Source organism: Bidens hawaiensis, unplaced genomic scaffold (assembly GCF_021521415.1).
Source record: "Bidens hawaiensis isolate Kalapana, Puna unplaced genomic scaffold, B.hawaiensis_p1.1 tig00027146_1, whole genome shotgun sequence".
Classification (NCBI taxonomy): domain Eukaryota; kingdom Viridiplantae; phylum Streptophyta; class Magnoliopsida; order Asterales; family Asteraceae; genus Bidens; species Bidens hawaiensis.
In genome coordinates, this window is record NW_027494389.1 from 94,401 (window position 1) to 166,489 (window position 72,089).

Below are 72,089 nucleotides of genomic sequence, written 5' to 3' on the forward strand. Positions count from 1 at the left end.
GGTGATGTACAGGCAGTTCTTCGACAAGCTAGATGACGAAGACAAGGAACGCCTGGAAACGATCTACGCCTCGATGGAAGGGTTCGACGGCAGCACAAACACCCCCCTGGGTATCCTATCTTTCCCCGTCACTCTTACGGACGGGAATCACTCACACACAGAAGACGTGGATTTTGTCGTGATGAGGAAGCCACACCACACATACGACATTCTCTTCGGAAGAGACGGGATGGCAAGATTCAACGCCGTGGTATCTTCAGTCCACGGCATGATGGGATGGCCAACAGCTGAGGGTGTAGCGATGATCACCGGCATTCCCCAGGTATGCATCGCATCTGTCTCATCTAAACCCAAACCAAAGATGGCTAAACCAACCATCACCGAACCGGAAAGATGGGCCTTCAACGGCAAATACCCTGACCAGGCCGTTTCCATTGGCCCAACAGTTGTTGATCCCACACGCACCTTACTCAAACGCTTATTACAGAAAAACGCTGACATCTTCGCGTGGACACCAGCTGACATGACTGGTGTACCCCGAAGTAAGGCAGAGCATAAGCTCAAGTGCGATCCGGCTGTTACGCCAGTCGTACAAAAGCGCAGAGTAATGGGGCCAGAACAAACTAACGCGTGTAGAACCCAAGTCAAGGAACTCCTTGACGCAGGCATCGTACGCGTTAGCAGATATCAAACATGGGTTGCAAATCCCGTTATGGTACCGAAGAATAACAAACAATGGCGCATGTGCATAGATTTCAAGGACTTAAACAAAGCATGCCCCAAAGATTGTTATCCGTTACCCGAAATTGATCTTAAGGTGGATTCGTTAGCACCGTTTCGCCTTAAATGCTTCCTGGATGCGTATAAGGGGTACCATCAAATCCACATGGCCGTTGATGATCAGGACAAAACCGCTTTTCGGACGCCCGATGGCACATTTTGTTACCAAATGATGCCATTTGGACTTAAGAATGCCGGGTCCACATACCAACGCCTGATGGACAACCAGTTCCATGCCCAAATTGGGAGGAACTTGGAAGTCTACATGGATGACTTGGTCATCAAAAGCCCTGACGCAGAAGCGATGTTGAAAGACATCGAAGAAACTTTCAACACGCTTAGGAAGATAAACATGAAACTCAACCCGAGCAAGTGTGCCTTTGGAATGGAAGAAGGGAAGTTCTTGGGGGTCATCGTCACTAAAGATGGCTTCAGAGCGAACCCTGAAAAGGTCGAAGCCATTATCAAAATGGAATCACCTACTACCATCAAACAGGCTCAGACACTGAATGGACGACTAGTGGCACTTAATCGCTTTTTGGCAAACCACGCGGATAAGTCGTTTCCTTTCGTGTCAACGTTGAGAAACTGTTTAAAGAAAACGCACTTCCGCTGGACACCAGAAGCGGAAGCAGCTTTTCAGGAGATTCGGTCACGCTTGATCGAACTCCCAACGCTCACAGCACCAAAAGCGGGAGAGGAGTTAATCCTATACCTTTCCGCAACAGATAGAGCAACCGGGGCGGTCCTGCTAGTTGAACGGGAAAGCATCCAGATGCCAATCTATTATGTCAGCCGTATCCTAACAGACGTAGAAACCCGGTATTCTACCCTCGAAAAATTAGTCTTAGCACTTATACACGCTTCACGCAGGTTAAGACGATATTTCCAGGGTCACCCAATCACCATTCTCTCCAACTTCAAACTTGCAAACGTTCTACGCAAACCCGAGTTATCGGGACGCCTAGCCAAATGGCCAATTGAGTTGGGGGAATACGCGATAAAGTATAAGCCAAGACCAGCCATAAAAGGCCAGGTTTTGGCCGACTTTATTGCGGAAGTGCCTGCATCGCGGGAAAAAGAGTGCCAGGAAGAGGCTCAACCCTCTCCAGCACAGGACATCAATGATGTCTGGCGACTCTACACTGATGGAGCAGCCAGTAACGAGGGTTCAGGCGCAGGGCTGAAACTAACCAACCCAGCAGGCCAAGAATACACTTACGCTATTCGACTGGATTTTCCAAGTACGAATAACGAAGCCGAGTATGAAGCATTCTTGGCCGGGCTGAGAATTGCGCGTAAGATGGGAGTGAAACACTTGGAAGCCCACGTGGATTCCATGTTAGTAGCCAAACAAATCAACGGGACGTACACGGCCGTGAACGACACAATGGCCCTGTACCTCGCACAAGCAAAAACCCTTATGCGCGATTTTAACGATTGCAAAGTCATACACGTCAAGCGTAGTGAAAACAAATCTGCGGGTGCGTTAAGCAAGCTTGCATCATTAGCCTTCACCCACTTGGGAAATGACATCCGCATTGAACTCCTCGAGGCACCTTCGGTCCCGCACAAGGAAATTTGTGTCATCCAAACCGGCACAGAAACGTGGATGACACCAATAATAAAATACCTTGCGGCAGGTACACTACCAGAGTCAAAAACACAGGCAAGAAAACTACGCTGTAAAGCACTGAATTATCAACTCATCGATGACATCCTTTACAGACGTAACTTTCTTGGCCCACTCTTAAGATGCGTGGACAACCAAGATGCTGACTACCTCCTAAGGGAAGTACACGAAGGCATCTGTGGAGTACACGCAGGTCCACGCGTTGTTGTAGCTAAGCTAAACAACGCGGGATACTTTTGGCCGGGGATGCATACGGATGCGCTGGCATACATCAGAAAATGCAGGTCTTGTCAGCTCTACGCACCCAACACGCACCGCCCGAAGAATGAACTTGTTCCAGTCACCTCTTCATGGCCATTTCAGAAGTGGGCCATCGATGTGACAGGCCCATTTCCTACAGCAGCAGGAAATGTTCAGTTCCTAGTGGTAGCCATTGACTACATCACCAAGTGGATAGAAGCAAAACCCTTAGCCCAAACAACCGCGAAACATATCAAAAAATTTATTTGGGAATTTATTATTTGTCGTTTTGGACTTCCACAGAATTTGGTGAGCGATAACGGCACCAACTTTGCTGACAAGAAGCTACAAAAGTGGCTGGAAGAACTTCAAATCACCCACACTTTTACCTCAGTGGCGCACCCGCAGGGTAATGGTGAGGTAGAAAGAGCAAATAAGAGCATCGTCGAAGGCATAAAGAAAAGACTCTTGGAACACAGATCCGGCTGGGTGGACGAGCTTCCGCACGTCCTTTGGGCAAACAGAACGCTGAAAAAGGCCAGTACAGGAGAAACCCCGTTCAGTCTCACTTATGGCACTGAAGCCATGGTCCCGGTCGAAATTGGTTTACCCTCACCAAGGGTCTTGATTAAGCCAGAAGACAATGATGCGGAAAGACGGTTAGACCTTATGCTAACCGAGGAACGCAGAGACATAGCCGCGGTGCGTGAAGAGAACTACAAGCGACAAATGCAAAAGTACTACAACACGCAGGTAAAACTCTGCAACTTCAATGTAGGAGACTACATACTGCGTAACAACGAGGCTTCGAACCAACAACGCCCAGGAAAACTGGCCCCGGTCTGGGAAGGGCCATACATTATCAAAGAAGTTCTGGGAAAGGGCGCATACCGGCTCGAAAGGCTCGATGGCACTCCCATCCCAAGAACATGGAATGGAGCTCAATTACGCAAATGTTATATGTAGATCAATTCCACACTTGTAAAGAAAAGGCCTAGAGCCACTTCTAATGGAAATGATTCTCCCTTCACAATGTGTTGATAGCCTTACCTTTATACTTATGAACTTCCCACACTGATGTGCCGGTATTCACCGCATAAATATGGGAAGAAGTAAGTCGTTACGTGTGGAAGGCGGCAAAACCCGCATAAACACAAAACGGATGCGGGAAGGATAGCTAGCCCATCATCACCAGTAGCAACTTCGTTCACCTTCTCCACCACCGGATGCGGGAAGGCGGCATACTGGTTCACTGCTTGGTCATAAACAGCTTCAGTATCCACATCGTACAAAGGGAGGTTGGAAGGTGGGATGCCTTTCTCAACGAACCCTAGACCAAGCAGGAAGCCGGCCTTTTCCCCATCCTCATGAGAAGCGTTGAGGGCTGCGCTCATGGCATCGTCGTATGATGTGTCCGTGAAGACTCGATGCACAACCTACAAGAAAAAATACAAGTGTCAAAATCTCTTCCATGTGCAAAGAAAAGAGTAAAGATATGAAATTACGCATACCTGAGACAACGCTTCTCGAAGAAGCCATTCCTTGGTAACCAGAGCCTCCTGGAGGGCAGCTTGAGCTTGGTTACGGGCGCGTTCGTCTTCACTTTTGTTGAGGTTGGCAAGCAACACTTCTTTAGCCGCAGCCTCTTCAACGCCCTTTAGCTTCCGCTCAGTCTGGTCAAGCACCCCCCTCTGGTCCAAGATCTCTTGGAGCTTCTTCGCGTCTTCCATCGCCAAGGCATCATGAGCCTGTTGGAGCGCCTCTAGTTTGGCTTTAAGTTCCTCATTCTCGAGGCGTAGAGGCTCAGCAACAGCTTCAGCCTAGGTGGCCCTTTCAGTTGTGTTCCGAGCAGTTTCCTTAGCCAGCCAAAGCTGTTCGTTAACAGCTTGGGCAGCCTTGGAACGGGCCTCGAGACGGGCCTGAACTTCAACTTCAAGGGCCTTGAACGCCTTCTCCTTCTCCGCAGCAGCGGCGGAGAGCCTCCTATTCTCCTCCCGGACAGCCCGCGCCTGAGCTACTTCTTGGATACGAGCTGTTTTTAACTTGTCGTTTTCACGACAAAGCAGCTCGACGCGCGGCTGCATCCGGGCCAGGAGAACCCGAAGCTCATTGGTTAGCCTACCCTCCTGGTAGCTAGCCATGGCTTCCCCCAACGCACCACTGGGAGCTGCGTGACGAGCCCACTCCACGCACTCCACAGGTGTGCGAAGGGTTGTTCCTCGGCGGATGTTCCATCGTGGAACATACACTTCATTGGAATCCGACACTGCAAAAAACAAAAAGCAGTTAGGAAAAGATGATATAAAAAAAAAAAAAAAAAAAAAAAGAGGCCAAAAGAACCCTACGCACCTGTAGGGTCAACAACAGGCCGATAGCCGCCAAACCCATCACCTGAACCCAAGGGAAATCCGTCCAAGAGGTCAGGTAGATGGGAAGGAGGCAGAGGTTGGCGAGAAGCCCCATGCATACCTGAAGGATCGGCCGTCGTTGCCGATGACGGAGGAGGCATGGTGAAGGCCGCCGCGGTAATAGAAACCAGCGGAGGTGAACTCACAACCGTGGTCGCCGCTGCGGAGTCCGCAGAAAAAGTAACCGCCGGCTCAGTGAAAGATGCGGTAAATATGGCACTGACAGCCGGCGGTGATGTCATCACAGTTGGAACAGTTGGCTCAACTGGGTGAGCAACTAAACCAACTGAAACAGGCGCAGCCGCCTGAGTCGTCGCCTCAGGTAGGCTGACCAAGCCTACCGTCATGGGTCCGGAGGTACTCCTCCCCGCTCCACCCTGGAATGCGGTAGCATCCACGCCTGCACAAGGAAAATAAGTATTAATGATGGAAAGCTATGAAGTTAAAAATAAAGGAAGTTTGTACTTACGGGTTTTCTTGAGCCAAAAAGTTCGGACAGGCGGGGACGAACCCGATGGAGCCGGCCTCTTTGCGCCGCTCACCGTCGTCATCCTGGGCTCTCCGGAGGTGACAGTCGTCGCAGCCTCCGGAGCAGTGGTCTTATCACCACCAGGGTTCCCCGCCACCTCCTCGCTCTCGGTCTCTGAATCAGACCGAGGCACCGGATCGGCAGTGGAGGCTACCTTCGCCTTCCCCTTACCGCCGGCAGCCTTCTTCTTCCGCACCAACGGAGGACCATCTGCGGATTCCTCATCAGAACACAAGATTAGAGGAATTCCAGCAGAGGTTTCAGCATTGACGGGTCGAGGGTTGAATAACGCCTTACTTGGCCATCTGGCGCTCAGGATCTCGTGGCCTGGCGGGTAGACCTCCACGAACCGATCCGCCGTCTGTTCAAGGATGGGCAACTCGTTCTCATCTAGAGCACGAGTACCCATCCGAGCGGGACTATCAGCCTCCCGCGGATACAGGAGCGACTGCAAGTCGTTCCCCTCTGAAATAAAAGAAAAACAGTTAGAAGACAAACCTATATAAACAAAGAAGACAGAGCATACTGTAAGGGACAGAGTTCAAACCGTATTCAAGGAAGATCGGGATCTTTTGCGCCTCCGCATCCTTCCACACCCGGCTCATCCCGAGCATCACCATCCCGGACTCCGCAAAGCGGTAAACCGGAGATTGGACTCGGGATATCTTTGAGAACCATTCCGCCTCCTGGTAGTTGGAGGCGTGAAGGCTGGGGAGTGCTTGCCCATTCTTGAACTTCATGGCAAGGGGGATGGCACGAGCAGAGATATAAAAGAACTCCCGCTTCCATGAACGAAGACTGCGCTCGGTTGCGCAAATCTTCAAACCCTTGATCCGGGTTATCAGAGTATACCACCTTTGGATGCACCTCCAAGAGTAGAAGGTCATCAGGCGGTCGACGAAGGGCTCAACGCCCAGAATCCGGCACACCCACTCGAAGTGGCGAATCTTTGCGATCGCCATCGGGTGTACCTCGGTCAGGTGTACACCGTGCCTCTCCAGAACACGGTACACAAACTTCGTCAAAGGGAACCTAAGATTCCCATAGACAAAGAATGCGGCATATACCCCGATCTTGCCTCTGGGGGCATCATACACCGTCTGATGAGGTTCAGGAAACTCAGGCTCGAGAGACTCGAGCATGAACTTCCTGACGATGTACTGATATAGATCGACAGGCAGAGCACACTGGCACTCGCCAGCAGTACTCTTGTCATCCTTGTCGGACGTGGATGACGGGTTCTCGGCGTACACCCCAGCCTCCTGGGCTGTAGCCTCAAGATCGTGAACAGAAGACATCTTGCAGGTATGAAAAAGAGAACGATTTCAAGAGAATGCTCGACTGAAAAGGTGAGTATTCGCCGGAAATCATTTTGAAGATGAAGAGAAAAGTGAAAGTGTGGATTACAAAGGACCCTCTCCCCCTTTATATACTAATCGCAATTAATGCGATGAATTTAATGCGGAAGAGAGAGAAATCGCAGGCGCAATGAAACTATGACACGTGGCAAAAAGCAAGCTGGCAACAGCAGTTGAAAGGACGCGTGCCAGTAATTTCGCGGCCACGCGCCCGAAAATTCGCGCCCACGCGCCTGAAAAAGCGCCTGGAATGACCATATACTGTCACGTCGCCATAACTTCCTGCACGTCCTGACACTGTCAGAAGAAACCGTCGGACGACGTTTCAATAGTTTGGACAGTTCTTATCCTTTCACCAACTCTTCGAATTTCAAAATTTCAAAAAGATTCAAAAGCGGGAAAATACCCCTTACCTTGGCAACCAAGTAACTATAAAACAGGTGCGAGTAAAGTGTTAAGGCAAAACCCTTCACATACTTAGCACCCGCAGGGAATTGACGCCAGGAATACCTTGGAAGTAACCGTAAGACGAGTGCGGGTACAGTGTCAAGGCAAAACCCTTCACATACTTAGCGCTCCGCAGGGAATTCAAACCAAGAAGGATCTTCTGGGCCATGCTTGCGGAAACGGGACTAACATCCCCGCATGGCGGGAACGTCGAGAACTATATTGTTTGAAACTCCAAGATGGAATTGGTGGTTTTAACATAATTGATCACTATGTTGAAAACTACCAAAACCCCATGGAGAATCCACACAAGTGGGACTCAACGCTCCTGACTTGCGAGGAGGTTACAGACCTACCCGCTTCATACCCAAAGATCAAGCAGAAAAGTCGGGAATTTCTGCGTGACATTAGGAAAACCGCGGGAAGAATCCCCACGGAAAACCTTAAAACTAAAAACCCTTTTCAAAACCCCTTGCTAGTCCAAAAGTTCACCTCACTTATTAATAATTCATGAGAAGAACATTGGACTGGGGGGACTTGAAGAGGTAGGTCCCAGCAGAGCCCAGTTGGACCCGCAAGACTCACCTTGAAGAGGGACGTCTGCGCAACGACCAACTGCTTCCGCAGGACCCACCATGCTCAGAGAAGACCTTATGCGCAGTACGCCAGCTGTACTCGCAGGGAAAGCCTCCCAATGGTGAAGTACCCCGCTTGTTCCCGCAGTTGCGGATACAAGCCATCAGGGAAGGCTACCCGCACTGATAGCAAGGCTACACGCACAAGGCACTAACTCTTGCTACTTCAGTAGTCACCTGAAGGAATGAGCAAGGCGGGAATACTCCCGCCCAAATGAGCCAGTCCGTATGCTTCTGGAAGATCTTTTGTACTATACCTACCAAGGTATGGGCAAAACAGACGATCTGACCAGAACAGCCCATGAACCAATCACAGGGTGACAGCTCACCGACAACAGTACGAGGAGGAGCACCCTCTAGTACTGTTTCACTATTAGCCGCTGCCTACTCACCAACCCTTACTATGGGACGTGCGCAGCCTACAGTTGGTGGAACAGTGCATAGCCGACAGTAAAGGAACAGTATACAGCCGACCTTGTCACTGTCGGCCGCAGCCTATCCACCAACCAGCATGGCTTATGTGTAGCCCACTGTTGGTAGAACAGGAATACTATTCAGCCGGCTGTACCTTCTAGGAAACCTACCTTCGGCTATAAATACTCCAACACCTTAGAATGGTAAGGACATCATCTGATATATCATTATCTTATCTTCTCTAGCAATCTAGTCTGATTCTCACACCGGAGGGTGGTCACAAGGAGGAACCCCCCCTTCTCAGTGACGAGCTTACGGTGTCTGTTTTGCAGGTCACCTGAAGAACAACCTTCTTTGCTGGACCTCATCCTCGTGGGAAACATTACTTAACCCCCAAATTATCCGTAATCTGCCCAGGGTCGATTAGTGTTTCTTCATTGGCGCCATTCGTGCATAAAAGCTAGAACTAATTCTTAGTTTTTTCAAAATTTCTGAAGAAATGTTTAACGTTACTCCGGTCCCAAAGCCAGTAAGTGACCAAGAAACCCCGGTAACCACAACCCCAGCAACTGGGGGGAACACCGGCGGTTATACAAATTTTACGAACACTACCCCGGTTACCCAAGCCGGGACAAATACAGTAAACAATATTTCACTGGGGTTCACTGATACTCAGTTGGAGAAACGGACGAGGGTCCCTCGCCAAACACTCGATCAAGTTAATGCGTGGGCCGAAGCACGTCAGAAAGAGTTCCAAGCTGAGTTGGATGAACGCTTGCGTTCACTTCAACAGGCTGACGAATTCGGCAGTACTCGCCAACATCTCAACATGAACAGTGAGTGCGAGTACTCGGACGATGAGCGGGAAGAATCCGATACCGACGCAAACCCTCGCCATAAGGCAAAAGGGAAGCGTAAGGAAACGGACTTCCAACCGACAAGAAATTTTGGAGAAACCTTTAAACCAACGAACGCGGGGAGAAACCCACGTGACTTCTTTAAAACCTTTAGACCAACTGCTGCAAATGCAGGAAAGTCCAAGTTTGCAAGGGACATTGCGGAAGCAATCGCCCCGAGAAGTGCCAAACAAATGTCCAACATCGGCACTTATGATGGTCTATCCGACCCAGACGACCACTTGAACAGATTCATTGCGGGGGCAACCGTCAGTAACTGGACGGAACCCACGTGGTGTTATATGTTCCAGATGACTCTGGTTGGAGCGGCCAGGGCATGGTTCGATCGTTTACCGGTCCACCACATCTATGATTGGGCGGACTTTCAGAACAAGTTCAGCCAACACTTCAGCCAACAGAGGAATATACTGAAGAACAGTGGACGATCCTCAACTGCGTTAGAGAGGATGATGAATCTTTACTAGACTTCATTACTCGCTTCAACTCCAAAAAGCTGAGTCTGGGCAACATAAGTGAAGATCTTGTTCGCGCCGCTTTCATCCAGGGCGCCGAATACCCAGAGCTTATCCGCACATTGACGGGTAAGGACGGCATGCCATCGACATGGGATGCCATCATGACGGCGGCCAAGCGCTTTGCCGAGACGGAGAAGCAACTGGGAAGGGATCTTCCCCAGAGTACACACCTCTACACGCAAAGGACTAGAGAAAACAATGTTCGGATCGCCCGGCAGAACAAAAAGAGGAAGCTAGGTATTTGGCAGTCAAGGGTAAACTTTGACACCTCATCCAGCTCTCACCCTCTTGTTGGCGGAAGAGATACACACCCTTCAAGCCGAAAACACCGGTGGACGCCACTCACCAAAAGCGTCACGGAGATATTTGCCACCGAAAAACTACCATGGCCAAAAGCTCCAATGATCCGGCAGCGACCTAATGTGGATCAAAGCAAATCCTGTGACTTCCACGGGACAAAAGGTCATAGTACGGGGTAGTGGTCCGGGAGCAAAAGATGTTAAAACATGGACACGTCTTCCCAAAAAAGACAGGCTGGTAGCGTTAGCATGCATGGGATTGGGATCAATGGAACAGCAACCCTTCGATATTTCTTTTTTTTTTTCTTTTTCTTTTCTAAATATGCACGTCACATGTTTCGATTTATTGTAAATTTGGTTTCCTCTTTTAGACTCACTCTCAAGTTTGCAACATTTGATTTAGGACAAATACTACATACTTGATGTTTTGGAAATCAAGGTTGTAATATGACAATTCAAAGAAAGGCATTTGTTAATAATTAATATTATTTTTTTAAATTCAATCTCAAATTTATTTACAAAAAATATTTGACAGTAAAAATGGTTTTATGATTTCCTCTGCAAATTTAAAATTTTACTGAGTTGTCAAAATCTAAAGTTAAGACTTAGAATGGTAATAAATTGGTTGTGGCTCAACAGTAGAGCACTCACTTTACAAGTGAAAGGTAGGGGGTTCAAACCTCACTATCATCAATTTATATGGGAGATATGAGAGATGACCCTGGCTTATCAGGGTTCAAGTCCTGATCTCACCTGGTTTTACCGGCTTCTCGCTGTCGTGCCATTTGGCGGGTGGGGGGTCGGGTTTTATCCGATTAATCCCTCAATAGGTGGACCGCTAGGGGCTCCGTCCGTCCGACTAGTGGCCGACTAGGGCTACCTTTAGACAATGGAGACCGCGTACGGAGTACCCGGTGTTATTTAGTTGGTCGTTTAAAATAAAAAAAAATAAAGAAAAAAAAACACTTGGAATGGTAAATTCTTATTTGATGAATGACCTTAATGTTAAGGCGTGTATTAGTGTGATGGTGTTAAACGTGTCGTGTTTGTAACCCGAACTCAAACATGACCTGAACATGAAAATTGTTTGAGTACGTGTACACAAAGACGACACAAGTCAACCTGAATGTGACAAGTTTGACCCTAAGATTTTGTTTTCTTATTTATTGTTTTCTCATATAAATGTTTTCGATTTATATATTTATAAAAAAAGAAGTAATACAATTTTATATACCATTTATATTTTATTTATAAAATCCTACGTTAATTTTCTTTCTAGCTTTAAACTTTGGCATAAGACGCACGACCAATTAAATTTATTATATTAGAAAGTAAGAAAAAACTGTAATAAAATTTAAATAAGCTAAATGGGTCAACAGAAACTTATCAAGCTCGACTGGTTTACCTAACCCAACCTGCTTAGCTAAACGGGTTTGCGGGGTTCGACCAATACAGTTTATATACCAAACTCAATCCAACAATATTTTTGTTAGGTTTGTGTCGTGTTAATGCTTCAACTTGCTTTTCAAATTATATATTCAAGATTGAAAAATTCTAAAAGTGGCTTCAAATTACAACAGATTGGAACTCAGTTTTCGTTTTGGGTATACAAGGCAAGAAACAAAAGAAAACGTACGTAATATTTCTCAGTAAAATTATAAAGAGGTACATCAAATATGTTTAACCGCTTGTGAAATCGTTGGCCACTCAACCGCTCGTATAGCAATTCATCCACTGAGCTTATTCAAAATCTCCAAGACCAGTACGTTACGCCTACTTTCTAAAGAGGTACATAAAGTACGTTCTTTTTTTCCGAATGACTAAATTTTTTCACATTATAGGTTTTGAACTCATAAGCTCCTATTTTACATCTTAACTAGCTTACCACTCTATCACTTTGAACTCATGGCCTCATATTTTATATCTTAATCACCTATCAAGTATGTTTAATAATCAGTATATAAACTTATATAAATCGAATATTATGGTCAACCTGGTTTGAAAATAGAAAAAAAAATGGAGTTCGGAATTAGATTTGGTTCAAAATTCATGTTTTCTCAAGTGATATTGGAATAAACTGAATAATAACACCGCAAATTGATAACACTGATTAAAAAAAGGTCACTTAATCAAATCCAGTGTTTGTAATGTCTAAAATAATATCTAACACTAAATTATCTATACTACTATATAAACTATATAAAGTATACTAGCTTTTGAACCCGTGTATTACACGAGATTTGTCAAATAATAAAAATATATTAGATCATTATTTCAATTGTGATTTTCAAAATACTTATAAATTAATTTAATGTAGATTAAATAGAAAAAACAAACGAGTGGTTAACAAAAAGTACTAAAATAGCATGGTTTTAATGGATACGTCAAGAAATTTAAAAAAAAATATTAAAGTTGTGTAATTGGTCAAACCTCAAGTATGAAACTGAAACTTAATTCAATAATGAATAAAATTCACACTATGTTATAACCCACTTGACAAAATGGTTTTGACCCATGACCCATAAATAGCTAGAACGAATGAGATGAAAGATTAGGAATTATAAAATATATAGGCTTGGCACCTAAGCTTCAACATTTTCTTTTGTTAGTATTGTAAGATCGGAAGAACATTAATGTAATTTTATATAACTTTTAAGACACTTAAGAAAAAATTTAATGTGACGTGTACATCATACATGCAATAGTTTTTATTTTACCCTTATTTAACAAATTTCACATATATAACCATTATTTAATGTATATTTATAGTTTACTAAATTAAGAATATACATATTAATGGATATTTTTTTTCGAACGGTGACTTTTACAGTTAAGATATCTCACTGCGCGAATACGTCGCGCCCCGCCACCCCACTCAGGCCAACTATGTTGACATGATCGAGATCAACGCTGGCATCCGAGTTTGGCTTGGCGTTCCCGGTAAAACCCAGTTGGCTCACCCCGCCCGAGGGTACGACAGGTTTTAATGCTTTGGTAAAATTCGGTCGAAATCAGGATTCGAACCCGAGATATCCGAGTCATCCATCATGTTCCTGGCCATTAGGGCAAGCCCCACTAGTTTACATTAATGCATATTTAGTAGTAATTGTTATAATAATAATAATAATAATACCAAAATATAATTAATAGAGTAAAGTGTCATTTCTGTCATTGTGATTTGACAAATAATGCAGATTTTAGTCTAAAAAGGTTACATTTTGCATATAGACCCTCCACGTTTCCCGGTTCTTGCCAATTACATCTAAATCACTAACCCTATTAAATTTAATCGTTAAGTCTGTCAGGTGTAGACATGCATTTTCACTCTTTCTTTATTATAATACTTATTTCAGTGAACTGCGGTTTTCGTCCTTCTAGTTTGTCCAAATTTGCAGTTTTAGTCTAGTAGTATCACATTTGCAATTTTCTTCCCTTTGATTTCATTTCACTTGCAATTAAACCTGAATTCCCTAATCTCGTTAAGTCTGGTCGTTAAACTCATTAGTGTGCCTTTCACGTGAGGGGCAGTTTTGTTCATTTTTTTTCCTTTTTCAAGAAATGCACCCATGCCCCTCACGTGAGGGGGCTTACGAATTAGGACTGAGGTTTATTTGTGGAGAAAAAAAGCATAACTGGTCGTCACGTGAGAGGCACGCAAATGGGTTAATGACCAGACTTAACGAGGTTAATAAATCAGGTTTAATTGCAAGTGAAATGAAACTACAAGGACGAAAATTGCAAACTTGAAACTATAAGACTAAAACCGCGGATTTGGACAAACCACAAGGACGAAAATCGTAGTTCACTGAAATAAGTATTATAATAAAGAAAGAGTGAAAATGCATGCCTACCCTGACAGACTTAACGATTAAATTTAACGGGGTTAGTGATTTGGATGTAATTGGCAAGAACTGGGAAACCTGAAGGGTCCATATACAAAAAATAAATTTTTTAGACTAAATTCGTATTATTTGCTAAATTATAAGGACGAAAATGACACTTAACTCTAATTAATATTTGAGAGAAGTCGTTTAAATTTAACTCTTAGTCGTGAAGCACGAAGGCAATCACTAGTATTGATGTTATTAAAATTTTCAAATATGCAAAATAATTACTAATCAATAACATCAATTTCTAGGTCAACTTTTGTTTATATAGAAAACTTGGATTAAAAGCCCAAATCTTGGCTTATTGGTTCCCATACTCATGTGCTTGTTGGTTTACTTGTTCGGCCTGTATTGACATTCTGAGCCCAATGCTTACATATTTTTTTAATTGTATTGGTTTGTTTGTCTTTTAACTGATTCTTATTCTTTCAATTTGTTATATTAATTAAAGTTATAAAATTAATTATGATTTTGGTTTTTTAAGTATATAAATTTTGTTTTTTAACAGCCAAGCTTTAAGTATATACATTTTGTTTAATATTGAAAAATGGAAACTAAATTTATTTAACTATTTTCTTGTTTTTAAAGTATATGAATTTAGTTTTGTGTTAAAAAAGTTCCTTCTCTCTTATGAGTGTCTAATAAATTTTCACACTCTCTATAACTGTGAGATGGCAATCTCACATTAATTCATTTCGTTTTCCAAATTCTTCCTAATCTCAATACACCCTACTGCGTTGTTATCATGCTTTATGTGAACTAAATTGTTATCATGCTTTATGTGAACCTAAATTGTCTTTGATATTAATGATGACAGAATTACAGAATTGGTCCTTTATTTTTGTGTCAAATTTCACTTATTATCCTTTATCTTTAAAATTGATATGTGTTTTCCTTTACGTTTTCAAATCCAACAACGTTTGTCCTTTAACCCTAACCTAGTTAGTTTTTCTCGTTAAGTCAGCCCATGTGCTTCGCACATGAGGGCAAATTAGTCTCCATACACCCTAACCTAGTTAGTTTTTCTCGTTAATCTCCATACACCCTACTGCATTGTTATCATGCTTTATGTGAACCTAAATTGTCTTTGATATTAATGATAGACAGAATTACAGAAATGGTCCTTTATTTTTGTGTCAAATTTCACTTATTCTCCTTTATCTTTAAAATTGATATGTTTTGTCCTTTACGTTTTCAAATCCAACATCGTTTGTCCTTTAACCCTAACCTAGTTAGTTTTTCTCGTTAAGTCAGCCCATGTGCTTCGCACATGAGGGCAAATTAGTCATTTTAGCCATTTATTTAAAAATAAATTTTATTAATTAAAATTAATTGTATATAAATAAAGATAATCTCTCTCTCTCCACCTACCGGAAAACCACCACTCTCGCCATCTGCCATCTCTGCCAGAGTTTACCGTTAAATCCGGCCACCCTAGCTAATGATTTTGTTTGGAGTACCCGAAGTCCACCATTAAATCGGGAGTCTACCACTAAATACGGCCACGTTTCCGGCGATTCCGTTGCAGCGACGTGAGTGGTGCTAGTGATTCGCGTCGGTTCAGGTTCAAATTCAGGCGAGATCATTAGTGTTTATGATTTGTGAGGTTCATCTTGATATGTGGGTAGATCTAATTGGAAGCTAGAAAGATAAATTTGGCCTTTGGGGATTGAATACGAAATTGGGGTTTTGAATCTGATGTCGCCGTCGACATTTGGGGGTTGAAGACGGATGATTTTGGTGTCGCCATTTATACAAAATATCATCCCCTCACAGTAGTCGGTGGTAGTCAATTGGTGTTGTTTTGCAAGTCCTCACAGTCTGCGGTGGTCCACGTTTCTCTGGAAAAGAGAGAGAGAGAGAGAGAGAGGCGGCCAGTGGGGGTTTCGCAGGTGGTGCTCCAAGTTTATCCGGCAAAATCGGTGGTGGGTTTGGCCGGAATTTGGGTAGAGAGATGAGGTTTGATACGGTGGTGACAACGTCCGTTATAGATGATGGTGGTGGCGACGTCCGTAGTTGGTGGTGGTGGGTTGGTGGTTGCCGGTTGATGGCGCCGATGGAGGCTGAAGAGGGCCGGGGAGGCTGAAGAGGGTGGGGTAGTTTGAAGATGGTGATGGGGTATTTTAAACATAATATATAAATATTTTAATTAAATTTGTTTTTAATTACAAATGTATTTGTTTTTAATCTTTAAATAGTTTTAGTTTAACTAATAAAATGTATTTTTAAATAAAAAGGCTAAAATGACTAATTTTCCCTCATGTGCGAAGCACATGACCTGACTTAACTAGAAAAACTAACTGGGTTAGGGCTAAAGAACAAACGCTGTTAGATTTGAAAACGTAAAGGATAAAACATATCAAGTTTAAAGATAAAGGACAATGAGTGAAATTTGATACAAAAATAAAGGATAATTTCTGTAATTCTTTCTTAATGATATTAGAATATATATACAATTAGATTAATTATATAATTACATCATAGAGTAATTACGTACTTACTCTATGATGTAATTACATAATTGTAAGGCCTCGTTATCGGTGCCTCACTTTGGACGTTGGATTTACTCATAAACACAGTTCTAAACATCAAAGTTAAATAAAACTTTTGCGGAATATTAAATCTTTCATAAAACATTACATAATAATTCATAACTTGTCTTAAAACATTCGTGTCCTAAACATCATGAGTTTTCAGATGTCAAACTCTTATTATTCTGTCATGTGTCCATGCTCAAGCCAGCTGCCTCATCCTACTCACCTGCGTGCATACTAAAAGTCAGCTACGCAGAATGAGTTCTAGTTAATCAAATAACATACAATACTTTCACATGCTTATACGTACGCATCCGTAGATGCATATTATATAACCTGCTTATCTTACTTTCATACATACATGAGTATATTCTTTCTCCCTTTCTTTTCGTTCTTTCTTTACATACTTTACATATATTCATACTTTACATACTTATATGTTTTAAAGAGCATTACGCCCAACTGCCTCGAGTATTATTAGGGCTCGGTCCCTTTTCTGCCTCGAATATAATTAGGGTCCGGTCTCTTTCTACCTCGAGTATTATTAGGGATCGGTCCATTTTCCGCCTCGAATATTATTAGGGTCCGGTCCCTTTTCTGCCTCGAGTATTATCAGGGCTCGGTCCCTTTCTTCTGTACCTTGTCATACCTTTATATTTATTCATAATATACATATATCATCCATACATTGTATAATTATAACCCTGACAATACAAGCAATATCCGAAGAACGTTCATGTACCGACAAGCAATAATTCATATCTTTCACATAAACATATATGGCATACACTTACCACATAAGATAAGTGTATTAACTAATCACATTGAGTATGCACACAGCCCCGAAAACATAACAAGGAATGCGGCTAGAAACTCACCTGAACTCGGTTACGTTCACCGTTAATGGTTATTCCTTTCTTTAGCTGTGCGCGACTAACTGTATAATAATTACACGTATCAATTATCTATCACTACCCATATCGTATTTCTAGTTTAATTATAACCCTCAACGAACGGGGTCCGGGGGCAGCGCCCATGGCAGTAGGGCCCCTAGCAGGGTCCAAGGGGCAGAGCCCCTGGCTGGGGTCGAGCTGCCAGGTCAGCTTGAAAAATTTTATTTCCATTAACTGGCTTAACACATTTTTCATTAGAATTCTAATTTATTATCTTATTTGCTAACTCATAAAGTGCGAGAGCTTCTTTGTAATTAATCCATTTTAATCTATGTCCATGGACCTTTCTGTCATTCTTTCAAACTTTAGTTCGTCATCCAGTTCATTAACGAATGAGTCTCCTTCGTTATTTCTTAACAAATGGACCCTTATAACGAATTGACCGTTATAACGAACTGATCTTCATAACGAATTGACTCATTCTTTTGGTCTAGCTAACGAATGGACTCTCTAACGAACTAGGTTCATTCGTCCCTTACTTAACGAATGTCCTTAATGAGTTGGGGTTAGTTCGTCATTATTTCCTTAACAAATTGACACAACGAATTGCTTAAAGAATGAAGCTAGTTCGTTATTTCTCCGTTAGCGAATTAGGGTTAGGTCAGAGAATGTCAGAAACATTTTCTGACATTCCCATATCTCGTACACCTTTTCCGGAAAAACGGGCGGTGGCCGGAAAAAACGTATTTTCGCTCCATTTTCACCGTTTTTCGTCCCGTTCGATCCAGATCTGAGCTAGGGTGACCCCTAATGTAACACCCCAAAATGTTATATTAATCGAGTCGAGTATGAAACATAAAAAGTTTGAAACACGTAACTAGGATAATATTCAACCTAGTTAGTACTTAAGTTAATAATGGTGAAATATTTATATATTTCAAAAAGTCTTAAACTAGATAACTTATTAATCATGAGGGGTTGAAGTTGTCAAGTTGTAAAGTATAACATTAAAACAGAATATAAATTAAAACACACACTTGGGGTGTGTGTGTGTGTGTGTATCGATCATCCGGGAGAAGAACTAGAGGGGAGAAACCCTTGTTCTTCAAATTCTTCAAATTGAAAGGCAAATTGGGTGATAAAACCGTGCATGTGAGCAAGGTTGTGCTCATCTCAACTTGGTGAATATAAGGTATGTTCAAATATCTTCAATTGTGAATAAGCTTAAGATTGGGAGAAAACTAGTTATTCAAAAAATAACTAGTTTTCTCCCAATCTTAAGGTTATTCACAATTGAAGATATTTGAACATACCTTATATTCACCAAGTTGAGATGAGCACAACCTTGCTCACATGCACGGTTTTATCACCCAATTTGCCTTTCAATTTGAAGAAGAAGGGTTCTCCCCTCTTGTTCTTCTCCATGATGAAGATCGATACACACACACACCAAGTGTGTGTTTATTATTTTCTATTTTAATGAATACTTTCCAACTTAACAACTTCAACCCCTCATGATTAATAAGTTATCTTGTTTAAGACTTTTTGAAATATATAAATATTTCACCATTATTAACTTAAGTACTAACTAGGTTGAATATTATCCTAGTTACGTGTTTCAAACTTTTCATGTTTCATACTCGACTCGATTAATATAAAATTTTGGGGTGTTACAATAAAGTTACTAGCTATAATATGGATGTAGTGGAAAAAGGGTAACGGGATAACAGGGAAATGAGAAATGGGTTTAATGGGCTGCTGGTGCTAGTGTACAATTATTGAGTTCGTGCTTGTTGGGTTTATTCTGTAATTTCAAAACCTTTTAACTCTTACGATTAATCCGAATAAGTAAATTGTTGTATAAACGACTCATGGGGTCGTAGAGGCTAGGGTTTTGTACATGAACGTGCAAATCCTAATTTTTGGTTGTAAATACTAAAATGACACATATAAAAGGACAAAAAGGGGGATATACTAAGTGAGAACACTTAGACCCTCTTAATGTTTTAAAAGAAAAAATGTATAAAGATAATGATAGTGAAAGTATTAATGAATGAGATAAGTATACTTGTGTTTATTACAAGTAGATGTAAAGCATGTATGACTAATTGTTATGGCGAATTTCCATGACATGTTATAACTTAAATGAAGGACATGGATTGATGGTCAAGCTGTCGAAGAACTTGATGTGTTGTAAAACACACTTAGTTTCCTTATCGTTTTATCATGATTTAATTGCTTTTTAGTTTAATTATTAAGAGTTTTGGCTTGTTTATGTTTGATTTTACAAAGATGATTGATTACTTGTAGGTTTTGAGCTTTAATGGAAAAAAGTGGCAAATTTGAAGACTCTAGGGGCCTTTTTGATCAACTTTGAAAACTACAACTCAAGGCCTGACCCAAGCCCACAAGATTAAAGCCTTTTATGCATAATATATTAAGTTAATTAAAAAAATAAGAACCCTAACAGCCCCTAAATCCCGAAATCAGCAGCAACCAGCCATAAAACTTCCGTTCGACAGCTTCTAGGGTTAAAAGAAAGTCATTTTTGCATCTTGGGTGACCAAGTGAAGAAAAAGGAGACTAAAGGAGACTTTGGACAACAGCTAGGGACCATATACACTCATAATCTTAGCCATAATATTGAGTAATACATTCATAAACTTTGTGTTTTTGTTCAAGAACCCTAACTAGTTGATTTGATCTTTTGCTTTGGATTGTTTTGCATGTAACTTGAAGATTGATTTGTGTTTGATTGTTCTTGAATTTTGAATGAGTTTACTTATGTTTATTGATGGTTGGTTAATGTGTATATGTTTTAGTTCGTTTATTTATTAGTTTTAATCGTTTATTGTAGGAACTTTGGTACTTCACACGTGCTTTTGAATTTCAGGTCATTGATCATTAAATATGCTAAATTGGAGACTTGTACGAGCATGGAATGATACCTCGGGAAGATCGGAGCCACTACACAAGTGTTGTAAATGAAAAGAAACAAGTAGGAGACGATAGAGGATGTAATTACGAGAACGTGGGCGAAAACGGCGAAGAAAACGAAGTTGAAACGAGAAAGATATGAAGAAAACAAGAATTTGGGTAAGTGTCCCACCGTGGCCCACGGTCAAAACCGTGGCCCACGTTCAACCCAGCCCAAAAACAACAGTTTACACCGTACTGTGGGTTCTTGGACCACCGTGGGCCACGGTCCAGAGTTCGTAACGGCATATTTATAAGGGTTTTTGGCTGCATTTTGACCTGGATTTCATTCCATATTATTCTTGGCGGCTGGAGGCGACTTCTAGCAGCTCCAAGAGGCGATTTCCACCACCATAGCTCGTGCCAAGACCCTACATATGATTCATATCATCCGTATTGAAGATCCAATGATGTCAAGGCTCGGTTAATCTCCAAGAATCGCACCCGGGATGTATAGTTTGTAATCTTTATAGTTTTTCTCATGTGACTAAGAATATCATTGTGTTATTATTGATGATTGATATATGATTATTGATGTTTGGTATTTCTGAGTGTTCGGTCGGTTTAGGTTTACGTTAGTCTGAACGATCTGTTACCAGTTGCTAGATAATTAATCATATGACTGTTTGGTTAGATTGAATACAATAAAACATACAATTACCCTTAACTGAGTCACACTGGCAAGGACTGTTTGTTAACCAGTGCCGTGTGTAAAGTGATTGTTGATGTCTAAGGTTTTGTCTGATTAATCAGTCTTTAGTTAATCATTTATAATTAATCTGATAGGTTGCATGAGATAACTATTGGTTGCTTACTTAAATTCCCGGGTGTGATTTGTTTGTTAACTGCTTAATACTCGTTTACTTGTTCGTTGCTTAGTTCTCTAAATTCAAACTATTGCTTGTGTGATCAGCACTAAAAATCATTCACTTCATAATTAGAAATCTGTTACACGAATACATTGACCACATACTCTTTGTGATACAATACCCTACTTACTCTAACTATTTAGAATAATTAGGTTTTTGATTGACTCAAACGACGGTCATCATTTATATTGATGTTTATGATGTTTAACTTAAGTATTAGCTGCTGTCCAAAACCAATGTTAAGCTAAAGTAGTTAGTTCTACCTAGGTTAGATGATTATTGTTAGGTTTTAGTAAGTATTTTGGATTGTTGATGATCATGGCTTGAATTGTTAATGTAAAGTTTGGTTTAACATTGAATTAGGATGTGTTTAGTGGCTGTGTTTTGATTAATAATACTCAATTACCTCTTGCTTTGATTGATTGAATCGGTTTTAGTTGATTTTAGCTTGTTTAAACTCTTTACTTTGTGTTTAGAGATTGTTTGCGGGAAGTACAACCGTAGGGTTTAAGTGGGTATATTAATTAGTTAAAATCAGTGAGTAGGCACCTTCTTAGAGACTGAGAGGTGATAGGAAGTAGGGTCGTCTCATAGCGTTTACTTGTTAGGATTAGAATCGCGCGAGAGCAGGTTCGGTTCTTGTCGGGTTTGGGTTTGTGAGTGATTAGTTGGCCTAGTTTAAGTTAAGCTAAATTGTTCCTCTATCCTTGGCTGCGTAGTATTCGTCTCCATTAGGGTAGTGTGTCGGTGAGACCGAGAGGAAAGTCGACATTAGAGCACTTTAACAAATCGTTAACCGGTTAGTTCTTAAAATCAACTAAGTGTAGGTTAGGGTTTGTTAGTGAGACCGAGAGGTGATCTAGCTTTCTTGAGTGAACCTTAGTTGTGTCATTATTAGGAACCGGTGTCGTGAGGTTCTACAATCCATTAGCTTATTATACCTTCAATAGGATTCTTACCTAGGTAGACGTTTTCTCCATTAATAAGTCTTATTCTCACAGTTTTGTCTAGTTTTCTTAAGTTAAGTCTTTTAAGTTAATTTAAGTAAGTTAGGTTAAGTAGTTAATAATTAAAAATTAAAAATATTATTCTTAGGTGAGTCTTGGTTAGGGTTAAGTATTAAGTACGTTTTCTCGTATTCTTGTGTTCGATACTCGGACTTCCTTAGGTCTATACTATTAGTGATCGGTACACTTGCCGGTTGTGTGTGAATTCGTTAGGATTTTCATTTAATAAATTTAAAGCTTAGTTGTGAGTTCCGTAGAAAGAAACACCCTTTAGACACACATTAAGTTTTTGGCACCGTTGCCGGGGACACGGTTAGAGGCGTATTGAGAACGACCCGAGTTAGGATTTACCTATTGTATTTTCGTATATTTAGATTAGATTAGTTATTTTAATTAGTGTAGTTTTAGTTTAATTTTATTTTAAGTATTTTATTCTATTTTTATCTGGTGCCCGTGATCCTTTTCTTTTGAGTGTTCTTTACAAGAAATATGTTCGGACGACATGTTGGAACGCCATGGTGTAAAGTGTGTGGCGGAGATCACTGGGTACATGATGCTTATGAGCGAAGGAGGATAGAAACCGAGGCATGGAAAGCTCCATGAGAATCACTTGTGGCAAAGCCTCCTCCATACCAATTTGCATATGATCAAATAGGGAACTTCTTAAGGTATAAAGACTTATCGGGAAATATATTAGAGCCCACCCCAGAATTGGAATCAATAATGGATGATGTATTATTTGCCATTAGAAAGGATTTGGAGTATATTCCATATTTGAATCCACTTTTCTTTGAAACCCTGAGTGAGATTGAAGATACTGGAATGGAGGAACAGAGAGTAGAGGAGTATGTTCCCTCTTGGGAGGAAGAATTTAAGGATGAGTTTGGCGAAGAGTCTATGGATTTTACCATTATGGATGAAGGAGAATTTGACCCACTTGACGATTTGAAGTTGCTTGAGGATCTATTGTATAACGAGCCAAGTGCGGGGATCAAGAATGAGCCTTGTGAGGAGAGCCATGAGGTGGTTGGTGAATCAGTCTTTCCACCATTGCACTTTGAATGTGAAAAACCAAAACATGAACCGTACTCAATCTCCATTCGGGACGTGTTGAGGTTTAAAAAGTTGGCTAAAAGAATAAGGAGGATATCTAGGCTCAGAGATCATGGTGTGCAGAAGAGTTCGTCACTCCCGTTTCACTTTAGGGGATCATTTTTGGGGAGTATAAGAGTTGGTGTACCGAGTTTAATTCATATGGTTGTGCTCATGAGAGTTGTGCAATTGGTTTCTTCCCGACCAATTGTAAGAGGAGAGTATTGAGGAGCATCGATGGGAAGATGATAAAGGAGAAGCCTCCCGATTGAGGTTTCGGGAGCGAGTCCGGCTGAAGACTATTCAACAAACTTAGCGCTTCCCGGGAGGAAACCCGGTAATATCTTTTCTTATTATTTTATTTTCCTTTTATATTTATTTCCGAGTTTTGCCGGGTGTACGTTTCTTCTCTTACTTTCAGGTTACTCCTTGGTTGGTTGATGATGGTTTATGAGCTGGAGTTTTAAGCAAGTGTGGGGATGCAATTTATTTAAGGATTGCCGCTTTCGTTCGTTAAGCCAATGGTCTTTTCCTTCTTTTCTTATTAACTCAAGTCCATTACCCATATTACCTAACTCAACACAAGCACGACTCCTAATAACTCATATTTTATTTTATTAACCGAAACGAAAAAACGAGATGTTACAATAATTACTCTACTTGATTCGCACGTTTAACACATTAATTTCATTTGTACGTTAATATGTGTGTGTGTGTATCACATTATCACACACACAACATATATAATAATAATACACACACACAAACAGGCGACGAAAACCTATCCCCCCCTACCCCCTATCGTCCCGGGGGGTGCCAAGTAAAAATCGCTCCTACATGTTACCCACTACATATACTCTTAAGGGTTGTGATGACCACGGTAAAACATTATTATATTTGACATGGAGAGAGCGGGGTGGGACAAGCTCTAAAACAGAGAACTTGTCCACATATAGGTGGATAAATTTGAACTTATTATATTTTTATATTAACTATTAACGTTTTTACCTTACAAAATTACTCGCGTACCACTAAAACTTTTGACTTTATAGAAAAAGCAATCATAAAGAAAGAAAAAAATGTATTTTAATAATTAATACTTATAAATAATGACATTAAATGGCCTCACGACATAAGACCCTCATGAGAGTACTTTTATGGATTTTGGCAATGTTCATCGTTAATTTGACTAATGATACTCTTCTTTCAGTTACGTTTCAAGAGCAATCCAACTCACATGTTATTTTTTAATTTAACTTGATTTCCTTTCAAGCTTTGCTCACACAGTCTGAATAATTGTGAACGAAATAGAAAAAATTCAAAAAGAACATTCTATTTAAGCAAAATCGAATTATTATCCACTATGAATAATATTTTAAATTATTAGAGTTCAATTTATTTAAATGTATTAAAACTCAATATATTTATTTATTTATTAGAAATAAACACAATAATAATATGAGCGTATAGTAAACAAATATGCCAATCTAGCCGTAGCCGAAAGGAAGACCCCGAAACCCCCCAACCATCGGATCCTCAAGATTACGAACCGGGTAAGTCAATTTTAATGTCCTAAATGCCCACCCATTTACTCGTTACTAAAACTTGGATTGCACACCAACTGTTCGACGTAAGTCCTATAAACATCCCGCCTTTATAACTTGTTCAAATCATCATGCCCATACATCACCTCCTCAAATTCTATCGTATTAATATTGCTCATCACAATTCTATCGTATTATTACACCAATTTGCAAATCTTCAAGCTCACAACTTTTCAAATAAGCCTTCGAATAACGCGGTATCTCTTTACCTTGAACGAGCAAGACTCATAGACCGAATCCGTATTGTTCTCAGATCAGATTCCCAGGATTCCCTCGTTTCGGTCTTGAACGATCGTGCTCTGGACTCTTTTGTAGTCACCAATGCGCTTAAATCCGCCCCATCACCGGACTCAGCGCTTTCGTTAATCGAATCCCTTAAAAAAATCCCAAGTTTTAATCATACACAAAATACCCTTTACGCGTTAGCAAAAGTCCTTGTGAAATCCAAACAAACCGGGAAACTAAAGGCCCTCATAGACGGGATAAACTCGAAGAAATTCAAGAATGTTGCTAAAGTCGGCTTTATGGATCAGATGAAGCTCTATGCAGCTGCAGGTGATCTTGATTCCGTTCTTAACGTGTGGCATGAGTGGAAAACATCGCAAAAATCTCTGAATGTTGAGTCGTATATTATTATTATGAACTTGTGTGCACATACGGGTAAGGATTATGAGGCGGTTAAGACTTTTAATAGGATGATTGATGAAGGATTGGTTCCTAATTCGAGAACATACACTGTGATTATTGAACATTTAGTGAGTTCCGGAAAGTTAGATTCAGCGTTGGAAGTATTCAACATGTTACCATTGATGGATGTGAAGCGTTCGTTAAAGCAGTATTCGGTTTTGGTTAATGCTTTTTGTGGCGATGATCGGTTCGATGTGGTTAAGAGTTTGCTTGATAAAATGCAAGCGGATGGCGTTTATCCTACTCGAGTGATGCTCTCGTCACTGCAACGTATGCACGATGCGGGATTTGTGGAAGAAACAGTAGAATTAATTAAGGAAATGTTGCCTGATAAGAGAATTGGAAATGTGAAATTGTGTGATGATGATGTGGAGGATGATGAGGTGGCGGATGGAGTGAAGTTAAGACCGTGGTTTGACCCGACTGTTTTGGCAAGCTCGCTTCGTTTTTGGAGACCTGATGAAGTATCAGCACTTGAGGATGCAAAGTTCGTTTGGACCACACGTGTGGTTTCAAAGATGATTAGGAGCTTCGGGTCTGCTGAGTCAGCATGGGATTTCTACTGTTGGGTTGGTAGTCAAGATGGATTCCGTCATGATGTTCATACAATGTCTAAAATGCTTACCAATTCGGCTCGTGAAGGACACGTTAATATAGTCAAACAACTCATATTTGAAATGAAAAGTGAAGGTATTCGGTTATCATATACTACTGCAAGAATGGCTATTGACTACTTAGGCATTTCAAAGAACGGTGAAGCTGCATTTAGCGTTTTTCAAAACATTAAAACCCTTTGTGGGACATTGTCAAAACAGCAGCTTTTATGTCTGTATTCATCCGTTCTGAAAACATTAGCTAAATGCAAAATGGAGTCTAAGATGTTTGATGCACTAGACGAGATGATATTAGCTGGAATTCTTCCGGATGTTCAAACTTTTAGTTCGTTAATGCATCATTTTGCGGTTTTGGGGGACGTTAAGACAGTTCAGAGGCTGTTTGGGATGGTTAAACAGAGTGGTTTGGAACCAGATGGTTGTATGTTTAAGGTTTTAATATGTGGTTATTGCAACTCCGATAGAGCTGTTTTGGCTTTTAGAGCTTTTGAAGAAATGAAAACTTTTAATGTGAAGGTTGATGGTTCTACAAAGCGGTTGCTTGTAAAGAGTTTGTGGAAAGAAGGGAAGTTTAGGGAGGCTGCTGAGGTGGAAGAAACATGTGCAGAAAGCAATGATGATTTTAAGGTTAAGTTAGGGGGCGCAACGCGTGCTGCGGATATACAGAGAGTTTATATGGTTTATTCTGGTAGTTTTCCAACTATAAGTGGTAGCAAAGATCTTTGTTAAGTGGTTAGTGTCGGTTTTAGTTTTTATTCGGATGGTGTATTTTGGTAGGAATATTCTGGAAATTTGGTGTTATGTATGCATTGTGTAGTATCTAGTGACTTAGTAACAACTTAACAACCAATAAGTCAACTTACGGCGCAGGAATTAGCTGCCGAAGAGGACCTACGCAGTAACGTTGACAATGACCAAACTCCAGACAACGCCGATAAAGATCTCGCTTAATTAGAAATTCTTTGTTTTAATGTTTTTAAGCTTAGAATGTATTGCAAATTCTCTTTTTCTTTTCTTAATTGTCAAAATAAAAGAAATACAAGAACTACCAGTTTTCACAAACAGTTTTAACTCAATTTTGTTTCACTCGGTTTGGATATTTATTTAGAAACCGGTCCCAAACTGAAGTGGTTTGGCCCCGGTTCGGTTTTGACTTCCAAACCAGTTTTAAAACTCATCCAGGTTGGCCCAAAACGGTGTGTGCACCTCTATCAAGAAAGAATCAGTATGCTAGATTAATCTTGATTCGTAGTGTAGACGGTACCTTGTTACGTGATAGAAGCCGATTCGAGATGGCTAATTTTCCAAGGAAAGTAGATCAGAAGACTAGACTTGGGAACTATTCTATGTATTTTTTACTACACAAAACATACTTGCTAAATACATATAGCCTAACACTTCCAGTTCATAAGGAACTACCCACTAATACATTTAGGAGCTAACTGGCTTACAAAAATTAACCGAAAGAATTGCAGAACTGAAAATATGAAATATCAGCAGGGATAGAAGGATCAAGTGGCAGAACTAGGAATTTTTTTCTATGGGGTTCGGATTTTTCGGTGCATGACTTTTTTCCAGCGTTAAAGTTTTCGAGCCCAAATGGGTCGGGTCGGTCATTCGGTGAGATAAATAAATTGGAATATTATAATAATAAATACACAATGTCAACATTCATTAAAATACAACGTTTAATTTAATAAAGAAAATGATGTTACGTATTATAAGTGTTCCATACGCATTTTCATTTTTTGAAAACGATACGTAACATCTTTAATGGCAACTTAAAAAAACTCATTTCAATATAACAAATGCAAGCATCATATATATACTGTATATATAGTCGTCAACCATCTGACTACGCAAAATAAAAAAAAGATTCATTGTGAGGTCTGCATTGATTGAAGGCTTGAAGCAATCAAAGAAAGAGTCGGCCTGGCGGGTCGTTGTTGTTGTCTGGTTGAAGTTCGGCAGGTAAGGCGAGGGTTGAAGCCTTGAAGCGAACTGGCGAAGGCGATGAGGCGATAGTCGATAGAAACATAATTTATAGGTCATTGAAGCGATGTATGTTTTTCGTGTTTCTATTTAGTTTTCACTTAAGTGAAAAGTTTAAGAATATTAATTGGGTTGGGTTTATTGGGCAATTCTATGAATAATTTGGACTTTTTCATAACCTATATATGGGTTATTATTGGCCCATTTATAAGGTTTGTTAGCCATTTTTAAAGTTTTTTTATATTTTATAAAAAAAAATATTCATTACTAAAAAAAATTTAACTAAAATTTTCATAATTAATGGGTTCGAATATATTTTTTTTAAATGATACTGGGTTCGCTCGTTGGTTCGATACTATAATTATATATAAAACCGAAAAAAAGACTGGGTTCGGCCGAACCCGATAGCCACAATGTGGCTTCGCCATTGGAAGGATCCGATATGTTTTTAAAAGACTCAAAGTGGAAAATTAGAGGTGGGCATAAAACCTGTTTTCGGAGCCGACCCGGAACCGGGTCTGGCTCTACCAAACCTACGGGTATGAACTAGGTTTTAGTTTCTCCCTGAAACCGTACTTGGACTTGGAACTGACCCGGCCCTGCTAAAGCTAGTTCCACCTCTACCCGGTCAAAACCCGATAAAAATCCCATACCCAAAATTGGTTCCTATCCGACCTAGTTCTTGACTTTTGTTGATCAAACCCGGAACCAACCCGTTTCCCCGTTTGCTCACCTCTACGGAAAATAGTCACTGTTTTTTAATTTGAACACTTCCGTTAATGGTCAAAATTAATAATCTTATCAAGGTAAAATGGGCTTGTTATTTGTGTAGCCCATTATAACTCTTGTAATTTGTAACTAAGTTACAATTTCGTTTTACTCGAGATTATTCAATAACTAATTTATTAATTTATTCCCCGGTTTTGGTGTACCCTATAGAAATCGGTTTGAAACTGGTTGGGTATACAAACTGGCGGTCTGATCAACCAGTTTGAGGATATCAAATTACGAATAAGTTTTCGTTGATGAGAGGGGATACTAGTAGTCTAGTATGTACAGTTTGGGTTGGGTTGGAATCAGTTTGGCTCAAACCGGTTTTATGTACACCTCTAATATTAACCATTACCATCATTCATCACATAATAAATATATAAATTAAAAAAATATCAACTGGATCCGCAGGACCAACCATGCTCAGTTGGACCCGCAAGACTCACCTTGAAGAGAGACGTCTGCGCAGAAACCAACTGGATCCGCAGGACCAACCATGCTCAGAGACGTGACGTCCTTACGCGCAGTACGCAAGCTGTTCCCGCAGGAAATGCCTCCCAATGGTGAAGTACTCTGCCTGTTCCCGCAGCTGCGGATACAAGCCATCAGGGAAGGCCACCCGCGCAGCAGGGCTACACGCACAAGGCACTTAGCTCTCAATAAATCAGTTGTCACCTGAAGGAATGAGCAAAGCCGGGAACAATCCCGCACAAAGGCGGGAGGGGGAATACTCCCGCCCAAATAAGCCAGTCCGTACGATACGGGAAGATCTTCTGTACTGTACCTGACGAGGTATGGGCAAATGATCTGACTAAAGATACGACAGCTTATTGACAACAGTATGGCGAGCAGCATGCTCTTGTACTGTATGTCACTATTAGCCGCCGCCTACTCACCAACTCCTGTCATACCACGTGCATAGCCGGCAGTTGGTGGAAAAGGAATAGTACACAACAGGCCTGGTCACTATCAGCCGCTACCTACCCACCAACTACCAGCAGGGCACGTGCGTAGGCCACAGTTGGTAGAACAGGAATACTATTCAGCCGGCCTCACCTCCTTGGAAACCTACCTTCGGCTATAAATACCCTAAATGGTATGATCATCTTATCATATCTTATCACATTATCATCATATTATACCTGATATCTGCTCTAGCAATCTCTTAATATACATTTATATTTAAGAGCAATCTAGTCTGATTCTCACGCCGGAGGGTGGTCACAAGGAGGAACCCCCCCCCCCCTTCACAGTGACGAGCTCTCGGTGTCTGTTTTGCAGGTTATTAGAAGAACCATCTTTGCCGGGTCTAACCCCTTCGTGGGAAACATCTATCCAACCCCCAGGTTACCCGTAATCTGCCCGGGGTCCGGTTAGTGTTTCTTCATTGGCGCCATCCGTGCATAAAAGCTAGAACTTCATTTCTTTTCAGTTTTTTCAAACTTCTGGAAAGATGGTTAAAGAAACTCCGGTAACCACAACCCTAGCTACTGGGGGGAATACCGGCTACACAGTCTTTACAAACACTACCCCGGTTACCCAAGCCGGGGCAAGTGAAGTAAATTTTACGAACACTACCCCAGTTACCCAAGCTGGGGCAAGTGCAGTAAATAATCGCTCACTAGGATTCACCGATACCCAGTTAGAGAAACGAACAAGACTCCCCCGCCAAACACTCGATGAAGTTAAGGCATGGGCGGAGGCACGTCAGAAGGAATTCCAAGTTGAGTTGGACGAACGCTTGCGTTCCATCCAACAGGCTGACGAATTCGAAGAATACTTGGACGATGACTCGGAGGAATTCGACACCGACGCGAACCCTCGCCATAGGGCAAAAGGGAAGCGTAAGGAAACGGACTCCCAACCGAGAAGGCGTTTTTGAGAGGCCTTCAAACCAAAAAACACAGGTGGAAATCCACGTGACTTCTCCAAAACATTTAGACCAACTGTTGCAAATGCGGGAACGTCCAAATTTGCAAGGGACATTGCGGAAGCAATTGCCCCAAAAAGTGCCAAACAAATGTCCAACATAGGCACTTACGATGGTATATCCGATCCAGACGATCATTTGAACAGGTTCATAGCGGGGGCAACTGTCAGTAGTTGGACGGAACCTACGTGGTGTTACATGTTCCAAATGACGCTTGTTGGGGCAGCTAGAGTGTGGTTCGATCGTCTACCGGTCAATCACATCTACGACTGGGCAGACTTCCAACAGAAGTTTAGCCAACACTTCAGCCAACAAAGAAAGTATACCGAAGAGCAATGGACAATCCTCAAATGCATTCGAGAGGAAGATGAATCTTTGCAAAACTTCATCACTCGCTTCAACTCAAAGAAGCTAATTCTGGGTAACATTAGCGAAGATCTTGTTCGCGCTGCTTTTATTCAGGGCGCGAACGACCCAGAGCTCATCCGCACCTTAACGGGTAAAGATGGCATGCCATCCACATGGGATGCCATCATGACAGCAGCTAAACGCTTTGCGGAAACTGAGAGGCAACTGGGTAGAGATCTCCCACAGAGCACAAACCTCTACACCCAGAAAACAAGAGAAGACAACGTCCTTACCGCCCGACTAAACAAAAAGCGAAAGCTAGGCATTTGGCAGTCAAGGGTAAACTTTGACACCTCATCCGGCTTGCAACATCGGTTAGGCGGAAGGGATAACGTACAGTCAAACCAGAACTCCAGATGGACTCCACTCACTAAAAGCGTCACCGAGATATTCGCCACTGAGGAGCTCCCATGGCCAAAGGCTCCAATAATCCGACATCGTCACAACGCTGATCGGAGCAAATACTGTGACTTTCACAGGACAAAAGGCCACAACACTGAAGAATGCATAGACGTAAAGGACATGGTCGAAGCATTTGTCAGAGATGGGACGCTCGCGCACCTCGTGGCGCAATGAACGCTGACCAGGCTGATGCGTGTAGAACCCCAGTTGGGGAAAACAAGAATAAAATTACAGCTTCAATGTTGGAGACTACATACTGCGCAAACAACGAGATCCCGAACCAGGTGCATATCGGCTCGATGGCACTCCCATCCCAACAACATGGAAGGGAGCTCAATTACACAGTTTGCATGTAGATCAATTCCAAATTTGTAAAGAAAAGGCCCAGAGCCACTTCTAATGGAAATGATTCTCCTTAGAATATCGACGCTGATAATTTTACATTTATACTTTTAACTTTCAACACTGATGCCGGTCTTCACCGCACACATAGGTGTGAAAGAAGTCGTTGTGGGGAAGGTGGCAAAACCCGCATAAACCCAAAAAACGGCAAACCTTCACGCAGGTCAGTTAAAGGGTAAAGTTCAGTCATCCCACTAAATGAAAGTGCCGGTCTATCCGCATGAATCATGATAGAGGAAACTGAACACTAACCTATTAACAACCGCGCGTCGAACGGTTAATTTATTCAACACGGATATGCCGGTTTTCACCGCATAATTACGTGGAAAGTCGTTGCGTGGGGAAGGCGGCAAAACCCGCATAAACCTAAAAAATGGCAAACCTTCACGCAGGTCAGTTAAAGGGTAAAGTTCAGTCATCCCACTAAATGAAAGTGCCGGTCTATCCGCATGAATCATGATAGAGGAAACTGAACACTAACCTATTAACAACCGCGCGTCGAACGGTTAATTTATTCAACACTGATGCCGGTTTTCACCGCATACATGTGTGAAAGTCGTTGTGTGGGGAAGGCGGCAAAACCCGCATAAACCCAAAAAACGGCAAACCTTCACGCAGGTCAGTTGAAGGGTAAAGTTCAGTCATCCCACTAAATGAAAGTGCCGGTCTATCCGCATGAATCATGATAGAGGAAACTGAACACTAACCTATTAACAACCGCGCGTCGAACGGTTAATTTATTCAACACGGATATGCCGGTTTTCACCGCATAATTACGTGGAAAGTCGTTGCGTGGGGAAGGCGGCAAAACCCGCATAAACCCAAAAAACGGCAAACCTCTACGCAGGTCAGTCATAGGTAAACTTTGGTCATCCAACTAAATGAAAGTGCCGGTCCTAACCGCACAAATCATGAGGAAACCGAACCTATTGACAACCGCGCGTCGAACGGATAACTTATTCAAAACAGAGAATTTCTAACAAAAGGATGAGGAAAACCTACACGCAGGTTAGATGTAGGTAAAGTTTAGCCATCCTACTAAGTGCAAGTGACGGTCCTACCCGCACAATCACGAAAGAGGAAGCAAAACTTCAACCTATTATCTACCACGTTCAAAGGTTAACTTATCCTAAACACTTAGAAATTTCAAAAAAGATGAGGAAAACCTCCACGCAGGTCAGATGTAGGTAAAGTTTAGCCATCCTACTAAGTGCAAGTGACGGTCCTACCCGCACAATCACGAAAGAGGAAGCAAAACTTCAACCTATTATCTACCACGTTCAAAGGTTAACTTATTCTAAACACTTGGAAAATTGCTAATTTAAACTAAAGTATGCAAGTCATATAACGTTTATAAAGCAAGGAATCCAGTGAAAATAGCGGTCTTAACCGCACAAAGATTTATATTTCATAATATTCATTACAAGAATGGCCATGTAACTACCCGCCTACAAGAATATAAATCTATACAAGCTAAATCTATCCTAGCAGTGGGAAGGGATCTTCAGGATCAAGCTTCAGGGCCACTTCCACTTGGACCAGCACCATCAGTAGAGCGTGGCAGTTCAAGGAAAGCTTTAAGGATAGCTAGCCCATCATCAACAGCAGCAACTTCGTTTACCTTCTCCACCACCGGATGCGGGAAGGCGGCATACTGATTCACTGCTTGGTCGTATACAGCTTCAGTATCTACATCAAATAAAGGGAAGTTGGAAGGCGGGATGCCTTTCTCAACGAACCCTAGACCAAGCAGGAAACCGGCCTTTTCCCCATCCTCATGAGAAGCGTTGAGGGCTGCGCTCATAGCATCGTCATAAAACGTCTCCGTGAAGACTCGATGCACAACCTACAAAAAAGAAAATATACAAGTATCAGAACCTTTTCTATTTACAAAGAAAAGCGTAAAGACATGAAAAGCATACCTGAGACAACGCTTCTCGAATAAGCCATTCCTTGGCAACCAGAGCCTCCTGGAGGGCAGCTTGAGCTTCGTTACGGGCGCGTTCGGCTTCACTCTTGTTGAGGTTGGCAAGCAACACTTCTTTAGCCGCAGCCTCTTCGACGCCCTTTAGCTTCCGCTCAGTGTGGTCAAGCACCCCCCTCTGGTCCAAGATCTCTTGGAGCTTTTTGGCGTCTTCCATCGCCAAGGCATCATGAGCCTGCTGGAGAGCCTCTAATTTGGCCTTAAGCTCCTCATTCTCCACGCGTAGAGGCTCAGCAACAGCTTCAGCCTTGGTGGCCCTCTCGGTTGCGTTCCGTGCAGTTTCCTTAGCCAGCCGAAGCTGTTCATTAACAGCTTGGGCAGCCTTGGAACGGGCCTCGAGCCGGGCCTGAACTTCAACCTCGAGGGCCTTGAAGGCCTTCTCCTTCTCCGCAGCCACTGCGGTAAGCCTTAAGTTCTCCTCCCGGACAGCCCGCGCCTGAGCTACTTCTTGGATGCGAGCTGCTTTTAACTTGTCGTTTTCACGACAAAGCAGCTCGACGCGCGGCTGCATCCGGGCCAGTCGAACCCGAAGCTCATTGGATAGCCTACCCTCCTGGTAGCTAGCCATGGCTTCCCCCAACGCACCGCTGGGAGCTGCCTGACGAGCCCAGTCCACGCACTCCGCAGGCGTGCGAAGGGTTGTTCCTCGGCGGATGTTCCATCTTGGAACATACACTTCATTGGAATCCGACACTGCAAAGAACAAAAAGCAGTTAGGAAAAGATGATAAAAATATAAAAAGGCCAAAAGAACCCTACGCACCTGTAGGGTCAATAACAGGCCGATAGCCGCCAAACCCATCACCTGAACCTAAGAGAAATCCGTCCAAGAGGTCAGATAGATAGGAAGGAGGCAGAGGTTGGCGAGAAGCCCCATGCATACCTGAAGGATCGGCCGTCGTTGCCGATGACGGAGGAGGCATGGTAAAAGCCGCCGTGGTCGCCGCTGCGGAATCCGCAGCAAAAGTAACCGCCGGCTCAGTGAAAGATGCGGTAAAAATGGCACTAACAGCCGGCGGTGATGTCATCACAGCTGGAACCATCGGCTCAACGGAGTGAGCAACTGAACCAGCGGAAGCAGGCGCAGGCGCAGCCGCCTGGGTCGTTGCCTCAGGTAGGCTGACCAAGCCCACCGTCATGGGCGGAGAGGTACTCCTCCCCGCTCCACCCTGGAATGCGTCAACATCCACGCCTGCACAAAGAAGATAAGTGTTAATGATATTAAGCAATGAAGTTAAAAATAAAGGAAGTTTGTACTTACGGGTTTTCTTGAGCCTAAAAGTGCGGACAGGCGGGGACGAACCCGATGGAGCCGGCCTCTTTGCGCCGCTCACCGTCGTCATCCGGGGCTCTCCGGAGGTGACAGTCGCAGCCTCCGGAGCAGTGGTCCTATCAGCACCCGGGTTCCCCGCCACCTCCTCGCTCTCGGCCTCTGAATCAGACCGAGGCACCGGATCGGCAGTGGAGGCCACCTTCTCCTTTCCCTTCCCGCCGGCAGCCTTCTTCTTCCGCACCAACGGAGGACCATCTGCGGATTCCTCATCAGAACATAAGATTAGAGGAATTCCAGCAGAGGTTTCAACATTGAGGGGTCGAGGGTTGAATAACGCCTTACCTGGCCGCCTGGCGCTCAGGATCTCGTGGCCTAGCGGGTAGACCTCCACGAATCGATCCGCCGTTTGTTCAAGGATGGGCAACTCGTTCTCATCTAGAGCACGAGTACCCATCCGAGCGGGACTGTCAGCCTCCCGCGGATACAGGAGCGACTGCAAGTCGTTCCCCTCTGAAATAAACAGGAAAGTTAGAAGAGATTCTAAATCAACAAAAAGAAACAGAGCATACCGTAAGGAACAGAGTTCGAACCGTATTCAAGGACGATTGGGATCTTTTGCGCATCCGCATTTTTCCACACCCGGTTCATCCCGAGCATCACCATCCCGGACTCCGAAACCGGTAAACCGGAGATTGGACTCGGGATATCTTCGAGAACCATTCCGCCTCCTGGTAGTTGGAGGCGTGAAGGCTGGGAAGTGCTTGCCCATTCTTGAATTTCATGGCAAGGGGGATGGCGCGAGCGGAGATGTAGAAGAACTCCCGCTTCCACGAGCGAAGACTGCGCTCGGTTGCGCAAATCTTCAAACCCTTAATCCGGGTTATCAGCATATACCACCCCTGGATGCACCTCCAAGAGTAGAAGGTCATCAGGCGGTCGACATAGGGCTCAATGCCCAGAATCCGGCACACCCACTCGAAGTGGCGAATCTTGGCGATCGCCATCGGGTGCACCTCGGTCAGGTGTACACCGTGCCTCTCCAGGACACAGTACACAAACTTTGTCAACGGAAACCTAAGATTCCCATAGACAAAGAATGCAGCATATACCCCGATCTTGCCTCTGGGGGCATTATACACCGTCTGATGGGGTTCAGGAAACTCAGGCTCGAGAGACTCGAGCATGAACTTCCTGACGATGTACTGATACAGATCGACAGGCAGAGCACACTGGCACTCGCCAGCAGTACTCTTGTCATCGGCGAACACCCCAACCTCCTGGGCTGTAGCTTCGAGATCGTGAGAAGACATCTTGCAGATGAAAGAAGAAAACGATTTCAAGAGAATGCTCGACTGAAAATATGAGTATTCGCCGGAAATTGTCTTGAAGATGAAGAGAAAAGTGAAAGTGTGGATTACAAATGACCCTCTCCCCCTTTATATACTAATCGAAATTAATGCGATAAATTTAATGCGGAAGAGAGAGAAATCGAAGGTGCAATGAAACTATGACACGTGGCAAAAAGCAAGCTGGCAACAGCTGTTGAAAGGACGCGTACCATTAATTTCGCGGCCACGCGCCCGAAAAATCGCGCCCACGCGCCTGAAAAAGCGTCTGGAATGACCATGTACTGTCACGTCACCATAACTTCCTGCACGTCCTGACACAGTCAGAAGAAACCGTCGCACGACGTTTCAGAGGTTTGGACTGTTCTTATCCTTTCACCAACTCTTCGAATTTCAAAATTCAAAAAGATTCAAAAGTAAGCGGGAAAATACCCCTTACCTTGGCAACCAAGTAACCATAAGACGGATGCGGGTAGAGATGGTCAAAAAAACCGGTCCGGGAACCGGATTGCCGGTTTAAACCGGAAACCGGTTTTTACGAAAACCGGTTTTTTAAAAACCGGTTTGACCGGTTTACAAACCGCCGGTTCGTATTTCGGTTACAAGTTTTAGAGCCAAAACCGGTTAACAAACCGGTTAATGGAAAAACCGGTTTTTTTTAAAACCGGTTATTATGAAAAAAACCGGTTATTAACCGGTTATTTTAAAAAAAAAGACCGGTTAACCGGTTATTAACCGGTTTCTAAACCGGTCCTAACCGGTTAGACCGGTTAGGGTTTTGACATACAAAAACCGGTTATTAACCGGTCCGGTTATTAACCGAACCGGTTTTTTTTCGGGCCAAAAAAAACCGGTCCGGTTAATAACCGAACCGGTTTGTTAAAAAAAACCGATTTGTGCACCTCTAGATGCGGGTACAGTGTTAAGGCAAAACCCTTCACATACCTAGCACCCGCAGGGAATTGAAGCCAAGAATACCTTGGCAACCAAGTAACCATAAGACGGATGCGGGTACAGTGTTAAGGCAAAACCCTTCACATACCTAGCACCCGCAGGGAATTGAAGCCAAGAATACCTTGGCAACCAAGTAACCATAAGACGGATGCGGGTACAGTGTTAAGGCAAAACCCTTCACATACCTAGCACCCGCAGGGAATGGACGCCAGGAATACCTTGGAAGTAAAGTAACCGTAAGACGAGCGCGGGTACAGTGTTAAGGCAAAACCCTTCACATACCTAGTGCTCCGCAGGGAATTGAAACCAAGAAGGATCTTCTGGGCAATGCTTGCGGAAACGGAAATAACATCCCCGCATAGCGGGAACGTCGAGAACTACATTGTTTGAAGCTCCAGGATGGAATTGGTGGTTTTAACATAATTGATCACTATGTTCAAAACTACCAAAACCTCATGGAGAATCCACACAAGTGGGACTCAACGCTCCTGACTTGCGAGGAGGTTACAGACCTACCCGCATCATACCCAAAGATCAAGCAGGAAAGTCGGGAATTTCTGCAAGTGACATAAGGACTTCCGCGGGAAGAATCCCCATGGAAAACCTTTAAACTAAACCCTTTTCAAAACCCTTTGCTTAAGTCCAAAAGTTCACCTCACTTTATTAAACATTCATGAGAAGAACATTGGACTGGGGGGACTTGAAGAGGTAGGTCCCAGCAGAGCTCAGTTGGACCCGCAAGACTCACCTTGAAGAGAGACGTCTGCGCAGAAACCAACTGGATCCGCATGACCAACCATGCTTAGAGACGTGACGTCCTTACGCGCAGTACGCAAGCTGTTCCCGCAGGAAATGCCTCCCAATGGTGAAGTACTCTGCCTGTTCCCGCAGCTGCGGATACAAGCCATCAGGGAAGGCCACCCGCGCAGCAGGGCTACACGCACAAGGCACATAGCTCTCAATAATTCAGTTGTCACCTGAAGGAATGAGCAAAGCCGGGAACAATCCCGCACAAAGGCGGGAGGGGGAATACTCCCGCCCAAATAAGCCAGCCCGTACGATACGGGAAGATCTTCTGTACTGTACCTGACGAGGTATGGGCAAAAGATCTGACTAAAGATACGACAGCTTATTGACAACAGTATGGCGAGCAGCATGCTCTTGTACTGTATGTCACTATTAGCCGCTGCCTACTCACCAACTCCTGTCATACCACGTGCATAGCCGGCAGTTGGTGGAAAAGGAATAGTACACAGCAGGCCTGGTCACTATCAGCCGCTACCTACCCACCAACTACCAGCAGGGCACGTGCGTAGGCCACAGTTGGTAGAACAGGAATACTATTCAGCCGGCCTCACCTCCTTGGAAACCTACATTCGACTATAAATACCCCAAATGGTATGATCATCTTATCATATCTTATCACATTATCATCATATTATACCTGATATCTGCTCTAGCAATCTCTTAATATACATTTATATTTAAAGAGCAATCTAGTCTGATTCTCACGCCGGAGGGTGGTCACAAGGAGGAACCCCCCCCCTTCTCAGTGACAAGCTCACGGTGTCTGTTTTGCAGGTTATCAGAAGAACCATCTTTGCCGGGTCCAACCCCTCGTGGGAAACATCTATCTAACCCCCAGGTTACCCGTAATCTGCCCGGGGTCCGGTTAGTGTTTCTTCAGTTGGGTATACAAACTGGCGGTCTGATCAACCAGTTTGAGGATGTCAAATTACGAATAAGTTTTCGTTGATGAGAGGGGATACTAGTAGTCTAGTATGTACAGTTTGGGTTGGGTTGGAATCAGTTTGGCTCAAACCGGTTTTATGTACACCTCTAATATTAACCATTATCATCATTCATCACATAATAAATATATAAATTAAAAAAATATCATGCCTCTGGAAATAATAGCTTCGCGAGTCTAATTAAACTTGGTATGTGGGGCTTGCAAAAATAAAATAAAAAAAGAAGAAAAAACTTTTTCATAAACTTTTTTCCTTTTTGTTTTGATGGCCTGAAAAATACTCTTTCGTTACATATCATGAACAACTAGCCACAAGCTAATATCAAGTACAGAAAAAAACATCATTAATTAGGTCAACACCAACTGCTATAATAATCTACTTTTAGCCTTAAACACGATCAAACGGAAACATGAACTTCATGTCAAGAACATTGTGAGACGTTTGATCTTTTTATTCGAGACAAAAACAAAGCAACAAGCATAGCAATCTTCATCCGCAAGTAACCCTTCTTCTTAAACGAAGACAACTTGGTCTTCTGAAGCAAGGTGCTATTGTCGGGCGTTAACGGGTAGCTTTTGAGGTATAACTGTCTGGCCCGAACCGAATCAGCGTTGTATGGTAACACCGTTGGCTGCTCATGTCCTTCAGTCATCAGATTCTTCAAGAACAGTTTATCTGCTTCATACAACTTGTATGTGTTTTCCACATGCATGGTGATCGATCGACCTTGTTGGTTATTGATATAGCTTTCTTTGGTTTGTTTTATGCATTATGAAACAGGAGGAATAGGTTAGGTTTTTATAGCAGATTGTAAGTCGGTCAAAAAAACAATTAAGTTGGGGTGGTTCTGTATAATGACTAGATTACCCTTGATTAACACAATAAAAGATAAAGATATAATGGATGATCATAGGGGTAAGTGGATAATTAATGAAGAGGCACGAATATAGGGTTTGGATGTAGTTTCCTTTTAAACTTAAGTTTATACTATGAAAATATATTTTGAAATCAAAGATTTATTATTATCTTTTACCGTATTGTTATTCGATTCAATAACTTAAATTAAGGGTGCTGCTAAACGTATCAAACCCTCATCCATTTTTATTAAACATACTTCTTCTCTTAGGTTTTACATTAATACGATTTAAACCTTTTTGTTGTATTTTTGTCATTTTGTTATCTTTTATTATCATTATTATTTTCATAAAAGCATTTTTATTCTATTTTTGTTTAGCAACTTTTTTTTTCTATAAAAGCCTTTAATAAAAACATATTTTTTCTTACTTAGAAAAACGTTTTTTTTCTTATCTAATAAACATGTTTTTCTTGTTTTAAAAAAATGGTTTTTTTTTCTATACTTGTTTTAATCTTTTTGAAGAACGTTCTTTTTCAATTAAGAGAGTTTACATTCTTTTATAAAAAATCATACTAGTTTTTATAAATAAAAAAGTTAAATAACATACAAATTGATAAACAAATTTGGCTCTTTTCTCAAGTAACATTAACTCATGTATCTAAACTTAACAAAAAAAAAATTGTTTTGAATACATTTTATAAAAAAAAAAATAAAAAGCTAGCTAAAGAAAACATGCAAAAGTTTTTAATACATGTAAAAAATTAAACAAACTTTTAATAAGATCTTGATGAAATAAAATAATAAAATCAATAACAAAAATATTAAAAAAATTGTAAAACAAAAATAAAAACTTAATAGTTTTTTATTTGATATTTTGAGAGAATTATAAAATAAAATAAGAGAGACTATAATATCAATTACAGATGTTAAGGGAAAATGAAAGTTCAGGGAGGGTGTATGATTAGCAAGGGAGAGAGATACGTTTAGCCTGACCCTAAATTAAAAGTAATATTGTTATACCAAATTTATACAGCCATCTTTCAAACACAAAACTTTAAATTTGAACTTGTTTTTAATCTTAAGAAAGACCAACGACTAAAGATCTTCAATCACCTTAACAACCGACACTTATTTGTTGGAGAAAACAACTTCGTTCCTAGTTTGATAAATATATCAATACGCCACCAAAATGATATAGTGAAAAACTTTCTTTTGTTATTGAACATGCAAGAGGGTTGTTTTGTGCAAGGAGATTCGAACCGGGAATGCATAAATACGAGAAATCCTACATCATGTGCTTAACGAACTCCAAAATTGAGAGCCAGTCTGGTGAGGATTCTTACCATCTCCGCCTTTCAAACAAAATTAGTCGACTTCTTAGGAAGCCAACAATTCCATTGTATGGCATAACAAACATTAGGCCAAAACAATTTCCTCGTAAAAGCAACCAAAAATTTGCCCAAGGAGTCTTCATTCTTCAATACACATCCATTCGTCCTTACAAACACTTAATGTGATCGACTTCTTGTAACAGAATGTCATATCCAGGCCCGGTCCATGGGCCAACCAAATAAGACGGTGGCTTTGAATCTCCAATATTTCTTTCAGTTTTATATGTGTTATGTTTTATATCTTTTATAATTGGGTTTTTTTATTAAGAACTTGTTAATTGACCACAAGTTAAGAGTGAAACCCATGTAATTAATTATTCATCCTTGTATTATGGTCGCATAATAGAAAAAATAAAATAAAAATAAGGACATAAGCTAATAGTGGCCGATAGTTAGAATACTAGATTATTTATAGTTAGATTTTTTTATAATGTCAAATAGAATTCGAAAGTTTGAATCGGGTCATTCTGAAAGGTTAAAGAAACAAAAAAAAATTAACTCAATCAACTATAAACTTATTAGTTTATTATTGCCAGTTCGAAGACTAGGAAAAAGAGGGTTTACATCATATAGATCTTTGAAAAAGACCTCAATATTTTAGTTCGCTTTAGGCCTCCACGACCATTGAGACAACCCTGATCATATCTCCAAGTTATCTAGACTCGCTAATATTTGAAGCTCTTATTTTCCAGCTCAACTTCCAAGTCTGAGTTTGAGAGTCAAAGCAGTCGAATCAAACTGTTTTTGTTATAAACATTAGGGAACACGTTGGGATACATCCCCAACTGTACCAATAATCATCTTGGACATATTTGAGTTGGAGCATGCCAACTAGTTTTCCATTTTAACTATCGAGTTCCGGATGCTGGTTAACTGTTTCGCACGGGGAACAAATGACCACGACCTCTAATAGCTGTGGATCGATAGGATTACTTTTCACCAAAGAGCGTTATGTTCAATTTTAAAGCACAACTGCCATTTTGTCAAAAGAGCGATATTGGTGTCCTTCTAAGGGGTGAGGCCGAGGACGCTCGCCTCAATAGAAGCGGTGATTTTATCCCAATACACCCAGCAAATTTTTTTTATGCTCTGAACACCCACCTCAAAAAAACTTCCTCCTTTTCGCTTTAAGTTGCTTGATTATTTTAAAATGCGCTTTGTAAAGAGAGAATAAATATGCGGGGAGTTTTTCCATAACTCAGTTGAAGAAACTTAAACGCTCACATGAAGAAAACAATAGAAGCCTTCTAAAATGATAGCCTGAAGTGAAAAATATTAAGAATTTGATCCCAATTTGCAATCTGGCTCATATTCGCTCCAACCACTAGACCAAGCTAAAAGAAAGGAAGCTTTATCGGCTTACAACATATGGTAGTGGCGTAATTGCTAACCATCGCCATCGAGTGGTCCACTCCGATACCAAAATTTATGAAACCGGGACGAAAATCAAAATTTTTGGATTTTTTACTTTTTTTATTTTCATATTTTTTTTTGTTTTATAACTTTTTTTATTTTTCATATATATATATATATATAGGATGGGTATCATTACAAAACTGTTAAATTATTTAAGAACTTGAAGGAACCCTTGAAAACTAACGTTTTTTTATAAATTTTTTTGTATGTTAATGTTATTTGAGTTTAGCTTTATTATTTTGTTATATCTATATTTACGATTACAATTTTGAAAATTAGTTTTTATACATTTCTTTGTTTTTTTTTACACATATGTAAATTTGTGAATAATATATGTAATCAAAATTTTTTATATAAAATATGATAGAACTACTTTTAAATAATGTTAATATATAAATAAAATTAAAAAAATGTTTGGTTGTGTAGAGTTGCTAAGAGTTGTTAACTTTTTTAGAGTTTTTAAATGATACCAACTATATATATATATATATATATATATATATATATATAGGGTTGGTATCATTACAAAAGTGTTTTTAAAACGAGAAGTGCGAGAAATAAATCCAACCAATTACATTTTTTCTTTTTCTTTATCATTTATTTTATTACAAGGGTATAATAGTAAAAAAAGATTTTTATATTCTTGGTAAGTAACAATTAATTAGAGTAAGTTGCATATCAGCTTCTTTTTACGTATAATTTATCACCTTTTCAAATTATGTTTTCTACGTACTGTCAACTTCTTATGTTTCAAAAGTCACATATTAGCTTTTTTATATATAATTTATATGTTTCAAATTTTATGGATCATTCGTTTAAACTCAAATATTTTAATTCAACTATGTAACTTTATTCGTAATTCAAACAAGATATTTGATAATCAAATATCCATTTTCTTTTATTCTATTTGCCAAATTCAACTGGAATTTTCACATATACTATAATTTAGTGTAAGTCATTCTATCCGGTTCTCCATTAAAATTCACAACATGTTAAATACTAACAATGCACATTATAACCATGCACACTATGTACATGGGTTGTAAGTTCAGTCTTATCCTAGATGCTTGAATTACAAAAAAAAATTGTTTCGCCAACTAAGGAAAGAAATTTGGTGCATGTTAATTAAATACACTACACACATATTACAAAATGCAAATTTAGATTCATGTATGTTGAGTAGAGGTATTTTGAAATATGTATGTGTAAATTTTATCGTGTGTAGGTTCATATATGTATTATGTAGGTATTATTTCGAATTGTGTATATGTAAATTTTATCATATGTAGGATCATTTATGTACAATGTTGGTGGTATTTTAAATTTTGTATGTGCAAATTTTATCGTGTGTAGATTCATATATGTATCGTGTAGGTGGTATTTCGAATTATGTATGTGTAAATTTTAGTGTATGTAGGTTCATATATATACAATGTGTAGGTGGTATTTCGATCATGTATATGTAAATTTTAACGTGTGTAGGTTCATATATATATATACCGTGTAGATTGTATTATAAATTGTGTATGTATAAATTTTATTTTGTGTAGGATCATTTATGTAATGTATTCCTAACACATTGAACATAGCCCACACAATTAACAAGAAAAGAATTCGTTCACAACATACAACACAAAACATAACCTACATAGTAAAAATCCAACACAACATACGACCAAAGAAATACACACACAAAAAACTCTGCATACGCTTTTATAACATAATAACTTACACGTTAAAAAAGAAATACATGCATATTTTAACACGTACACTAAAAAAAGAAAAAAAAAAAGGAAGTTGAATTCCACGGTTGCATTATTGTTGGTTATGACATAAAATAGGGAATCTCATAAGACATAAAATGAAGAATCTCATAAATTTGTATTTTTTTATGACTCTTCTACCCTTTTTATTATAAAGGAGGAGATTAGAATATAGGAAAATGACAAAAGTGCCATTTTTTTTATTTTCCACTCTTGATTACTCCAGATCAATGGTTAAGATCTATTCCTCGCAATTCTCGCTATAATATTATTTCTCGCATGATCCATCTCTTATATATATATATATGGGAATGATCTTTTAAGAACTTGATAGAACTTTAAGAACTCAATATGAACCACACAATTAATTAAATGGATATTGAATATGTGGCTGAGAATAAATCTGATTAAAAAAGTAATCAGGAGAAAGAATAAAGATTTTTGATTATTACACAAGTTTAAATATTAGTTACACATGTGTAAAAAGTCGATTCGGTGTATAAAAAATCTATAATTTTTTTTACATTACTTACACTTACATATTACATGTGTGTTAAAAAAATTCAAAAAAAATGTTACGTTAAGTTCTTTCGAGTTCTTAAAACTTAAAGTGGTTCTCAAAAGAAATCAATTATATATATATATATATATATATATATACGCACCTATATATATATGTGTGTGTGTGTATGTGTATAATGTATGAGTGATGGGCAAATTAAGACGGTATAATTAAGAGTTTTACAATTTTTCAAGCACATAATTCAACCTTAAATAGAGGCAAAGTAGTCATTCTAGCATTAAATCTTACGTGTATTTCATATTTATGCAAAATAGTTAGAACCTTGCCCACATCAACTTTTGTAAATTTAAATAATAGTTACAACTTTGGTCATCCATATTTTAACCATATATTCTTTATAGTTTACGGTCTAGTTTTGATAGTTTTAAATTAACCATGAGCCAAGTCGTTAGTAATGGTTTTTTGTCAACAAAAACTGAACCCGGACTGTTGAAAATTGAAACCCAACAAAACCTAATTATTAACAATGGTTAGGTTCGGGTTTCGTTTGTATGTCGTACTAAATTGAGTTTGAAATAAGAATTATTAAAGTACCTTACCATTAAATGGTTTTAGATTTCAAACGGAAAAGTGAGCACCCATAAATCTATTACGTGATTACCAATGTCTATATTTCTCGTTGCATCGCGAGGACACCCGTCTAGTTTATATATATATATATATATATATATATATAGGGTAATGATCCTAAGATAATCATTTGAAAATTGAGAACTTTGAGAACCATTTTGGTTCGCATATTCAAAGTTCAGGGGTTTTAAAAAAGTGATGGTTTTTTTTGTAAATATAAGAACTTGGAGGGGGCAATAATGGTTTTTAGAATTCACGTAAGAAACAAAATGGTGAAAAAAGTAAAAATTGTCTTGTAGATCTAAGATCAGAGATTGAAGAACGACGGTTAGGATATTCACACCGGTGACTAGACTCCGCCGCAAGCCGCCATGTTTCCCGTCGCACCAACACACCCCGTCACACCTCCGTCTCTCGTTCACACCACCTGTCTCCGCCGCACACGTTTTCTTCTTCGTTGCACCACTGATATAGGGTTTCGCTGCTAGTTAGTCTCGTCTTCGGTCATTGATTTATGAAATTAAGTTGTTCATGGCTGTTGATTGTTATATTATTTGTTTTGAATTGATTTTGAAAAATTCCTCATTATTGACAGATTGGCAAAGCTAAGTTAACTATACACATAGTTGTTGTTGTAATTATGCATATGTGTATAGTTAGTAATTGCTTTGTTTGTACATATGGTATCAGAAGTTCATTTTTGGTATTCATAGCTTTTGTATATTGTACTTACATGTATAGTGGGTAGCATGTATAAGTTTAAAAGTTGTTTGTACATATGTGTATAATGGTAAGTTGTTATGGTGATTGTATCTTGTGTATATTATACACATGTGTATAATTAGTAATTATTTTGTTTGTACTTATGTGTATAATGATGAAGTGTTTGGTACTTGTACACTAATGTACACATATGATATTACTTTATATACATATATATGTATACATGTTTATAAATAGTCTTAAAAGCTAACAATAATATGGGTTGTTTTATTTTGAATAACATGGAAGAAAAGATCAATAGAAAGGAAAAAAAAGGCTAAAAGATATTAAGGAGAATATATAAGGAGAAAGATGGCAATTCTAATATGGGTGAAGTTTTATACGTGTATAATATATATTGGTGTATGAATATGTGCATATTCTGATTCTGTGTATTTTGTTGACTAATTAAATGCATAATATGTGGGATCAAGAAGAATACAAAGAAAATTGTACAAGAAAAGAAAAAGAAACAAACGACAATTCTGGTAAAGTTAGTAGTAAAGGACGTGAAGTCGGTGATTATGTAACACGGGTAAAGTAGGAACTAGGAAGTATTATATACCTAAAAATATTTGTACATATTTGTATAATGTGTCGGTATTATCTACATGAAACTGTTTGTACATATATGTATAATGATTTAATGTTATGCTACTTGTAGCTTGTGTATGTAGTGCATGTGAATGATGTGTAGGTATTATATACTTGAAATTGTTTGTATGTAAGTGTATAATGATTTAGTGTTTTGTTACTTGTAGCTTGTATATGTAGTTGTACATATGTGTATAATGTGTAGGTATTATATACTTGAAACAGTTTGCACGTATGTGTGTAATGATTTAGTGTTTTGTTACTAGTAGCTTGTGGATGCATTGCATATATGTAGAATTGGTAGGTTTTTTAATCTTAAAACTATTTGTACATATATGTATAATGAGTTATTATTCGGTACTTGTAGCTTTTGTATCTCAATATTACTACCTGTGATGGCCTAGATAGCTAGAGAACAATTCCACCGATTGCTCTATGGACGAAAGTTAGACTAGGGAGAATAGAAATAAAAAAAAGGAATGACGGGTTTGGATTTGGTGAATTAAGAGAACTATATGAGGATAGCTTAATTATAACATTGAAAGTGAAGATGATAATATAAAGGAAAACCTACCTGGTGGTGATGGTAAAAGTTTGAAGATAATGATTAAATTTTAAAATTGAATATGCAATTATTATTCAAAATATGGTTTTTACTTTTTAGTAATAAAACATGTATCAGCTTTCTTTAAGGAACATATTGCAAGATTGAGTGAAATGTGTAAGGTTAATGCACAAGAAAAGTTGAAGCTTGAAGAATAATTCAAGTTTTAGAAATAAAATTCCCATGAATGATATACTTGTACTAGAAATGAGTTAAATACATATATGAATAATAGTGAAAATACTTTCACTAAAAATGATTTAAATATCTATGTTGTGCCAACTTTGCCTTCTAACTGTGATTATATATATATATATATATATATATATATATATATATATATATATATATATATATATAATCAGTGTAAAACCTTGTAATTGCATGTTTTAATTGTGATAATGTTTTTACTGGAAATGATTTAAACGGTGTTGGGTAAGCTTTGCCTTTTAATTGTGATTATACATATATGTACAATATAATTATATGTATATGCATAATCAGTGTAAAAACATTGTAGTTGTATGTTTTAAATTGATCGATACATATATGTAGAACTAGCATATGTTCACCTATTTACATATACGTATTGATTTATTTTGTGTTACTTATTTAAGTATGATCACTTAATGTATTGAATTAAAATACATTTATTATATTTTGGTTTTAAATGAAATTTGCAGGATATTTGCATACGAAAGTAGTTGCGGGTCACAATGCATGCACTTAGGAAGATGCCCTATTGTTATCTAAATCAAACACCCACTATGACAAAGTTCTTAAGAAAGCAAAAGAAGATGCAAGAGAGTAAGCAGAAATATTGTTAAAGAAAATGAAACTTGGGTTCTCGACTTATACTGACAAGGAACAATTTATCTTTGTGTTTTGACTTCTTATTATCAAAGAATGTTGATTATGCAATAATTTACCAAAGAATGTTGATTATGATTGTTTGTTTGCGATCTCCGTTTTGTATATATATGCATGATGTTGGTACTAAATTGTAACCAAATGTATAATTTAGCTAAATATACATATATGTATAATTTACTAAATATACATATGAGTATAATTTGAAGTAGGTCGTTTTATTAGAGTTAAAGAAGGAAAACATATATAATATTACACGAAAAATAAAATATTGACTATTATTAAACTTGCAAAAAATAATATATGTTGAGAAAATAAAAAAAAAAGCACCAAGAAAAAAAAAGTAAAAGAGAACCGCCTAAAGTACCGGTACTCGAAGTTGAGTGTTTAGCAATCTGTTAACTGACTTATGCCTGTTATAGATTTATTAGTTGGCAAATGTATAATTGCTAAAGTTACAAACATATAAAATCTACATTATATACATGCATGTATAATCTGTATATATGTATCAAAATATTCAAATTATAGACTAACTAGTAATTTACCGGCGCGTTGTGCCGGGCGGGACATGTCAGTATAATTCGGACAGTGGTAAAACGCAAGCGTTGTCGGTCCCGGGTGTTGAGGTGGAAAGTTGACGCTAATTTGGTTGGTTTCGGTTACTTGCAGTTTGGTACCAGAAATAAAACAAAAAAATTATAAAAATTGAGATAGGCAAGTGAGTGGTAACGGATGCTAAAACTCAGGTGTTGATGCGGTGAGTCTACGCAAATTCGATCGTTTTTGTCATGTTTGTTACGGTACCTGAAGTAAACTAAATTGACATTCAGTCGGTTTTCATTATGTTCGTTACGGTACCGAAATTAAAAAAGAAAAGAAAACAAAACCCACAGTTCATATTTAAAGTTGCATGTGTGCTGGAGTGCAAAAAAAAAATATAATAATATCTTCTACGTGTAGAAGCATATGGATTCGAACTCTAGTGGCCAATGCAAACTGACTTAACAAAATTCACAAAGGCCATGCTACCAAGTAGTTAATTCGTGACTTCATCCTACAAACATATCTTAAATACAAAATATATAGAAAACCTAAAACTTCTCAGTTATACTATATAATAACAGCTTTATTCAACACAAAAGGTAATTAAAAAAAATAGAAATGTATAAGTTAAAACATAACAATTACAAACCAATAGTAATGTCTAAGTTGAACATCAATGTAAAATATTATTTAAAAAACAATATAAACTAGAAAACCATATTCTAAATGAAGCCATTCACATATTCATCAATATCCTCATATGTTTTTCCACATTTGTTCATCATTTGTCTCTTGACTCTTTTCCACATATGTTTTGCTTATGTCCTCATATGTTGTTTCTCAGTTTTTGTTCCTGGGGTTTTGGTGAGCAACAAGATAAGTATATACTTCGTCCACTTCCTCTCGAGTTACAATATAACACAAAAGCAATCTATACTGCCAACACTAGTGTACACAATTAACAAAGTGATTATGTATATATGTACAATTAAAAATAATGATTATACATATATGTACAGTATTACTATACATCTATGTATATCCATGTAAATACTTTATACACACATATTTTAGAGTAGTAATTGTAGAAATATGAATAATTTGTTTTTTCATCTCTATACTTACATTTTGAGTTGTCTTATATTAAAATATAAACATATCTATAACATGTTATTATACATATATACACACACATAATATTATTATACATATATGTACAACATTGTAATACATCATAATTTCATTGCTGGACGGATTTTGAAATTCATTATAAAACTAAACGACCAAACTTGATTTTTAACCTCTTTACTAAAACCTAAAATCACTTTTAAGCATCCAATTCTCATTGTTACATATCCAATTTAGTGGTGATTAAAAATACGGTCGACCCGAAAACTAGCCCGAAATTTAACCGAAACTGATATGTTGGCCAGTCTTCGGGTCCCATATACATATGCACTCTTGAGTTCGTGTCGGTTCTCGGACCTAGACTGAGAATAAAAAACGGGAAAAAAGATTGGCCCGAAATCAAGTAGTGTTTGAAACTCATACAAGCATTTGATCGAGCATACGGTGTGCATTATTCAATATAGTGAAGAAAAATTAAAATTTGTTACATAATCAATATGTTTACATAATCATCACCAATAAGAAAATTTCAATGGTTAAATTCATGTTATGAATAAAAAATTTAACAAAATTACCTGATCATATGGTAATTGAAGTACGTAGAACATGATTTAGATCATCATGTGGTTTAGAACTTTATACTTTTCAATTGAATGAACAAACTCAAATTGATAATGCAATTGAAACTGCGATCATACCAAATTAGATTTGGAGTTTTGATCGCTCGTGGAACGGGATGTGCGTTAATCAAAATTTAGATAATACGAAACCCTAGCTGTGTGAAGCATCGATTTCAACATATATAACGGGTTCTATAGAACTGAAGGTTCTCTTTGAACATTCTATTGTTGTCAAACAGTGTTTAAATCATGAGTGTTCTGACAAGCATCGTGATCCCTATTTGTTTGAAGATAAAATTCATTTTCTACCATTTGAATGAAATTTTAAATCCCCCATCTTTATAGAAAAACTAGTGATTAAATAATGGTTCTCAAAGTTCTCAATTTTCAAATGGTTCTCACATGATCCCAATCCTATATATATACACACACACTACCAATTCAAGGTAGATAGCTAGGTAAAAATGGAAGCAAATTAAATCAGAAATGACAAAGAATCAACAAAATAAAAAATATCACTTAGGTGAGTGGGAGAAGAACCTGGGTGGGAGTGAGAATGCTTAAATTTTGGAAGTTATAAAACACGCAAGTAACCACTTGTAACATTCGTACTTTTCGTAAAATAATAATAAAGGATTTATTATTATTATTATTATTATTATGCATATTTATTATCTATATTTTAAATAATAAAGTTGTGGTCATGGATCTAAAAGAATAGAAAATGAGCTTAAGACATTCATATGGACTAATAAGAGTTAGTGGCCTTGAGAGAGATGATGGACTTAGGGTCCATGGGTATAAATACCTTAAAATCCTAGATCTTATATGTCTATCTTTCACCTACACCTCAAGAAAACACACACACACACACACACTCCTCCAGTCTAACCCCAAATCCCATTTTAGGTGAGTAACCAGCAAAGATCCGTCGAATACTTGAGATCTAACCATCAGATCGATTTCAAATTTTAAAATAGTGTTCACACAATACTAAAGAAGATTCCCACCAGTCAAATATTTGATCAGAGGTCGGGAAGTCCGGTTTTTATCAGTAAAACCGTAATAGTGGGGAAATGAGTTTTTCCAGCGACTATTAAGCTTTTCCAGCGTATGTAACGGCTGTTTCAGAGACGACGAGCTAATGGGTTCGTATATCTTGGCGAGACGTGGTCGTGGCCTTTTGAATCTCCTAAATCGGAGACCATTTGATATGATTACGGGCTATTCGAGTGATTTCAAACATAAATCTCAAATGTACGTTTTTGTTAGAAAGGGTTACTTTTCATGTACGGATTTGCATGAAATGTTGGTGCATAAATGTCAGTAGTTCATATGTCTAATGTCTGTAATCGAGTCTGTAATATTGTTTATGTATTTGTTTGTTTAAAGCGAAGTTGTTGACAAGTTCGCCTAGGCGAACTTGTTAAACAAGCGAAGTTGTTGACAAGTTCGCTTAGGCGAACTTGTTAACCAAGCGAAGTTATGGACAACTTCGCCTCGTGTATTTATATAGGTTACGGCTGATTGGTTTAAGTAGTTCAAGTTCGTGTAAATCAGTGAGTCAAGTGACGTGAGGTCGAGAGTCTGTAACTGTGATTATATCACGTGTTGAGTTATTAATATAACGTGTGTTTGTTCGCATTGTATTCGTGTGTTCGTGTGTTTGTGTTCTACGTCCGTAACGATCTACACAGGGATTCCGCACCTATGTATATCGGGATATCTCGTGTGATCCGTCAAGGGAACCTACAATTGGTATCAGAGCATATGCTCGATTGTGTGGTTCGGGATATTCACGCGGGTGTAGAATTCGTCTCGTTTTCGACTATTCACGAGACGAGTTTTTGGTGTTTTTGCTCATTCTAGCCTCCTACCAGTGTGTTCAAGCCTTTAAACCGTCAAAAACCTCGTTAAAATCCGATTTTCAGATCTGCAGAAAGTTTGAGTTCGTCAGGCGAAGTTGCTGTTCATCAGGCGAAGTTGCCGTCAGGATACGTAGGGTTTCGGCGAAGATATAAGGAGAAGCGAAGTTATTTACAACTTCGCCTACCTCCTCAACTTCGCCTAACTCAGCGAAGTTCTCATCAAGTTCGCCTAGCTCAGCGAATTTTTCTTCAAGTTCGCTTACTTTCTAAGTTCGCTTACCTTAAGCGAAGTTATTCTCAACTTCGCCCAGTCACGCGAATTTAAGAAAGATCCTGCGAAGTTATTACTTAAGCGAAGTTATCCTTAACTTCGCCTACAGTACTGTTCAGAGGAAATTTTTTAACTTCGCCTACTCAGAATTTTTCGGGTTTCTTAGTCTTCAAGAAGGATGTCGTCGATCAACATCTCGGAGCTTGTAAAGATGGAAGTTGAAGCGGGGTCAGCTACAAAGGCCCCAAGGTTGCTGAAGGGAACCGACTTTGTCGCGTGGAAGGATCGGTTCATACAATACGTTAAGTACCAGGATGCGAAAATGTGGGTATGCATCCAAGATGGATATATTCCACCAGTCATGGAGTATGAGGGTCGAGACCAAATCAAGAAATACAGTAAAATGGAAGAGGAGGAGAAAAAGATGTATGAGGCCGAGAGCAAGGCCCATGCTGCAATCACAATGGCTCTTCCACAGGAGATCCTCCATACATTCAGAAAGTATACATCAGCTAGAGAGCTTTGGGAAGCTCTTGAGAACAGATTTGAAGGGAATGTAGGTATTCGGGCTTCAAAGATAAAGTTGCTCAAAACTCAATTTTCAGTCTTTAAGTACTTGAAAAACGAATCTCTTGATGATATTATCACTCGATATTATCATCTAATGACTGAATTGAGTAACTATTCTATTTCCTACCGAGAAGAAGAAATAGTTGAGAAGCTTCTCGATGCCCTCCCACCAAAATGGGAGATGTATACTGTACTGATGAGGGAAGACAAGGACTTCCCTACTTATGATCTTGAAACCACTGTCAACAAGCTCAGAACTTTTGAGCTTAATATGGCAAGAAAAGAAACATCTATAGATCAGGTTCAAGATCCAGGCATGTACGGTGCTAAAGTAAACTCCAATTCAAGTTCAAAGACTGATTCTGCCGCCTACTACACGAAGGGCGAGTCGGGTGCCAAGTCTTCACAGGAGGGGCATGTGTCAGTAAACTCAAATGGGGATGTTTGTTTTGTAGCCGGTGGATCAAGTGGTACTAAACAGACAGCAAGCCAGAGTAGTGGCTCTTCAAGTTCTTCAAGCAATAACTACTCTAAGATGCCAATGAGCGTCAAATCTGCTGAAGAGCAGTTTGGCCTCTATGCTTCGTTTATTGCTTCATATGAGAACTATATCCAAGGGAAGGTTGTTGATCCAGCGATGCTGGATGAAGACTATGACCAAATAGATGCTGATGATATGGAAGAGATGGATCGACAATGGCAGATGGCCATGATTGTGAGGAGGGTGAAGAGGTTTATGAGGAAGACAGGGAGAAAGTTTGTTGGTGGCAGGCCTGGGTTCGACAAGACTAAGGTGAGGTGCTATAACTGTCAACAAAACGGCCACTTTGCTAAAGAGTGCAGAAACGAGAGAGTTGAACGTGGTCAAGGCAGGTCTGCACAGTACAATGGGAGTAGTAAAGATTTAAGTGCCATGATGTCTAGAGAAGCAGGTGAATACAACTGGAACCTGCATTCGGATGAAACTTTTGAGCAGGCAAATATGGCTAAGGTTGAGAATGAAGAATGTGAGAAGGTCACCGGAGAAGAGAAAGCTACTGGTAAGGAAAAAGCTTTCATGGCAGATAACAAGGATCAACTCTCCGAGGTAAGTTCTAAACCTATTTGTACTAAATGTGAGAATTTGTCTGAGCAACTTGCTACCATAACTGATAAGTATGTTCGTTTAGATGCTGAATTTAAAACTCTTAAAGAAGATCATCACTTTATGAAAGCAAGAGAAAACAGTTACAAAGTTAAAATAAAAGCGTGTGAAAAAGATGTTAAAAGCTTAAAAACAAAACTTGCTGAAAAAATTGAAGTAATTGATCTAAGTTATGAGGTTTTAGAAGAAAAGACTAAACTGATTGCTGAACGAGAAAAGCAGATTGCTGACCACCAGGTGAAAGTGGTGGAACTGAACCGAAAACTTGAGCAGTTCAGAAATTCCTCAGCTATTCTTGATCACCTTGTTAGTGGTCAAGATTCCTCTGCGAAAAGGGGAGGAATTGGTTATCACGAGGTTCCACCACCTTATAACCACAATTACACTTTTAACCCTAGTGTTCAGAAATCTGTTGATTTTGAAGTTCCTCAGACAGTTCCAATCAAGGTTACGAGTAAAGAACCAAGTGTTAGTAGTGGCGAAACGAGTTCGCCTGTTTCAAGTGTGAAAATTTCTGTTACGAGTCCAGTCTCATCAGATTCGGATAAGTTGTCCGAATCAGGTAAGACAAAAGAGAAGGTAGTGTTACCCACTGGTGGAGAAAAAGATAAAACTTATAAAAAGAGTACTCCACTCAACCCGTACGTCTCACCTTATGTGAGACGAACGGCTGGTAACACAACCTCGACATCCAAAACAACCTTTGAAAAGAAAATGAAGCATAGGTGTTGTTTTAGGTGTAATAAATTAGGACATCTTGTTCCAGATTGCCCTCTGAAGCCACGATTCAGAGGTGTGAGGCCTAATAAAACTGAGAATAAGACTAATACTATTAAAATGAAAACCATTCAAAATTTCGAAATGTAACTAATTCAGGTTTTCACATAAACAAACCTCAGTTTAACAATGCTAATAACCAAACCACAAGATATAATTCTTTCAATTCACTTAGGTTTGGAAGGCCCCACACTCAATCTCCAAGGTGGTTTCCTAATAGGGCGTACAGAAATTTTGCGAATACTAACTGTGAAAAGCCAAAGTTCGGGATGTATAGATCCAAGACCAATTGGTCTTGGGTCCCAAAATTCTAATCTTTTGCTTTATTGTGCAGGAACAGTTGAACTGGGCTGCCCACAGTCTTTGGATTGTAGATAGCGGCTGTTCCCGGCACATGACGGGTAACAAATACTTGTTGCACGACTTAAAACCTGTTCAAGGAGCGAGAGTTAGCTTTGCCGGTGAGAGTGGAGGCAAAATTACTGGAAGAGGAACGGTGTCCAATGGAAAAATGACTCTTGAGAATGTGAATTTTGTAGAAGAGTTGAAGCACAATCTGCTGAGTGTGTCGCAGATTTGTGATAAGGAGTACACTGTTCATTTCACGAAGAATGAGGCGATCGTGTTGAAGCCTGATTTTCAGATACCAGACGAGTGGATAGTGATGAAAGCTCCACGTGATACAAATACTTATGTGATGGATATGAGGTCTACTGAAATGGCTACGGAAGAATCATGTTTAATGACGAAAGCAAGCGAATCGGAATCCGAACTGTGGCACAGGAGGATGGGGCACATTCATCTTCGGAAGATGAACCACATTGTCAGGAATGGACTTGTGATGGGAGTTCCCTTGAAAAGTTTTAACTTTGAAGACAAATGTATAGCATGCAATAAGGGAAAGCAGCACAAGAAATCCCATCTCACCAAGAAGGTCAACTCTATTGCCAGTACTCTAGAATTGCTTCACATGGATCTCTTCGGTCCCGTATATGCAAAAAGTCTAGGAGGTACTTCTTACTGCTTGGTGATCACTGATGACTACTCGCGATATTCGTGGGTATATTTTCTGAAATCGAAAGATGAGACGGCTCAAATGGTGAAGAATTTGATTACCAAAGTTGAGAGAACGTCATGGGTAAAACAGTTAAGTTCATCAGGAGTGACAATGGAACGGAGTTCAAGAATTTTGAGATGGAGATCTTCTGCCTTCAGAGAGGGATTGAACACCAATACAGTGCTCCTTATACACCGCAACAAAATGGAGTGGCTGAAAGGAAGAACAGAACGTTAATTGAAGGAGCCAGAACTATGCTGGCTGATTCGAAGCTTCCTGTGGTGTTCTGGGCTGAAGCTGTTGTGTGACATTCATGACAAAACGAGGTATACTATATTCATTACGTAGCAAGTAAACGATAAATCGGTTAATTCGTAGTGCTTAAACGAGTAACCGACCGATACTAATTATGACCCGTATACATACTGAGGGTTCATATACGAGTTATATATATGTTATAGAGGCTAACATATTGATATTTAGGCCCCAGTACGTTTAAAACTCTTTAAACGAAAAAGGTTTCGTTTATCGATACGCTATAAGCTTAAACGCAATCGTTAATATCAAAACAAGCATTGTAGCATCCGTTAAGCCGAAAAAGATTTATAAAACACTTATATGACATGTTCTAAGCAATCCGTGAAAATATTTTGGAATTTTACAACGAGTCAGTACGTTTTTCTTATTTTACAAAAATAAGCTGAAAAACACTCGTTTTTGCGATATTTCTCACACCCGAATTAATTTTCTTGCGAAAAACCGAACCCGAACTAAATTTGAAGTGGGCTTTTCATGTTTGGGCTTGTTTAATCAGAATTAATGGCCAAAACAGCCCATTATGGGCCATTCTTGGATTCCGATCGGAACAGCCCACCATACCACACATTTGTTTTATATAACTTACACCTTAAGCTTTGTTATTCATTTCAACTCTCAAAAGTTTGAAGTCCAAGCAGCTCCAACTTCTGCTCTATCAACTTTCCTTCAAAACTCTAGGTATTTTGATCATTTCATCATTTTTAACTTGATTTCATTAAGTATAATTAACATATAAACATGTTTTAGTTAGTATTAAGGATGTTTAACCATCCAAAAACCCTAAAAATCAAGTAAAACCATGTTTTGATGTTAAACATGTTTAAAAACCAGGAACATATACTTTTTTGGTCAAAAACGCGGATTAGAACATGAATACAACGTTTTTACGGTTAGAAAGTTCGGTTTGAACCCAAAACCGAAACCCTAATTATCAAGGCTGTTACATGGATGATTTATGCTTGGTTTGATGTTATATGATATGTAGATATACTGAGTTTGCAACCCGAGACCCGGAGAATCGTTTAAACTAGCAAAATTCATCGAAAACCGACAAGGTAAACCCGTAACACTCGTTTAGAGGCTGTTTAGTATTAGGTTGTGACGTGCTTGTTGTTAGCTTGTGAAAACTTGCAGGAACATTAGGGATCATATAAATGAGTCCCTGTTCAAATTTGGTAATTTTTCGATAAACGGAGAATATTTGGTGAATTTATTTCCATTTATGAGCGTTTATTTGGGAAAAATAGCTAAACATATTGAAAAATTATGAAACTTAGTTTTGGAGTTTAATATGTGATGGTAAGATGACTGGTAAAGTTTGGGAATCATTGGAAATACCTAAGTATGGTTTGTGCAATCATGGTTTAACCAAATTTTAACAGCCGAAAAACGCACAAAAAGGCATTTTGTCAAAAGAGTTAGGTTCTGGAAATTTTACAGGGGCTATGTAATAACATTGAGGCCATTTGTAAAAATTGTCGGATTTTTCGGAGGTCGTTTGATATAAACGGGCCATTTATCACATGATTATAACCTATTAAATGAATTTTTATAAATAAATAATTAATCATAAAATTTCTGAAAATATATTTATAAAATTCTCCATGTCTTAATGTATTTTTACAAAAATTTACATAATTTATATATAAGTACATATTTAGTTATGATTAATCAAAGATTTAAATTATAATTGTTTTAACGAAACCGGCAGTTTTGTGTTTAACGGACTGACTGGTATGTCAAAATGTCAAAAGTGGTCAAATATCATATTTTTGAATGATATTGATAAAAACGAACTTTTTACGAAAATTCCGGACAAATCGGGTGGATTGTGCGCGTTTTGTATAATCAAACCCGTGTGAAAACGGAAACGAACCCTGCGATCAAACCAGACACCGAAACCTTAAAATTCTTTCATAAATCAAATCATTTTATCAATCAATATATTTACTTAAGTTTATGTGATCTTACCTAATCCCGAAACGTATAAACGATCAACTGAGCTAGGCTCGGGAAACGGTGAAACTGAGCCAAATCCAGTTTTAAACATTTCATAGTATACAACGTCACAATCTAAGACTATGGTCATGTTCTGGGCCTCACAGCTATACCCAGATTATCTATACAACCCAACTTAGCTTGAACACTGTACTAGTATTAACGATACGATACCGTTTATAGGAATCAGGCTATAAACGAGGCATCTGACTTATTGATACGTAATTTCCGTGCGAACTACGATAAGGTGAGTTTCACGACCCCCACTTTCTAAACTGTTTTACGAACTTTTGGGGTGAAAAGCATGTTTACATAAACTTATATACTTGAAAACGTGTGATGATGTGGATTATCTAAGTACTAACACTTGACAAGTCCCCACAAACACAAGTGATTAACTTCGTGCCGGTGACGTGTGGATAGTACTATCGGTTTGACAAACCCAACTGACAGAGCCGGAGGGGTATGGCGGAACATATGTAAACCCAGTTGCACATTGTCATTATATTTTTACATGCTGCTATGTAGTGTTAGACATAGTACATACTTTGGGCAAAGTGGCTGTTAAATGCCAACGGGAGTGCATGGGCAGTGGAGGCCATGTGTTTTAGCTCGTTTCGGTTTCACTTGTGGCTTAGTATAATACATCATACACAGACATATATACATACACACTGTAAACTTTACGAACTCGTGTACTGATTTCATTGATACTCGTGAAACTTGAAACTCACCAACTAGACGTAGTTGACCCGTTTTAACATTCTTTTCAGGTAAAGCAAAAGTGGAATGATTTGCTTACATGCTTGGTGTTAGAAAGAAAGTTGAATAGCTGTGAATATACGCTGATATAATACTTTATAAGAAGCTCGTAAACCGGTTATGTGTTTTTCACCTAGTTTGTAAACATAGTACCTACCAATGTAATATGATGTAATTTAACTGTTGAATTTCTTTATAAACAATGTGGTTGATACCAGTGTTATCTGTTACATTCCCGTATTACGCTTCCGCAACTACCTAGTCGGGGTGTGACAGAAGTTGGTATCAGAGCCATTGGTTATAAAGAATTAGGATGTCCCTTAGGATACCCTAAGATAACCGTAGGCTCGATTAACTCTGGGAATAAAATAATATTAAATAATATACACGAATAATTCTCGTGATGAACGCGAATGGACAAGTGGGTTATTATAGTCCGGAACGTAATAACGGACTTGTTTGTACCAGGGAATTCGAGAGGAAGTCAATAAACAATCAAATAGGTAAAAACAGCAACATATGTGTATAAAATATAATAATAAATAAATATTTGTGTATATAAACGATTATTTGTGCTTATATGTATAAATACCTGCATGTATTTTACTATGATTAATATAGAAGGATATTATTCTTATCACTAACAATTGTGTAGGAATATGTCAAGATCTACTGATCGTTTACCTAATACCCTACCAACAAGGCCTGAGGAGGAGGAGGAGGATCCGGAAGAGGAAACTGAAGAGGAACCAGAGGAAATGGAAGAAGGTGCAGATGCGGTAATTCCTTACGAGGTACCCTCAGATCAACCCGACTTATCGGGTTACCGTTGTGACACCTACCCCCCTAGGGAATCCCCTAGGAATGTTGCAGGACAGGGAGCTACTAGTGCTTATCATTCACCTGTTAGAGCACCCAGATCCCCTACTCCACCTGTACAGCATACACCAATACCCCCACCCACTATTAGAAACCGTCAGACTGCTCGCATTTCAGTGCGTCCACCTGAGCACACCTCTTCCCCACCTCGATCTACGTACCATAGGGGAGAAACATCACGTGTCCAGGTCACTGAGATACCTATTCCTACTTGGGGTTTACCCGCCCCGGTACCCGAGCCACCTCGTCATTCTGATTCAGCATGGTTTGGTTTAGCGACTGATCAGCTTTTAGACCAATCACATTCTATAAATAACCTAAACCTGCATAGACATGATATGCAAGATCACATGCGGTACATGCAGCAAGAAATCAAAATTTTGCAAAGATCAAGTGCTCACAGCCACGGGCTTCAGGATCGAGCAATGATACTACTGGGGGTATGCTTAGCAGTTAATGCGGGCCTAGTGGCTGCTGTTGTTTGGTTGTGGCTTCATGTTACCAAGAATGGATAGGACATAGTAGTCTAGCCGTATGTATATAGTCTTTTGATATCCCAAGCAGCATTTTGTTACAGCGTGTTGGGCTGACTTGGGAGTTGTTTGTGGTTTAGTACTATTTCAAGCACTGGCCCTTATCGGGTTAAGTCTACATGTCACTTAGTGACAAATTTTGATACGCATATACAAGCGCTGGCCTATACCAGGTTAAGCCTATGCGCTAATTTTGGATGCATATGTATAGTAATGATTATAATTAATACAAATGTGTTTTCTTTGGCATAGTTATGTGTTGTGAAATTGTAATATTGTAAAGTTGTGTTGATCATAGTGAAACGATATTGATTATTTTATAGAATGGCCCCGAAGAAAACAAACCCTTTGTCTGAAGCGGAAGTGGCCGCAATGATTGCTCGTCAACTACAAGCAGTGATACCAACAATTGTAACACAAGTCACTGCAGGCATACGTGCTAACAATACTGTTAATCAACCTACGAGCACCACCACAGCCACTGTTAATACACCTCCGCCGGACACTAATGTAGCCCCGGGTGTTACTACCCCGGTGAATACTGATAATGTCATAAATAGTAATAACACTCTCCCAACTATGAATGTCACTGGGAACCCAGAACCTGTTGTGCACCCTGATAATATCCCGAACCCTGTACCGGTTGTTAACACAACTAATAATGATAATACTCGGACCAATACCGATAATAATAATAATAACCGAGAACCCCCGCGTCAGGAGTACTCATACAAACAATTTACATCATGTAAACCGATTGAGTTTAAGGGTATTGAAGGACCTAGCGGGCTGGTCAAATGGATAGAAAAGACCGAATCAGTAATTAATATCAGTGAGTGTCCACCGAACCGCGTGGTCAATTTTGCTACCAGTATGTTTCTAGACCAAGCGCTGATGTGGTGGAACACGGTAGTCCAAATAAGGGGACAAGATGCTATTAATCGTATGTCATGGACTGAATTAAAAACCTTCATGCTAGAGCATTTTTGTCCTAAAAGTGAGATTCAGAGGTTGGAACACGAGTTATGGAATCTGGAAATGAAAGGAGCGGACCATGTGGGATACACGAAGCATTTTAACGAACTGTCCCGCTTAGTGCCATGGTTAGTTACACCGGAAGCGAAGCGAATTGAACGTTATATCTGGGGACTGACCTCTGCTGTGAGAAGTATAGTGAATTCAGTTGCCCACCCGACATTAGAAAGTGCTGTATCTCAAACGGGTGTCGTTACTTTTGATCTGATGAGAAGTGGAGTGATAAGGATGCCAGGTGAAACAACAAGTTTAAAACGAACTGATTATGGGACAAGAATGCAAGGAAACCCTCAAAACAAGCGGGCTCGTCCGAATACCCGAAGTTATGCCATGACCAGTTCTAATGTAAAACAAGAGACCTATAAAGGGACGTTACCGAAGTGCAGAAGATGTAACTTTCATCATGTGGGTGATTGCAAACCGATCATTTGTCAAAAGTGTGGAAGAACGGGACACTATGCCCCCAACTGTAGAACCCCCACCAACACTGTTAACCGTCCACCGCAATCAACTCAACTACCTCGACCTCAACCAAACCGCCCACAACTCAACCAACAAACCCCACCTACCACGAACCTCCGTGCCTGCTATGAATGTGGCAGTACGGAACACTTTCGGAGATACTGCCCCAATTTGAACCCGGGTACAGTGAGAAGGCAGAACCAAGCACAAGCATCAACCTCCAACGCAGCTAGGGGACGCGCGTTTGTATTAGGACCGGGTGAAGCGCGTTATGATCCGAATGTGGTGACAGGTACATTCTTAGTTTCGGGTCAGTATGCTTCAGGTTTGTTTGATACGGGCGCCGATAGAAGTTTCGTATCTGTTAATTTCTTACCTTTAGAAAATATGCCGGTTAGTGAACTAACAAAACCATATACTATAGAACTCGCTAACGGTAAGTCTATACTTGTTAACCGAATAGTCCGAGACTGTTCCCTTATCCTAAACGACCACCCATTCCTTATTGATTTACTTCCAGTGGAATTGGGAAGTTGCGATGTTATAGTCGGTATGGACTGGCTATCTAAGTATAAAGCTGAAATTGTCTGTAAGGATAAGACCGTTAGAATACCTCTTTCGAATGATGAAGCTATGATTGTTCAAGGTGAGAAATCTAATACGGTACTGCCTCTCATATCTCAACTTAAGGCATTGAGATATTTACGCCAAGGTTGTACTTTATACTTGACGAGTGTAACAGTTAAGGAACCCGAGGAAAAACGAATGGAAGACATCCCAGTGGTACACGAGTATTCAGATGTATTCCCCGATGAGTTGCCTGGTTTACCACCGACCCGACAAGTTGAATTCCGTATTGACTTGATACCGGGAGCAGCACCCATTGCTAAGGCACCTTATCGACTTGCACCTTCTGAAATGCAAGAACTGTCCAACCAGTTACAAGAATTACTGGACAGTGGTTTTATTCGCCCTAGTTACTCACCGTGGGGAGCACCAGTGTTATTTGTAAAGAAGAAAGATGGGAGTTTTCGAATGTGTATTGATTATCGGGAATTGAATAAAGTGACTATAAAGAATAGATACCCCTTACCTCGAATTGATGATTTGTTTGATCAGCTCCAAGGTGCGAAGTATTTTTCAAAAATTGATCTTAGATCTGGTTATCATCAAGTAAGAATTCAGGAAGAAGACGTACCAAAAACAGCTTTCCGAACTCGGTATGGTCACTATGAATTTTTGGTTATGCCGTTTGGGTTGACAAATGCACCTGCAGTGTTTATGGACCTCATGAACCGAGTTTGCAAACCTTACCTTGACAAGTTTGTGATAGTGTTTATCGATGACATTTTGATATATTCGAGAAGTAAGGAGGAACACGAACAACATTTGCGGGAAATCTTAAAATTATTGAGGCAAGAGAAGTTATACGCAAAGTTGTCCAAATGTGAGTTTTGGCTACAAGAAGTACAGTTTTTGGGACACATTGTGAACCATCAAGGGATCCAAGTAGACCCAAGTAAAATTGAGGCCATTAAGAATTGGCAAGTGCCTAAGTCACCAAGAGAAATTCGTTAATTCTTAGGACTAGCCGGGTATTATAGAAGATTCATTGAAAACTTTTCAAGTATTGCACAACCTCTAACCCTCCTAACTCAAAAAGATCGAGCATATGAATGGGGAGAAGAACAAGAAATGGCCTTCCAAACGTTAAAACAGAAGTTATGTGAGGCTCCAATATTAAGCCTTCCAGATGGAACTGATGAATTGGTGGTATATTGTGACGCATCTCGTAAAGGTTTAGGATGCGTACTGATGCAAAGAAAGAAAGTAATAGCATATGCTTCCCGACAATTAAAAGTACATGAAAAGAATTATACGACCCATGATTTGGAATTGGGAGCAGTTATCTTTGCATTGAAGATTTGGAGACATTACTTGTATGGCACTAAATGTACCATCTATACTGATCACAAAAGCCTACAACACATATTTGATCAGAAAGAGCTAAACATGAGACAAAGGAGATGGGTAGAACTGTTAAATGATTATGATTGTGAGATTAAATACCATCCGGGTAAGGCCAACGTAGTAGCCGATGCTTTAAGCCGAAAAGACAGAATCAAACCATTAAGGGTACGAGCACTCGGAATGATTGTTCAAAGTAGCCTAACTGAACAAGTTCGCGTTGCACAAAATGAGGCCTTGAAGGCAGATCAGCTAGAAAAAGAAGAACTACATGGAAATGAAAGGAATTTTGAGAAGAAAATTGATGAAGTATATTATTACAAAAACCGGGTCTGGATTCCAACACTTCATAAACTCCGAAAGTTGATTCTTGATGAAGCACACAAATCCAAATATTCTATTCATCCAGGTACTGATAAGATGTATAAGGATGTTAAAGAATTTTACTGGTGGCCTGGTATGAAAAAGGATATAGCCGTGTATATAAGTAAATGTGCAACATGTGCAAGGGTAAAGGCGGAATATCAAAAACCTTCGGGAATGTTACAACAACCCGAAATCCCACAATGGAAATGGGAACAAATTACCATGGACTTTGTGACACACCTTCCTAAAACCTCTCGAGGACACAACGCAATTTGGGTAATTGTGGACCGGTTAACCAAATCCGCACACTTTATTCCCATCCGTAACAATTACACCACCGAAAAACTCGCTCAAATTTACATTGATGAAATAGTATCTCGACACGGAGTACCTCTTTCGATTATTTCCGATCGAGACAGTCACTTTACTTCACATTTCTGGCAAGCAGTACAAGAAGCTTTGGGAACCCGAATCGACCTAAGTACGGCTTACCATCCCCAAACTGATGGTCAATCCGAACGAACCATTCAAACCTTAGAAGATTTACTTCGTGCTTGTGTACTGGACTTCAAAGGGAATTGGGATCAACACCTCCCGCTCATTGAATTCTCTTACAATAACAGTTATCACAGTAGTATACAAGCAGCACCTTATGAAGCTCTATACGGGCGAAAATGTAGATCACCACTATGTTGGACAGAAGTGGGTGATACTCAAATTTCAAGATCCGATTTAATTCAGGAAACCACCGATAAGATTCACCAGGTTAAACAAAAATTGAAAGCAGCCCGTGACCGACAAAAGAGTTATGCCGATGTTCGCAGAAAACCGTTATCTTTTGAAATAGGTGATAAGGTATTTTTAAAAGTATCGCCATGGAAAGGTGTTATAAGATTTGGAAAGACTGGTAAACTAGCCCCGAGATACATCGGACCTTTTGAGATTGTCGCAAAAATTGGTCCCGTAGCTTACCGATTAAAACTACCCTTAGAACTGAGCACTATTCATGACGTGTTTCATGTATCGAATCTGAAAAAGTGTTTGACTGATGAAACGACAATAGTACCACTGGAAGATGTTCAGATCAACGAAAAACTCAACTTCGTAGAGGAACCGGTAGAAATTGTAGACGGGAAAACCAAACAGTTACGACACAACAAAATTTCATTGGTAAAAGTTCGGTGGAATTCAAAACAAGGACCCGAATATACTTGGGAACGAAAGGACGAATTCCGAAAGAAATACCCACACCTGTTCCCTAGAAAACCGATGACACATTAAATTTCTAGGACGAAATTTCTTAACGGGGGGAGAATGTGACATTCATGACAAAACGAGGTATACTATATTCATTACGTAGCAAGTAAACGATAAATCGGTTAATTCGTAGTGCTTAAACGAGTAACCGACCGATACTAATTATGACCCGTATACATACTGAGGGGTCATATACGAGTTATATATATGTTATAGAGGCTAACATATTGATATTTAGGCCCCAGTACGTTTAAAACTCTTTAAACGAAAAAGGTTTCGTTTATCGATACGCTATAAGCTTAAACGCAATCGTTAATATCAAAACAAGCATTGTAGCATCCGTTAAGCCGAAAAAGATTTATAAAACACTTATATGACATGTTCTAAGCAATCCGTGAAAATATTTTGGAATTTTACAACGAGTCAGTACGTTTTTCTTATTTTACAAAAATAAGCTGAAAAACACTCGTTTTTGCGCTATTTCTCACACCCGAATTAATTTTCTTGCGAAAAACCGAACCCGAACTAAATTTGAAGTGGGCTTTTCATGTTTGGGCTTGTATAATCAGAATTAATGGCCAAAACAGCCCATTATGGGCCATTCTTGGATTCCGATCGGAACAGCCCACCATACCACACATTTGTTTTATATAACTTACACCTTAAGCTTTGTTATTCATTTCAACTCTCAAAAGTTTGAAGTCCAAGCAGCTCCAACTTCTGCTCTATCAACTTTCCTTCAAAACTCTAGGTATTTTGATCATTTCATCATTTTTAACTTGATTTCATTAAGTATAATTAACATATAAACATGTTTTAGTTAGTATTAAGGATGTTTAACCATCCAAAAACCCTAAAAATCAAGTAAAACCATGTTTTGATGTTAAACATGTTTACAAACCAGGAACATATACTTTTTTGGTCAAAAACGCGGATTATAACATGAATACAACGTTTTTACGGTTAGAAAGTTCGGTTTGAACCCAAAACCGAAACCCTAATTATCAAGGCTGTTACATGGATGATTTATGCTTGGTTTGATGTTATATGATATGTAGATATACTGAGTTTGCAACCCGAGACCCGGAGAATCGTTTAAACTAGCAAAATTCATCGAAAACCGACAAGGTAAACCCGTAACACTCGTTTAGGGGCTGTTTAGTATTAGGTTGTGACGTGCTTGTTGTTAGCTTGTGAAAACTTGCAGGAACATTAGGGATCATATAAATGAGTCCCTGTTCAAATTTGGTAATTTTTCGATAAACGGAGAATATTTGGTGAATTTATTTCCGTTTATGAGCGTTTATTTGGGAAAAATAGCTAAACATATTGAAAAATTATGAAACTTGGTTTTGGAGTTTAATATGTGATGGTAAGATCACTGGTAAAGTTTGGGAATCATTGGAAATGCCTAAGTATGGTTTGTGCAATCATGGTTTAACCGAATTTTAACAGCCGAAAAACGCACAAAAAGGCATTTTGTCAAAAGAGTTAGGTTCTGGAAATTTTACAGGGGCTATGTAATAACATTGAGGCCATTTGTAAAAATTATCGGATTTTTCGGAGGTCGTTTGATATAAACGGGCCATTTATCACACGATTATAACCTATTAAATGAATTTTTATAAATAAATATTTAATCATAAAATTTCTGAAAATATATTTATAAAATTCTCCATGTCTTAATGTATTTTTACAAAAATTTACATAATTTATATATAAGTACATATTTAGTTATGATTAATCAAAGATTTAAATTATAATTGTTTTAACGAAACCGGCAGTTTTGTGTTTAACGGACTGACTGGTATGTCAAAATGTCAAAAGTGGTCAAATATCATATTTTTGAATGATATTGATAAAAACGAACTTTTTACGAAAATTCCGGACAAATCGGGTGGATTGTGCGCGTTTTGTATAATCAAACCCGTGTGAAAACGGAAACGAACCCTGCGAACAAACCAGACACCGAAACCTTAAAATTCTTTCATAAATCAAATCATTTTATCAATCAATATATTTACTTAAGTTTATGTGATCTTACCTAATCCCAAAACGTATAAACGATCAACTGAGCTAGGCTCGGGAAACGGTGAAACTGAGCCAAATCCAGTTTTAAACATTTCATAGTATACAACGTCACAATCTAAGACTATGGTCATGTTCTGGGCCTAACAGCTATACCCAGATTATCTATACAACCCAACTTAGCTTGAACACTGTACTAGTATTAACGATACGATACCGTTTATAGGAATCAGGCTATAAACGAGGCATCTGACTTATTGATACGTAATTTCCGTGCAAACTACGATAAGGTGAGTTTCACGACCCCCACTTTCTAAACTGTTTTACGAACTTTTGGGGTGAAAAGCATGTTTACATATACTTATATACTTGAAAACGTGTGATGATGTGGATTATCTAAGTACTAACACTTGACAAGTCCCCACAAACACAAGTGATTAACTTCGTGCCGGTGACGTGTGGATAGTACTTTCGGTTTGACAAACCCAACTGACAGAGCCGGAGGGGTATGCCGGAACATATGTAAACCCAGTTGCACATTGTCATTATATTTTTACATACTGCTATGTGGTGTTAGACATAGTACATACTTGGGGCAAAGTGGCTGTTAAATGCCAACGGGAGTGCATGGGCAGTGGAGGCCATGTGTTTTAGCTCGTTTCGGTTTCACTTGTGGCTTAGTATAATACATCATACACAGACATATATACATACACACTGTAAACTTTACGAACTCGTGTACTGATTTCATTGATACTCGTGAAACTTGAAACTCACCAACTAGACGTAGTTGACCCGTTTTAACATGCTTTTCAGGTAAAGCAAAAGTGGAATGATTTGCTTACATGCTTGGTGTTAGAAAGAAAGTTGAATAGCTGTGAATAGACGTTGATATAATACTTTATAAGAAGCTCGTAAACCGGTTATGTGTTTTTCACCTAGTTTGTAAACATAGTACCTACCAATGTAATATGATGTAATTTAACTGTTGAATTTCTTTATAAACAATGTGGTTGATACCAGTGTTATCTGTTACATTCCCGTATTACGCTTCCGCAACTACCTAGTCGGGGTGTGACATGTTGCTACAGCCTGTTATGTCCTAAACAGAGTCTTAACGGTTAAGAGGCTTAATAAAACGTGTTACGAGCTTATGCATGGGAGTAAGCCCAATTTGAGTGGTCTTGAACCATTCGGGTCCCCTTGTTCGATTTTAAAGACAAATTCTAAATTTGGTGAAGTAGCCGATGAAGGAATCTTAGTCGGTTATGTTGTTGGGACTCCTAACAGACGTGTCTTCAATACATCGACCAGCAAGGTTGAGGTGGTGTGTAACACCGACATCACAAGTTACCAACCGCCAAAACCAAGCAACGGACCTGCTGAGTTTTTCAACTATGTAAACTCTTCAAGTCTTTTAACGTACCGTTTTTGGATACTGCTGAAGAAGAAGAGAGAGTTGCAACGAAGATGATCCTTGATGAGGAAGACATTCTATTACAAAGACAGCTGATTGATAAATGTCAACCTTCCTCATCAAACACTATCGGTACCCCTGCTGCCTCGACTGAAGAAGAATTTTTCAATCCATTTCACTCTCAGCATGAAACAACCATTGACGAGCTCTCTTCTAACTTGGAAGACAATTTGCATGTCGGTTCTGTTCCGACCACGAGAATTCATAAAGATCACCCTTTGGAGAATGTGATTGGTGATGTGTCCTCCGGTGTACAAACTAGAAGTAGCTTGAATGAGCACACCTGTGTTTATACAAGCATTAAGGAGACATGAATAATCAATGAATGCCTATACACCTGCTTTATAAGCCAAATTGAACCGAAGAATTATCAAATGGCTTTAAAGGACAGCTCGTGGGTCGAAGCCATGCAAGAAGAGTTGGCTCAATTCGAGAAGATGGAAGTTTGGACTTTGGTTGAAAAACCAAAGAATGTGCATGCGATAGGTACAAAATGGGTGTTTAAGTGCAAGAGAGATGATAAGGGGATTATTATAAGAAACAAGGCGAGGCTAGTCGTTAAAGGTTTTAATCAACAAGAGGGGATTGATTATAATGAAGTGTTCGCTCCTGTCGCCAGGTTGGAAGCCATAAGATTGTTTTTGGCGTTTGCTGCTTATGAAAAGATGAATGTGTTTCAGCTAGATGTGAAGAGTGCATTTTTGAATGGGAAAGTTAATGAGGTTGTGTATGTTGAGCAACCTCCGGGTTTTCCTGACCCAGACTTTCCAGATCACGTGTACAGGTTGAGCAAGGCGTTGTATGGATTACATCAGGCACCTCGTGCCTGGTATTCAACTTTATCGGATTACTTGCTCGAGAATGGTTTTGAAAGAGGGAAAATTGATAGCACGTTGTTCTTCAAAAGAGATGGAAGCGACTTCCTGCTGGTACAAGTCTACGTGGATGACATTATATTTGCTGCGTCAAAAGTCTCCATGTGTCAGGAGTTTGAAGCCGTCATGAAGAAAAGGTTTGAAATGAGTGCTATGGGTGAACTAACTTTCTTTCTAGGATTGCAGGTTGATCAGAAGAAGGACGGGATGTTGATTCATCAGACGAAGTATGTTCATGATGTGCTCAAGCGCTTCAAGATGGATGACAGTTCTCCATATGATACTCCAATCTGCGTCAATCACAAATTGGGTGCTGAATTAGACGGTGATGCAGATGTGGACCCAACTCAGTATCGGGCTATTATAGGTTCTTTAATGTACTTAACTGCTTCTAGGCCTGATATAATGTTTGCTGTTTGTCTTTGTGCTCGTTTTCAGGAAAACCCAAAGGAATCTCACATGAAAGGTGTGAAGAGGATCTTGCGGTATCTCAAGGGCAAACCGAAGCTGGGGTTGTGGTACCCGAGAGGAGGAGACTTGGAGCTAGTCGCCTACACAGATTCTAATTATCGTGGGTGCAATCAGAGTCGAAAGTCAACAACAGGAGGATGTCAGTTTCTTGGTGGCAGATTGGTGTCGTGGCAATGCAAGAAACAAACTTCGGTCGCAGTTTCAACCTGTGAAGCAGAATACATGGCAGCATCCAACTGCTGCTCCCAGGTTCTTTGGATTCAACAACAGTTGCGCGACTATGGTCTGAATTTCTTACTTACTCCTATTTGCATTGATAACACAGCTGCTATCTCAGTAACTAACAATCCCGTGAAACATAGTAAAACTAAACATATTGACATACGTCATCATTTCATACGGGATTGTGCTGAGAAGAAACTGATAGTGCTTGAAAAGGTGGATACGCTTGATAATTTCGCTGATTTATATACTAAAGCGTTTGACAAATCCAGATTTCAAAACCTTATTGAACTGAATGGGATGATCAATCCCGAGTAACCATGCTTTTCTTGTATTTAAAAAAAAAAAAAAAAAAACGTCACTAATCGCTTACAATTATGTCGGTTACCTCAGTTTGAAGGACATGTCTTAGGATATGTTTGGTCCTTATAGAATATGAGGATAGCCATTAACCAGATGACTAAAAGTGACCGGGGCGGTTATGATGAGTTTTTATTC

General features: G+C 39.5%; 1 protein-coding gene across 1 annotated transcript; it reads left to right on the plus strand.

Moving 5' to 3' along the window:
• Positions 1-25,034: 25,034 nt before the first annotated feature.
• Positions 25,035-27,150, plus strand: LOC143574915 (pentatricopeptide repeat-containing protein At5g66631-like). Its single transcript, XM_077059416.1, has one exon. The coding sequence runs from the start codon at positions 25,109-25,111 to the stop codon at positions 27,065-27,067; it is 1,959 nt and encodes a 652-aa protein (XP_076915531.1). The 5' UTR covers positions 25,035-25,108; the 3' UTR covers positions 27,068-27,150.
• The last annotated feature ends 44,939 nt before the right edge of the window (positions 27,151-72,089 follow it).

Excerpts from the sequence above, each read along its gene's own strand:
- LOC143574915 (XM_077059416.1), top strand. The coding sequence starts at position 25,109 with ATGCCCATACATCACCTCCTCAAATTCTATCGTATTAATATTGCTCAT.